General features: G+C 37.2%; 1 protein-coding gene across 1 annotated transcript; it reads right to left on the bottom strand.

Annotated features, from left to right (window-relative positions):
* Positions 1–23,483: 23,483 nt before the first annotated feature.
* C3H3orf85 (chromosome 3 C3orf85 homolog) lies at positions 23,484–65,103 on the bottom strand. The gene is made up of 4 exons (XM_053704754.1): positions 64,924–65,103; positions 47,967–48,100; positions 30,456–30,535; positions 23,484–24,980 (listed from the first exon to the last, which is right to left on the bottom strand). Exons 1-4 carry the CDS (start codon positions 64,970–64,972, stop codon positions 24,902–24,904), a joined length of 342 nt encoding a protein of 113 aa, XP_053560729.1. The 5' UTR covers positions 64,973–65,103; the 3' UTR covers positions 23,484–24,901.
* Between the last annotated feature and the right edge of the window lie 6,986 nt (positions 65,104–72,089).

Below are 72,089 nucleotides of genomic sequence, written 5' to 3'. Positions count from 1 at the left end.
ATGAACAGGTCATAATCCGTGAGGCTGACAAGGGAGGAGGGATTGTGATTTTGGATAGAATAGACTATCTAGAGGAAGCAAAAAGGCAGTTGTCCGATACTAATACATATGTAGCCTTGAAAAGTGACCCCCACATCTATATTTTTAAGATCATATATGGAACATATTAATATTGGCTATCAAAATAGAGTTCTCTCTGAAAGAGAGAGGAAATATTTGGCTAACGATGAACCTAAGATAGCAATTTTCTACTACCTGCCGAAAATCCACAAGAGTCTAGAAAAAAACCCCGGTAGACCAATTATCTCGGGAATAGACTCCCTAAAATCTCGACTCTCAGAATATGTGGATATATTTCTCAGACCAATGGTTGTTAACCTTAGGTCATACCTAAGGGATACTCCTCATCTCCTACAAATCATAGAGGGTGTAGAGTGGAGGCCAACATACAAATGGGCAACACTTGATGTGACAGCACTGTATACATCGATCCCACATGAATGTGGGATTGATGCCATTAAAAGATCATTTGATATTAGTAATCATATTGCTCCTATTCAGAGAAATTTTATACTGGAATCTATCAGGTATATCTTACAAAAGAACTATTTTAAATTCGAAAAAATTTTACCTACAGAGTACAGGGACTGCAATGGGCACAAAATTTGCGCCCAATTTTGCGAACCTGTACATGGGGGCATTCGAAGAGGATATGGTCTATGAAGATTCAAAGTTCAAAAATAAAAATGTAATATTTTGGCATGGGTTCATAGATGATATTCTGGTCATTTGGGATGGTGAAGTGGATTCATGGAACACATATGTACAGGAGCTAAATGCCAACTGCATGAATCTTACCTTCACCCAGAGACTAGAAGAATCCTCTATCGATTTTTTAGTTGTCCCTTTGTATACCTCGAATGGAAATATCTGTAGTAAACTCTATAGAAAATCTACTGATACTAACGGTTATCTAGATGCGAGAAGTAGCCACCACCTGAAATGGATAGAAAATATCCCATTCGGGCAATTTCAGAGACTAAGGCGAAATTGCACAGATATCAATAATTTTTAAACAGAGGCAAAAATTCTTAAAGATAAATTTGCAGAAAAACACTATCCAACAAAGATAGTTCAGGGAGCCTATGAGAAAGCTACTAAACTAGATAGACAGACATTGGTTCACGGTAGGAACACATTGGCAGAAACATCAGCCATACACGGACATAATATATTAAAGACAAAACACAAAAAAGATACAAGAATAAACTTTGTAACAACATTCAATGAGGGCCACTGGAGAATTAAGAATATACTGCAGAAAAACTGGTCGATACTGAAAAATGACCCTATATTGAAAGACACTATAGGGAATAAACCAAATGTGACATATAAGAAAAAAAAAATTAAAACATTTTCTAGCACCCAGTGATACACAAATAAAAAAGAAAAAAGACATGTCAGATTACCAATCTACAAGGCTTTTATAAGTGTTCAAGGAAAAACTGTGTTTGTTGTGCACACACACACAGGGATAAAAAGTTCAACAAGTACATTGATAGTGGAAAAAATGGAGACAACTACCCCATCAAAGGTTTTTTTAACTGTAAATCAGATCATGTAGTTTACATGATAGAATGTACCTGCAGCAACCCCAAAAGATATATTGGGCGTACGACACAGGGTTTGAAGATTCGCTGCTTGGAACATATGAAAAACATTGAGGCTAGAATCCTCAAGAACCCACTAATAAACCACTTTTCCCAGATTCATAGAAAGAATAAAAATGAATTTTTTATCAAAGCAATAGATCAAATACTTCCAGGCAAATGAGGAGGTAGCAGACTTTTAGAACTGCGTAAAAGAGAGACACTTTGAATTCATAAACTTGAAACCCTGGAACCTAAAGGGTTAAACAGAGATATCGATCTGGCAGCTTTTCTGTAAAATCCTGGTACTCTATATTCCCTATCTCCCACTCCCCCTCATCTGTATATATTTTAAACCTATACAAACAAGCTGTTTTTAGAGTTAATAATAATAATAATAATAATAATATCATTCTACAACCAGCTTTTTAATCATTTCTATATATGTAGTTTTTTAGAATCAAGTCTTTTATAAATTAATTTTAAGGTGAATTTATGGAGATTCAAAGTGTATATCAACACTAAGGAGATTTATGAATTTAATAAGTTTTTAAAGATACTTCATTTATTCCTTCTTCATGTGTATAAACTGGCATTCTTAACCAATGACAATGTTATATACACTTACGAATGGGCTTGTATACATGTTTTCTATTATGATAATCACTGTCACACTAGAAGTAGAAAAATGTTATCATAGCGGAACATAAGCTAGAATGCCAGTGAGGAAAACTGTGGTTCATATTAGAACCAGACAAAAACTTTATAATTGTCCCCCTTTTTTATATTTTATATTTGTTTATAATATGTCTGATGTTTGAAATATTGAAGGGAGATAAGCGGTATGCATTTGTTCATAACGATTTGTAAATGTTAAAATCCATTTGCCCATATGTACAATGGCGATTGAGGTGCCAAAAGGAGGCTGATTAGCCTCAGCCATATGCACAAATAGATCTAGGTTGGGGGGCAGCCCATACCTCTGATGAAGTAACCCATTGGTTACGAAACGCGTAAGGCTCCGCCCCCCGCCGCACGTCACGATACTGCACACAGTGCAGACATTATCTATACGGAGCTGCATAAGGATTTGGTTATTGAACTATTGAATATAGCGCAACGGCCTGAAACAGATCCTTGAGTGCTCCATAGTTGGATACTGGTTTACTAGAGCAAATTAGCCAGCCTTGTTTTCAAGTCCAGAACGCTGGATTATACACTCGGTCTGGCTACGGCTCTATAGTTACTTAATATTGATGTTGGATTTTACTTGTTAACCTAAGTGGGCTATATATATATTTTATATGTTATTGTTACTGTTACATAATATATTAAAACCTGGTTTTATATCTATCACTGTGTTAGTAGTGTATTAATATAACACATAAGTACACTCCCCTTCCCACTCCCATACCTGAAAGTAATTAAATGCTTTGAGGTATATCCTTGAAACTTGGGACTGTTTGAAGATTCCAAGGAACCACTGAGGATACGTGGACAAGCGAGAGGACTGGCGCCTGTTTTATTTCATACCTTTCAGATATATATATATATATATATATATATATATATATATATATTGATCAAAGAGTGCACTAACAGTAAACCTAATCCTGCAACCCCCTATTAAGCCAATCAAATACAAAAGTACAGACACCATCCCTTTAAGAACAAATCAGTGTATACATCACACTCATATTGAGATAAATCAAATTAATATTTATTAGGGCAATAAAAAACAAACAAATTCAACCGAGCCTGTATCAGGGATCCCTGAATAAATGTTACCGATATAAATGTTGCAACTTAATATATATATATATTTATTTTTTTATAAAAAGGTGTTATTTTTCTTAACAAAACGCTAGAAAAGCAATTAAGGTTCAACATTAATACAATTGGGTTATAATTTGTTAAGACATAATATAGGTCGTCCACAATTGAAAACAGATAGCCGTAGGCGCCAACTCATAACATCCTTTCTTTCTCTGTCTATTATTTGTTGCTTATCTGTGAGAATTAGCAACTATTGAGGTTGGCAACTCTGTTTTTACCATCTAACAGTTTGATATATACACCACCCCCTTTTTTGGTTTGAGATTATAGAAAGGCAACAGTAACTCAAATAACCACTTGTTACAACCAAGGTATGCAGAATACCATCTCTGAATGCATAACACGTGGAACCTTGAAGCAGATAGGCAACAGCAGCAGATGACCACACCGGTGCCACTCCTGTCAGCTAAGAACAGGAAACTGAGGCTACAATTCACATAGGCTCACCAAAATTGGACAATAGAAGATTGGAAAAATGTTGCCGGGTCTGATGAGTCTCAATTTCACCTGCGACATTCAGATAGTAGAGTCAGAATTTGGCATAAACAGCATTAAATCATGGATTCATCCTGCCTTGTATAATGGTTAAGGCTGGTGGTATAATGGTGTGGGGGATATTGTCTTGTCACACTTAGGGCCCCTTAGTACCAATTGAGCATGGTTTAAACGCAACGGCCTACCTGAGTATGGTTGCTTACCATGTCCTTCCCTTTATGACTACAGTATCTTCTGATGCCTACTTCCAGCAGGATAATGCACCATGTCACAAAGCTCAAATCATCTCAAACTGGTTTCTTGAACATGACAATGAGTTCACTGTACTTCATTGGCCTCCACAGTCACCAGATCTCAATCCAATAGAGCACCTTTGGGATGTGGCGGAACGGGAGATTAGCATCATGGATGTGCAGCCTACAAAATCTGCAGCAACTGTGTGATGCTATCATGTCAATATGGACCAAAATGGCTGATGAATGTTTCCAACACCTTGTTGAATCATTGCCACAAAGAATCAAGGCAGTTCTGAAGACAAAAGGGGGTTTAACCTGGTACTACCAAGGTGTACCTAATAAAGTGGCCTGTGAGTGTATATATATATATATATATATATATATATATATATATATATATATATGTGTGTAAAGATTAATTTATCTGTTTATATGTTTATGCAACTTTCACAGACATATATATGCATATAAACATATCAATACATATGTACACACATAAGACATATCTATAACATAAAGAAAACATGTAACATAAGAAAAACATGTAAAAACATATTTATGCAATATTCATATTTAGTAAAGTGTTATAGTGTGTATTTACTGTAAATATTTCCCATTCCAATGTTCGGCACATACCAGAAAATGTTCTATGTATTTATAAATAGATATTCCTATATATTTGTATATATCTCTACCTATATATAATCATGTATGTATTTATATAGGTTTAAATATATATTTGTGCAAAAAAAATTATATATATATACATATATAAATATGTATTTACTGTATATGTATTTATTGTATATATATTGTATGTGAAGAACATTGGAATGTGAAATATTCCTATTTTCATGTTGTGTTAGCGAACTTGAGAGTATGCAATTGTGTTTGTAAGCGAGTAGAACAATTGCAATTTTCTAAGTTTTGTTTTTTAACGCACGTAAAACAGTTTACTTTCAACATGTAATATGAGCGCTACCCGACACACGCAAAAAGCTTACTTCTAGTGGAGTTAATGCACAAGCAGTAGCATAACATATCGCTCCACTTGTAATCTGGTCCTTAAAGGGACTTCAATTTTTTTTTATCCACCATAAAACATTTTAATTAAGGAAAATCAAATAATATTGCAATCAAAATTCATTATTTATTTATATTACCTTGTATTTGCTGTCAAATACCTTTAAAAACTGTGATTGTCCCCTGGGTGTCCACAAGGGAGGGGAAGGGGGGAGCATATGCCCCCTGAATTTTCCTATCCACCGGGAGTACAAATTGCAGAGAATTGAATGTGTATTTTTTATTTTAATCCTCCTGAATGTAGCTTTGTTTTAGAGGAAGAGGCACAGTATTCTTGGAGTCATATAGCATTCTTGAATTTGTAGTTCACTATTTTACTCTCAGTATTGTAATCCTGAAATTCTGGACTCTTATTCCCAGCATGCATTTTACAGTGGTGGGGAGTGACCTTTTTGGAAGGCAGAAAGTTTTGCATGAACTCATGCCCCTCCTCTATGCTGTGGGTGTATATGTGTCCCAGACACTGGGGAAAGCAGCTGGGAGTATTGTCTGACCCTTTACACGGGTTTATTTATTTATTTGTATAGTCAGACCCTCTGCAAAAGTGGTAGTTGGGGGAAGGAGTGCACTGTGCCAGTGATCTTTAACTCTGCACCATGACTTCCATGAGGTAACAGTGATCATAATATCATCACATTTGAAATCACTTCTTCGTAAAGACATTCATTTTATTACACTTAAAAAAAAGAAAGAAAGAAATGCATAAACGTGTATTAAAGTTACGCAAATAGTGTTTCCAGAATTTATATTGTACTAGTAAACAAGTAAACTCTTCCCTGGGACTAATAGCATTTTGGAATCATTTTTGAACCAAGATTATGAGTTCTAATCAGCATGGCTTTAGGAGAAATAGATCATGTCAAACTAATCTAATTAGATTCTACGAGGAAGTAAGTAAAAATATAGATAAAGGGGAATCAGTTGATGTGATATACTTAGATTTTGCAAAGGCATTTGATACAGTGCCACATGAGAGATTAATGCACAAAATTAAGGGACTGGGAATAGCTGAAAATGTTAGCTCATGGATAAATAACTGGATAAAAGATAGGGAGCAACGAGTAGCAGTAAATGGATCATACTCAGATTGGACAAAGGTAATCAGTGGCGTCCCCCAGGGATCAGTACTGGGCCCTGTTCTTTTTAATATTTTTATAAATGACTTGGAGCAAGGATTAAATAGCGACATCTCTATTTTTGCAGATGATACTAAGTTAAGTAAGGTCATTAGGTCAGAGCAGGATGAACTCTCTTTGCAAAGGGATTTGCTAAAATTAGAACTATGGGCAAGTGAATGGAAAATGAGATTTAATACGGAAAAATGTAAGGTTCTACATTTTGGAAGTAAAAATAAGCAGGCTATGTATTTTTTAAATGGGACAAGACTTAACCAAACACAGGAGGAAAGGGATTTGGGAGTAGTAATAGATAACAAGCTAAAGATGAGTGCACAATGCAGGGCAGCGGCTTCAAAGGCTAATAAGATACTAGCATGTATTAAAAGAGGCATTGATTCAAGGGAGGAAAGCATAATGCTGTCATTATATAAAGCCCTGGTAAGACCTGACCTTGAGTTTGGAGTGCAGTTCTGGGGACCGATTGCTAAAAAAGATATTGCAGAACTAGAAAAAGTTCAGAGAAGGGCCACAAAGCTAATAAGGGGATTGGAGAAATTAACCTATGAGGAGAGGCTAGCCAAACTGGGTCTGTTCTCTTTAGAAAAAAGGCGCTTGAGAGGTGACATGATTACTTTATATAAATATATTCAAGGCCCATATACAGAGATGGCAGAAGCTCTTTTTATTCCAAGAAAATTGGTTCTGACAAGAGGTCATAATTTAAGGTTGGAGGAAAGGAGATTTAATCTCCTGCAACGGAAACGTTTTTTCACTGTAAGAGCAATAAAATTGTGGAACTCATTACCAAAGGAGGTAGTGAATGCCAATACCATAGATACATTTAAAAATAGTCTGGATAAATTTCTGTATATAAACAAAATTCATGGATATGATTGCTAGTATTAAATGGGTCACATTTTAATGGGGTTATTTAAGCTTAACTGGAGCTTTTTGTAAGTATTTTAGATTTGTATAGGTTGAACTCGATGGACTTCAGTCTTTTTTCAACCTTATCTACTATGTTACTATGTATATATATATATATACACACAAGTAGCTGGGATTCACTCTCACTTGTTAAATGACTGCCAGATTGCTAGTGAGATCAATAACAGAAAACAAAAAATTTGCACTCACTGGTCTTTTTAAAAAGTCTTTTAATGTGACAAACGTATAACGTTTCAGGGACAATGTATCGCCTTCCTCTAAGCACACACCGAGCAAGGAATCCACATCTGGTTGCTCATTTTTTCTCTCTTTTTTTTTTCTTTAAAAAAAAAAAAAAGACACTGGACTTACCATTAGTCAGAGCTACCTTGCGCACACCAATAACTGAGAAAATCATATATATATATATATATATATATATATATATATATATATATATGAAAGAAAAAAAAGGTAGAGAAGAAACAAAACAAACTACAAAAAAAAAAAAGAGAAAGCACAAAGTGCTTAATAGGTCTTGTTGGATATGTGACTCCATATCCCTTCTATATGATATTAGCTAAAACAAACATCATAATTGACTCAACGGCATGTTATACATTTTTGGGAGTTGGGTCGTACTCCAAGCAACAACCTGAGCCGACCGGCCCCTGAGGCGTGAGAGGAATGAGGGAGAGGAATGAGGGAGAAAAAAATAAAAAATAAACCTTCACTCCGTTAGACTATAGTTTGCCAATTAGTTGGAGCTAGTCCAAGTTCCATTTGTTGTATAAGCCATCTTGATTTCCTTAATGGAGCAATTATTTGTAGTTGAGCATCTAGAGAAAGAGATAAGATTGTCTTTTCCCATTTAAAGTTCCAATCCAGTGCTGAGTCTGGAGATAGGCGAAAAAGGAGACTTTTGGTAAATTAAACTCTGATCTCAACTCTGTTAACGTTTTTATCATTAAAGTCCCGTTCAAGCAGATATCCCTTAAGTTTATAAGACCATTCATGGCCCATGTAGAGAAAACTCTGTGCATAAGCCCGGGAGGAAAATCCGTATTCCCTATTAGGGGTAAAAACTCTGATCTACGGAAATTAGTTTGGATCTCAGAGCAGACCTTCTGCCATGCAGATATTATATATTTAAATGTATACATTTGTGCAACATTTACTGGTAATCTGGAAAATGGAATATGGATTAATGCTTTAAGGGAGACTTAATATACACAGAGAGAAGCACACTCACAGGAATGAACAACCAGCTGAATTTCATTGTTAGTTTGTTCAATGGTGATTTACCACCTGAGTGCAGCTTATTTTTAGCTCAGTAATGTTTTTCACAGAGAATAACTATCCTGTAGTATTTCAGTTTAATCCGGCCTTACATATATATATATATATATATATATATATATATACACTGTATATATATATATATATATACTGTATATATATATATATATATATATATATATATATTGTCCCCACCCTGGAAACATTTCTGCAGATGCCCATGATTACCCCACTACCCCCTGGGAAACTGATGTGCCTCTATCATACTTAAAGGGTCACTAAAGTCAAAATTAAAGTTTCATGGTTCTAACATGCTTCCTTTATCAAAACATGCACAATCTTTTTATATGCACACTGTCTGAGGTTCCAGCTCCTATTGAGCATGTGCAAAACTGCACGGTATATATGTATAAGCATTTTATGATTGGCTACGGGGTGTCACAGGATACAGGATGAGGGAAACTTGGATTTAGAAATTTGTTAGAAAATATTCTACTGCTCATTTCAAACCCAAAGTAATTGCTATTGCTTTTTATTATGTAATTGGTCAGTTATTCAGTTCTACTATATTTAGCAGTCTTTTAAGTATAGTATATTTAACTGAACCTGCAACATTCTACCCAGCAATCGTTTGGATTAGATTGCTTAGACGAGAACATAGGTTAATTTACCCTGCTGACTATTAATGGTTACAACAAACATGAACATAGATTTCACAAAGCAATAAAAAAAAATAAGTCTTCAATTATTTAAAAATGTGTATACAGATATATAATTGTTTTAGTGCAATGCTTAATAAGGCAAGCCTGCAATATAAAATAATGTACACTTTAAACATTCATGGTTCTTCCCCAGATCTCTGTTATGTTGCAGAATACAATATGGGTTTGCAAATTGGCAGCTGTATTGTCTGGATGTCTATTCCATTAGCACAGTTTAATATAAAATATTTTGCAATACATTTTCATTGTTTATTTTGACCCATTTTCATGTAATTTAACTCTGAAAAGTTAACCCTGCTGCATATCTTTCTCTAACTGACTTTAACAGATAACATCTGGAAAACAAAGCACTTTATATTAGCAATTAGAGTGCAGATTTCAGACTGGAGCAGGCAAGTTGTGATAAGAACACACACATATATATATATATATATATATATATATGTGTGTGTGGATATGTGTGTAGTAAAACTCCTGCTTGGACTCAAGGGGTTAACATCACACAACAGACGTTGCTTGAGTAGCACAATACATTTCCATATGGGATGCATTGTTTTGCTGCATTCCTTTTAGAATTAGAAACAGAACACATATATGACTTGACCCTCCAATACACGTGCACTCGAGTGGTTGTGTTTTACTTTTTGCATTGTTGCCAGGCATGGAAAGAAATACATGTGTATAGAACAAGTATGGAAAGAAACAGATGACATTTTTGTTTGTATTATTATTATTATCAGGTATTTGTAGAGCGCCAATGGATTCCGCAACATAGGCGGTATACAAGGTAACATTTAGAGGGGTCAAATGGGTAGAGGTGCCTGCCGAGAGTTGCATTGTTGAAATTGGCTATTATGAAGGTGATCTACAAACAGCTGGGCTCATAGGCTTACATGCTATGGGGTTCAAGGGGATAGCAGTGGAGTTAGGAAAGGTTAGTGTAGGTTGTATGCATCCCTGAATAGTACAGTCTGTAGGGAGCACTTGAAGCTTTCAAAACTAGGGGAGAGTCTTGTGAAGCGGGGCAGAGAGTTCCACATGATGGGAGCCAGTCTGGAGAAGTAAATGGGAATGGGAGGAGGTAACAAGAGAGGAGGAGAGTAGGGGATTGTGGGCAGAGCGAAGGAGTCGGGAGGGAGAGTATCTGGAGACAAGGTCTGAGATGTAGGGGGAGCAGTGCAGTTGAGGGCTTTTTATTTCAGAGTAAGAGTTTCTTTTTTAAGCCTAGAGGCAAGAGGAAGCCAGTGAAGGGATTGGCAGAGAGGTGCAGCAGATGAAGAGCGACGTGTAAGGAAGATGAGCGTGACAGAGGCATTCATTATGGATTGTAAAGGAGCTAGGTGATAGCTAGGGAGACCAGATAGGATGAAGTGGCAGTAATCAAGGCAGGAAAGGATGAGAGAGTGGATTAGAATCTTAGTTGTGTCTTGTGAAAGGAAATGTCTAATTTTAGAGATGTTTTTAAGGTGGAAGCGGCAGGCTTTAGCCAAGGACTGAATGTGAGGAGTGAAAGAAAGATCTGAGTCAAGTGTGACCTAAAAACATCGAGCATGTGGGGTAGGGGTAATGATGGAGTTATCAACAGTTATAGAGAAGTTGGGGGTGGAGATTTTTGAAGAAGGGAAAAATAAGGAGCTGAGTTTTGGAGAGATTTAGCTTAAGGTAGTGAGAGGACATCCAAGATGAGATATGAGAAAGACAGTTAGTGGCACGGGTTTGCAAGGCAGAAGATGGGTCTGGTGTAGAGAGGTAGATTTGGGTGTCATCTGCATACTAATGGTATTGAAAACCATGGGACTTTATTAAGGAACCTAAAGATGATGTGTAGATTGAGAAGAGAAGGGGACCAAGGACACAGCCTTGCAGTACCCTAACAGAAAGTGGTAACTAGGCAGAGGATGCCCCAGAGAAGGCTATACTAAAGGTACGGTTAGACAAATAGGAAGAGAACCATGAGAGAGTTGTGTCACAAATGCCGAAGGATTGGAGGGTTTGTAGCAAAAGAGGGTGGTCAACAGTATCAAAGGCTGCAGCAGATCAAGGAGGATAAGCAGAGAGAAGTGGCCTTTGGATTTTGCTGTAGGTAGGTCATTGGTAACCTTAACAATTGCTGTCTCAGTTTAGTGTAAGGAAATGGGATATACGTACAAATACTAGCTTTTCGAGAAGCTTTGAGGCAAGAGGGAGTAGGGAAATAGGGCAGTAGTTGGATGGGGAGGTTGGGTCGAGAGAAGGTTTTTTGAGGATAGTTGTGACCAGTGCGTGTTTAAGAGATGAGGGAAATATACCAGTGCTGAGGGAGAGTTTGAAGATGTGTGTGAATATAGGGGTAAGGGTAGAAGAGAGGGTGGGGAGTAGCTGTGAGGGGATTGGGTCAAGGGGACAGGTAGTGAGGTGAGAGGATAGTATAAGGGCAGAAATCTCATCCTCTGTAACAGGGGCAAAATAGATACATTTATGGCTATGTGGGTTTTGGATGATAGTGAGGTTTTGAGGGGGTTTGAGACCAGTAGCATGTTGAGAGCTGATTTCATTTCTGATGGAGTCTATTTTGTTATTGAAGTAGTTGGCAAAATCTTGAGCTAAGAGAGAAGTTGTAGTAGGAGGTGGGGGTGGGCGGAGAAGAGTATTGAACGTGGGGAACAGACATTTTGGGTTTAAAGAAATAGTAGAGATAAGAGTGGTGAAGTGATGTTGCTTATAAAGATTAAGATGAACTTGTAGTGAAGAAATTCAGCTGAACTTCGAGATTTTCTCCATTGTTGCTTAGCAGTACGGGAACATCTGCGTAGGTACCGTGTCAGAGGAGTATGCCAGGGCTGAGGATAAGTGTATGATTTCTGAGCTAGGGTAGGTGGGGCAAGATTGTCAAGGACTGAAATAAGGGTGGAGTTATAGTGGCGGATAGATTCATCAGGACAGGAAAAGGAGGGAATGGAAGAGAGGAGAGGTTTGAGAGACCTAGCAAGCTGTTTCTGATCTAATTACTTGATGCTTCTGTGAAGTTTGGTGTGAGGGGTAGAAGGAGGGAGAGTTGTAGGGAGGGAGGTGATGTTACAAGTGAGGAGATGATGGTCCGAAAGAGGAAAAGGGGAGCTTGTGAAGATTGAGATAGTGCATCAATAGCTGAAAATTAGATATGTGCAATCGAACCTCCGGATCGATTCAGAGGTTTTCGAATTTTGTTTCGGATCGATTAGAATTCGGAATTCGTTTCGGATTCATTCGGATTTGAAAAAATGTGGCTGGATTCGGTTCGGAATTTCGGTATGTGTGCTGTGTATTAGACTATTATTATGTACTGTATATTAGGTGTAACCCATAGCAGAGTGATATAACCTAATATACTGTACAATACTAGTGTAATCCATGTCCATCCGAATTTACCGAATAAATCCGAACTAATTCGGATTTATTCGATAAATTCAGCAGTATTTTAATTCGGAAATTCGGTTCGATCCGAATCTCCGAATTTGCAGAATTTGCAGAATTTCCGAATCGAACCGAACCGAATTGCACATGTCTACTGAAAATCAGATCAAGGGAGTGACTATCTTTGTAAGTGGGAGAGTCAGTCCATTAAGACAAGCCAAAAGAGGAAGTGAGTTGCAGAAGTTGTTTTGCAGAGGAGGCAGTGTGGTTGTCAACAGGGAGGTTGAAGTCGCCAAGAATGAGGGCAGGGGTGTCTGAGGAAAGGAAATAAGGTAGCCAGGCAGCAAAGTGATCTAGAAATAAAGTTGATGAGCCAGGGGGGCAGTATATGACTGCAACACGTATAGAGAGGGGAGAGAATAAGCAAATGTGTGTTTCGAATTAAGAAAATGTGAGGTAAAAGAAGGGTAGTATTTGTTGAAAGGTACAACGAGAGGAAAATAAAATACCAACACCACCTCCTTGTCTATTATCAGACCAAGGAGTGTGGCTGAAGTGAAGACCCCCATGTGACAGTGCAGCGGCGCAAGCTGTGTCTGAAGGAGAGAGCCAGGTTTCTGTGAGAGCCAGAAGATTGAGGGAGTGGGAGATAAAGAGGTCATGGATAGAAGTGAGCTTGTTGCAAGCAGAGCGAGAGTTCCAGAGTGCAATTTATACACTGTAGCCCCTCCCCTAGTGGAATGCCATTAAAAACAAACTAAGCTCTGCTAAATGCTTGTATATCTGAAACTTAAAGACACAGTTCAATTACGGCTCTCATTTATATAGTTATTATTTTACTCGCTATTTGTAGAAATGTAAATATATAAATCTCACTGCTACATAATACTACTCAATGTACTATATAGCAAGATATGAAAAATTAAATATATAAGCTATTGTAGCCATATATAAGGAACATATATGTGTCTCAAAGAGGATAGGATGGATACATTTGGACCGTGAGGATGTAAGGGAGACTAGTGAGGATGAAAAGATGATACTCAAGGCTCCTAAAAATGTTCATTGTGATATAACGAATCCCTGACTAATATATGCAATATTAGGGTGGTCTATGTGGGAGCCACCAAGCTTAGTTTGTTTTTAATGGCACTCCCCTGGGGGAGGGGCTAAAGTGTATAAATTGTGTACATGTGTTAAGACTTATTATATCTATGACTACGGTCAGATGTATTTTTACTAGCTCCCTTTTTTTTATTAGTCTGTATGAGTTGCTACCATACATAATAAAGCATGTTTTACTTTTTACCACGCTTTTTCTTGGATTATTTCATACACTCATCAACATGGACTTGCTAGGATTTATTTTTTCTGTCTTATTTGTGGAGTACTGGGACTCCATTCCTTGTAGCATACCCAGGACTCTCAAGGGCTTCAGGTGCTTGTGATGTCATTGCATTAGCTGAGGAGGTTCAGCACAGTGTATGGGGAGAGAACCGATAAGAGGGCATGATGATCCACTGCGGAGGACACCAGTAAGAAACTTCAGAGTCATCTCCAGGATTAGCACTGAAGAGATACGGTAGCTCTGCTTGTTATATAATAATAATAATGATGGATATATAGTAATGCAACATTGAGCTCAGAGAGGTGGGATTTAAATTGGGAGGTGTACTGCTGGCTGATAGCCTGAGAGAGCTTCTCATTAACAGCTTGCAGCATAGCACGGTCTACTTTCCTCCTATACTGAGTTTGCCACAAGTTCAACAATCAGTTTGTGTTTTACCGTATCAGGGCAAGTGTGCTATAGTGATTGTACTCTATTTACGGTGGATTTTTGGTATATATTCCTCAACATTTATGTACCTGGATGCGGATGCTTTAAGAAACTCCCCTGTATATATTCTTATGACACTCTGCATGTTGCTATATGTAACGGCTTCCCTGTGTTTTTGTTGATTTTGTACTTTGAGACTTTGTTCCCTTTCTTTTGCATTCTAAATTCCCTGGATTGAAGTACAACATCTTTTACACCTCTGGGAACGTCCAGCTACTTCAACACAAATATAATAATATATTAATATTTATTTAATTATTTAAACTGCCCTTGCAAGGCGATCAATTGAATCCAGATAAAAGTCCACTTAAGACAAAAGCTTGTCTCATTTATCATTATGGATAACCTAACAGCAACAGACTCTTTTTATTCTCTTAAAGAGATAGATGATGATAATTTGGATACACTAGAACTTGCGTTTGTATTTGAACAGAATGTACAAAATACTAAACTTGGAAACTTTTTTATGATTTGGAAAATTTTAAGAAAAAAGAACAGAAATTGAGATGGGATAAATGGATACTGTCAAAATACGTCAACATGAAAATGATACCAAGAGGCCTCCGTATTAATAAATTCCCTACATATGAAATCAAAGATCAAGCATTAACAGATTGTTCTCTAAGACTCATTTTATTATTGATAGAATATAAGGATATGTTACTTACAGAATTGAAAAACAAGATTACACTGTTACAAAGTGATATGCTTAAATACAAACAATGTGATTTATATCCCCAATATGATGTCATTCTTAAAAGTGTAATGGAAGAGTCTAGAAAGCTAGTTATACAAATAAAGCACTCTAAATTCATAAGAGACCAGAAAGATTACACTAATGGAGTGGCATACATATGGCGAAGACGCCAGAGAGGCAGACAGTGGTCCCAAACACACAACAGAAATCAGGGAAATCATAATACAGGAACAGATATCAAACCACAGTATAAACCATATAAAGCCAAACATGTTCAAATACAAGAGTTGGGCTCAAAAAAAGTAACTTTCTCTGACTCAGAACAAGAACTAACTGATGAGGAAAGATTTGCCTCCAGTTTTGACAACAAGGGTTGTTCAAGCTCTGAGGGAGATGAAGCACAAGCAATAACTATAGAAAACATAGAATTGGGTCCCCTACCAAAAAGTATTCTAAAAGATCCTAAAGGTACTGGAACAATACCTAAGAGAGGTGGACACCAGAGAAGAGGGTGCTCACATTACTCTCAAGGTAACATCTCAAGAGAATCCATGACACAATAATTAGAACCTAATACTCAGGTTTTTGAGTGGGCCCCAAGACGACCCGGGGGGGGGGGGGCGAGGGTACTCACAAAGAGTGGAGAAAACAGACACATCGCAGCAGAGGTATCCAGTGAGAGACAACAGGAACTCAGAGAGACACAGATATCAATAAGTGACCATACTGTCATTAATTTGTCGTCTTATCAGATGACAGATCTTGAGAGGAAAGTCCTAGGCTATGGTTTGAGCTTCATCCCCTTATGTAACTTTGACTTGTTCCAAACAATCCTGGATGTCAATAAGTTGGTGAGAGACCTCACTCTTAGAACATTTTTCTCAAGCTCTGAACATGAGGGGAGGGATACTATGTACAAAAGTCGGCAGGAGACATGTCAGGCAGATATGTCATTTGCTGACGTGTGCACCCTGACAGATTAAGAAGATCTATTCCACACAGAAGGGGACTTGTGTGCCCCTGATATGACAAGTCACAAGCCAAGCTTAATGATATCTAGATCAAATTTCTACCCTCTAAAATCTAGAGGTAAAAGTTTGGAGGTCTTTCATAAGAGAGTGGTGGAAGATATAACCCAATTAGCTAACTCAGGTTTAGGCAATCAGTCTAACCTATCACGACCAGAAAGAGAAGTAATCACAAACCTCCAGAATAATAAAGAGATTGTTATCCGCCAATCTGACAAAGGTGGAATTATAGCTGTGTTGGATAAGGATATGTATACCAATGAGGCCCTTAGACAATTGACTGATGCTGAAGCATACACTCCTCTGGCTAGAGACTCCACTCTACAATTCAAGGAGGTATTGAGGGATCTGTTGGATGATGGTGTGGAAATCGAAATTATAGAGAAACAGACATTTGACTGCATTATGGTTGAAAACCAATTACAACCATCTTCCATCACTTCCCCAAAGTCCACAAAAGCCTTACCAATGTACAGGGTAGATACATACAAGTCTTGATAAAGGCGCAGGAGAGCGCTGAAACGCGTAGACAGATTATCGAGTGTGGATTTTATAAGCCGCAACAGAACCAAGCAAGTCAGGATTCCAAGGAGATACACTCCCCCCACGATCTGGTTACCTGATTGGCCTCCAACGGAACACGTGAGACATACGACGTCAGGGAGAGGAAGCAAGCCGCCGGGAACTTCAAACGGAGAGACGCTGATCCTCCATTAAGGTATAACATCGGGTGAGCAGCTTCCCAAGACCCCAAACATAACGAGGTAAGATACGATCAGAGGTCCGGTTAGGGGCAGTGCAACACTACATTGTCCAGATTTGGAGACACGAAAGAAAAATTTAAAGAACTCAGTTGTGGCCACAACTTCACTATATATTTTTTGCAACAAATGTATACATAATCCAAAAGTCAAGTTAAGACACACAAGGAGAGTGTGCACTGGAGTATTTGATACCACATCACTAATCAGACTCTAGTAGCCTTTTTATGGAAATAACGTGTTTTTACATAACGTGTTTTTACATATATGTATATGCAAACAATATGTGGTTTACGAAACCATTCTGATTTTATTTTGAGCAACATTTTATCTGTATAACATTTATAATTATATTTGTATTCGCATTTATAACGTGAAATTTCATATAAAAATATTTTGAATATAAACTAGTTTGGTGTCATTAGAATATATATTAGTTTGGTATGAGATAATACGGAGGAGCATTCAATTCATTTTATGTCTAAATAAAGGGATTTAAAGGCACAATACGATACTAGATTTTTAAAGTTACATATTGATTTAAAGGCACAATACGACACTAGATTCTTAAAGGTATATACCGTAAACACAATATATGCACTATTAGCACTGTTTGAAACCAATAAGGTTATCACTAGAAAACATTAATAAAGTATAAAACAATATTGTTGACAATTTTCAATCACTAGGTGACAGGTAGATAAAATAAACACGAGGAACAATTGTGAATACACATGAATAATAGATAATATATACAATTATCACAAAAATTAGTCCTACTCACAGCTAGAACTATTAGCGCTCCCCACACCCCCCCATACACACCTTGCATAACCCTGATATTGGGAGAATATCAGAATTGGGGTAGCATTGTGAGCTGAAAAGGTTTGAGAATAGTACACACCACACACACCCCAAACACAGACAATGTACAGGGTAGGCCTATAGTGGCGGGCATTGGTTCCTTACTAGAACCTTTTTCCAAATGGGTAGACCAATTTCTTCAGCCCCTTGTTCAATGTCTACCTAGCTATGTGAGGGATACTCCCGATGAATTGTCCAAATTGGAAGACACCTTTTGGGAAACGGGATATAGTTGGGTCATGATTGACGTTGTGTCCCTTTATTCCTCCATACCTCATATGTATGGACTTCAGGCAGTGTCTTTCTCCTTGGATAAAGGTACGAATCTAACTACACGACACAAAGATTTTGTAATCAGAGTTGTTCAGTTTCTCCTCCAGCACAATTTTTTTATGTTCTCAGATGTGTTTTACCTCCGAAGACGTGGTACCACTATGGGGGCTAAATTTGCCCCCTCCTACGCAAACCTATTTATGGGATGGTGGGAGCGGTTCCATGTATATGGAGGTAAAAAACAGTATACTCAATATTTCGTGAAGTATATGAGATTTATCGATGACCTACTTATCATCTGGTCTACTGACTACAATCGAGTGTAGGAATTGGTTGAACATCTCAACCAAAATGAAGTAGGCTTGAAGTTTACTTTTGAGTGGAATCAAAACACAATAATTTATTTGGATATAACTCTAACGTCAGATTGTGAGTCCAAGACAATTTTTTCATCTCTCTACAGGAAACCCATCACTGGGAATACCCTTCTGCACGCCCGCAGTAGCCATCCTGGACATGTGTTCAGAGGTATCGCGAAGGGTCAATTCATGAGGATAAAGCGGAATTGCACCCTAGAGAGGGATTTTCTTGGAGAGAGTGAAGATCTGAAAAAGAGACTACAAGCCAGAGGTTATCCCAAAGAAATCATAAACAAAGCCTTTTAGGAAGTAAACCAAATGGACAGAAAACAGCTTTTTGAACCTAAGAATAAAACTATGCAGATTCAATCAGGTACTAAAACTAAACCTACCCTGATAACAGCATATTCTAACCAATATCATCAGGTCTGCCAGGTGGTTAGAAAAAATCTACCTATCCTTCGCAGGGATAAGATCCTACTCAAGACCATCAGGGATGGCTGAAACTTTGTTTACAAATGTAATTTATCCCTGGGTAACTTGTTATCTCCAAGTTTACTCCAGAAACAAAGCAGTGGTAGCTCTTGGTTACAGGTTAAGGGCACGTACAAATGCGGCAGCAAGTTGTGCATATCGTGTGACCACATGTATGTGTCCAAGACCTTCACCTCAGCCTCGACTTTGGAAGTATTTGACACTAAAGGCTGTATTAAGTGTGGCATCAAGTACATCATATACTTAATTGAATGCACAGAATATTGCAAACAATATGTAGGGAGGACTACCCATATAGTAGGCAAACACATAAGAGAACATCTGTCTTATGTGTCCCAAGAGAGAGCGGTGTCCGCACTCGCTAAACATTTTTTGGAGATACTTGGCGGCGAAGTTGGAACCTTCAGGTGGCAGGCTATCGAGCAAATTACTAGACCCCCAAGAGGGAGGGACAAGTTTCAGATACTGTCCAGACAGGAAATCTACTGGATACATAAGCTTGTAGTCTGTTGCCTGGAGGCTTCAACTTTGAATTCAACATTATTAATTATTGGCATAGATGACCTAAGGTTTATAGGGGTACCATTATTGGTATAACTTGCTTGGCCTAAATGTATGTTCTCCCTCCAATTGAGAGGGCCCTTTGTGCATATATAAGGGATACAGGTATTAATAATACTGTCCTAATGACAGATATGTTTGATCCTTGGGTTATATACATTTTAGAGAAACAGTTGGAGGGCAAACAGCGCCTATGACTATGTACCGGCTACACTATTAAGAAGACCCCCTATTAGGTCTGGTGAAGATAACTAAGAAAGATAAATAGGAGCGCCTATGGCTTAGGTACAATCAGGGATCACACTCAGGGTGGGTTATGTACTAAAATTGATTATTTATTATAATATATAAAATTAAAACCTCATAAAAAACAAAGGGTACTACTAAGTTACAACAGTTTCTTGTTTAAGAATCAATCACATGCAAAAAATATGCAAAAAATAAGCAAAAATAAGCAAACATATATGGCAGGATTTGTATCCTCAATTACAACAAGGTTTTTATACCAAACTATAGACCTTCACAACAACCAGACTCAACGACTGGTCAATGCTATTATGCACCGTATGTGTCAATATAAATTCACACCATATACGTATATGTGCGTGAACAGGAGACAGTTACGATCTATGTTTCAGAATATTAAGATACAAATAATTCTGAGTACTAAAAACGGTGATCTAATATGTAAATGTGAAAAATGTGTAAAAATAGTGTTAATTTTAAAAAATCACATGGAAAAAGATCAGAGACTCTGAAAAAAGTAAAATGAGACAAAACCGGTTTGTCAAAAATGTGAATTAGATAACAGGGTGATATAAGCAAAAATAACGACCAAAATGTGCAGAAAAGTGATCAATGTTGTGCAAAAAAGGTGCTTCTGTGCTTGACTCCTAATAGACAATAGTGTCTGACTCCAATGGATTGCTAACAATTGACAAATCCAATCAATATATCTTTGCAATAATAACACATGAAAACATAAAAAACATATCTAAAAAGCAAATGGCCAATAATAAAAGTCCTAAAATATTGTCCAGTTTAAAGTCCAATATTGTTGGTCCACACTGGTATGGGACTGGAGGGAGAAAAAAACCAAATCAACTTTGGATTGTATCCTGATCCAGAGTCCTAATACTTGCTGGATGAATCTGTGAAAAAACAGAAAGAATACCTCACATAAAGGGCCTCTAGGGTGAAGTTCAAATGGTATCAAACTTACCCCCAAAGCTTTAAAGGTCTGGGAGGCATTCTGCTAAGAAGGGCTGTGTGGGGATTTGAACCTGTGACTCTGTGGTTGCTATTTCTGTTTGCTTACATGTTGAGCCACAGCCAGTTCTTTGGGGGTAAGTTTGATACCATACCATTAAACTGGACAATATTTTAGGACTTTTATTATTGGCCATTTGCTTTTTAGATATGTTTTTTATGTTTTCATGTGTTATTATTGCAAAGATATATTGATTGGATTTGTCAATTGTTAGCAATCCATTGGAGTCAGACACTATTGTCTATTAGGAGTCAAGCACAGAAGCACCTTTTTTGCACAACATTGATCACTTTTCTGCACATTTTGGTCGTTATTTTTGCTTATATCACCCTGTTATCTAATTCACATTTTTGACAAACCGGTTTTGTCTCATTTTACTTTTTTCAGAGTCTCTGATCTTTTTCCATGTGATTTTTTAAAATTAACACTATTTTTACACGTTTTTCACATTTACATATTAGATCACCGTTTTTAGTACTCAGAATTATTTGTATCTTAATATTCTGAAACATAGATCGTAACTGTCTCCTGTTCACGCACATATACGTATATGGTGTGAATTTATATTGACACATACGGTGCATAATAGCATTGACCAGTCGTTGAGTCTGGTTGTTGTGAAGGTCTATAGTTTGGTATAAAAACCTTGTTGTAATTGAGGATACAAATCCTGCCATATATGTTTGCTTATTTTTGCTTATTTTTTGCATATTTTTTGCATGTGATTGATTCTTAAACAAGAAACTGTTGTAACTTAGTAGTACCCTTTGTTTTTTATGAGGTTTTAATTTTATATATTATAATAAATAATCAATTTTAGTACATAACCCACCCTGAGTGTGATCCCTGATTGTACCTAAGCCATAGGCGCTCCTATTTATCTTTCTTAGTTATATACATTTTAGTCCTCATCCTGCTAAACATCAACAATATAGCTGTTACATATAGCTGCACTTGGTGGTTCCCACAAAGACCACCCTAATATTGCATATATTAGTCAGGGATTCGTTATATCACAATGAACATTTTTAGGAGCTTTGAGTATCATCTTTTCAATCTCACTAGTCTCCCTTACATCCTCACGGTTCAAATGTATCCATCCTATCCACTTTGAGACACATATATGTTCCTTATATATGGCTACAATAGCTTATATAATTAATTTTTCATATCTTGCTATATAGTACATTGAATAGTATTATGTAGCAGTGAGATTTATATATTTACATTTCTACAAATAGCAAGTAAAATAATAACTATATAAATGAGAGCCATAATTGAACTGTGTCTTTAAGTTTCAGATATACAAGCATTTAGTAGAGCTTAGTTTGTTTTTAATGGCACTCCCCTAGGGGAGGGGCCACAGTGTATAAATTGCACTCTGGAACTCTCGCTCTGCTTGCAACAAGCTCACTTCTATCCATGACCTCTTTATCTCCCACTCTCTCAATCTTCTGGCTCTCACAGAAACCTGGCTCTCTCCTTCAGACACTGCTTCCGCCGCTGCACTGTCACATGGGGGTCTTCACTTCCGCCACACTCCTTGGTCTGATAATAGACAAGGAGGTGGTGTTGGTATTTTACTTTCCTCTTGTTGTACCTTTCAACAAATGCTGCCCTTCTTTTCCCTCACATTTTCTTAATTCGAAACACACACAATTCGCTTATTCTCTCCCCTCTCTATACGTATTGCAATTGTGTACATGTGTTAAGACTAATTATATCTATGACTACGGTAGTGTGGGCTGAAACCGGTCGGATATATTTTTTTACTAGCTCCCTTTTTTTTAGTCTGTATGCTTGCTACCATACATAATATAGCATTTTTTACTTTTTACCACGCTTTTCCTTGGATTATTTCATACACTCATCAACCTGGACTTGCTAGGATTTATTTTTTCAGTCATATTTGTGGAGTACGGGGACACCATTCCTTTTAGCATGCCCAGGACTCTCAAGGGCTTCAGGTGCTTGTGACGTCATGGCATTAGCTGAAAAGGTGCAGCGCGGAGCGAAAAGTGAAGCAGAGTGTATGGGGAGAGAACCGATTAGAGGGCATGATGATCCACTACGGAGGACACCAGTAAGACACTTCAGAATAATCTCTATGATTAGCACCGAAGCGATACGGTAACTCTGCTTGTTATATAATAATAATAATGATGGATATATAGTAATGCAACATTGAGCTTAGAGAGGTGGGATTTAAATTGGGAGGTGTACCACTGGCTGATAGCCTGAGAGAGCTTCTCATTAACAGCTGACAGCATAGCACGGTCTCCTTTCCACCTATACTGAGTTTGCCACAAGTTCAACAATCAGTTTGTGTTTTACTGTATCAGGGCAAGTGTGCTATAGAGATTGTACCCTATTCACGGTGGATTTTTGGTATATGTTCCTCAACACTTATGTACCTGGATGCGGATGCTTTAAGAGACTCCCTTGTATATATTCTTATGCTATATGCAACGGCTTCCCTGCGTTTTTTCTGATTTTGCACTTTGAGACTTTGTTCCCTTTCTTTTGTGTTCTATATATTGTACTCTATTTCCTTCAAGGAATAACTAAAGGTAGACCAGTAATTACTAAAGCATATTTTACATATTTAATTTCCATTTTATTGTGATTATATTGACTTAAATCGCTGCAGACAGGTATTCATTTTGCTACCTATTCTCATTAAATATAGAGCCTAAAAATATTCAATAAACATAAGAAATGTAAACATTGTCTTTCAAAGCACATACAAACAATGCCTAAAAAAAAAAAAACTGGCATTCTTAAAGGTCAATACTGTATTTGTCAATATTATTGCTTTTTCACTTCTAGTACCCTTTCAATAAAATAATACTTCCATAAACTATTTCTGAAACTATTTCCATCTGAGTTAAAGGAACTGAAACATATTTCTGTAGTAAAAGAAGGCCCTTGTTTAGTTTAAAAGTTTTGGAAAATGTCCCTTGATTGTTGACCACCAGAGCACGCTCTTTTAAGAGTCTATGGGGCAGGCAGTAAGGCATAAAATAACCTGCTACGGGCCCCACACTGAGTGGGGGTATGAGAAGATGCCATGTACATTCTGTATTTAGTTTATGAAAAAGTGTTAATGGTATAAGGAGATGTAATATATAGTATTATTTTTTATATAGGACACATTAAATGTTGGCACAGGGGAGAACCATACAGGGGGCAGGGCATGCAAGGGAAGATGAATAAGGGGGTTGGGCTGAGGGATCTTGCCCAGGCCCCCACAAATGTTAAGTGTAGACCTGACTGTACCTAGAGAAAAAGAAAAAAAGACTTCTGGACTGGACACTGGTGACAATAGCTAGAACCTGACACTGGAGAGGGTGCCCTAGAGCGTGGAAATCTTGATTTTACTCCCTTTAAGGTAAAGTACATACCTTCTATATTTGCAATGCTTTGAATACTTTTCAGTACTATGTTACATTGACTACCCTTTTCAATTCATAATATTTTGTACTAATACTTTAAAGGGACATTCATTTTGCAAAAATGACATATTCTAATTTGTTAAATCGTGTCAGTTTTTGTATTTTTGGCTCTACCATAATATGTCTTAAACCCATGCACGTGGGGTTAAAACATATGTACAGTCACACTCCTGAGCAGGACATAAATGGCCAGACAATCAGTAAACCCGTCAATCAATGCTACAAGGCTTGCAGCTCCTAACAAATTTGAGCTTGTCGTTTTTGTATAAAAATGTCTCTTTAAATTGTTCCTTCTATATTTTAATTAAATAGTCTGATACATTTGAAAAAATGTCACCCCTTTCTCCTCTAGGCTATAAGTCTTTATCTTACAGTTTTGTTTTATCAGCTCAGACATGAACCATTTAATTCTCACATTGAATAAGTATAGCTATTTCCATTGCATGCTATAAATAAACATTGTAATAACAAAATTTATTGCATTTTAACAAGATATAATAGCATTCAGGTCAATCAATTTTACATGTTTAAAAAAGTAATTAATTTCTCTCTGTAGATTGTGATTTAATTATATTTGTTTGCTTCTTCCTTATCATGAAAATCAGACTCCCAAAGCAAGTTAATGTAGTCTCTGACTTGATTCCTATGGAGAAAAATAAATAATTATTGGTTAAGCAGTCTACTAAAATACTAAAAATATTCTACTAAAAATAAATCATATTTATAAAGTGTGTATTTATATATCAGGTCTAAGTTTTTAAGCAAAACAGATGCATCAAAGTAGTGCTGCTTTTGTTGGGGGTTTTTTATTTATTTTTGTAGGCCTTATAAAACCATTAAAGGGACATTAAATTCCATTTGCGTTCTGTAAAAACTGTTCTTGTCCCATCATGCTCCATAGAAAAACCAACACGCAAATTGTGTAATCTTCAAAATGTAGCAAATCAATAGCTTGTTTAGGCAATTTGCAGCATTTTCAAGACCATGGGGCCTATTTAAGAAAGTGCAAATGGACTGTCGGCATTTATCATTGCACCAGCAGTTCTTGTTATATCGCCCCCTGCAGATTCACGGCCAATCGGGTGTCAATTAACCTGATCGTATTGGATCGGGTTGATTTCCGGCAATGTCTGTCCGCCGCCTCAGAGCAGACGGACAGGTTATGGAGCAGCAGTCTTTAGACCGCTGCTTCACAAGTTGTGTTTCTGGCGAGCCTGAAGGCTCGCCAGAAACACGGGGCATCAAGCTCCATATGGAGTTTGATAAATATGCCCCCACATCTTGCTTTCTGGCCTTTCTAGGGAGCGAGCCAAGCATGAGTTTTAAACAAATGCGAGAGGCATTTAACATCCCTTTAAAAACTTCACCAGCTACACCCTTTATCCCTTGTACCAGGAAAGCATAAATCCAGTTAACACTTCTATATACTTGAAGAGAAAGAAATATTGGGTGTGTTAAACTTAGTACATCACCAATGAAAGACACATTTGCCCCCATTCTAATTCAGCAGAAATTACATACAAAAACATTGTATGGAAACTTTAGTAATTCTTTTACTTAGCCATTCCAATACATTAGAAGATTTGGCACTTAATCAGTAAACCTGCTCAAATTACATATTTAGTATAACTGGAATATTTGGTTATACACATAAAAAAAGTCCCTAAGGGCATATTGCAGACCTTTCACGTGTTTTTTGTAAAAGTTTACAAAAACAACCACAGCAAAAGATACACAGCCAAACTAAACGTAAACTATGGCGTCAAGTTTGAAATCCCTGCAAAAAGCCAAAAGTAGCACTTCTCACCGGAATCTAAGAGGTATTATCTGCTACAATCATATTACCTGATAATTACTTTTATTCTTCAGCTTTCCTGTAAAAGCCATAAAAATGTATAAAAAGAAAAAAAAATATCACAGACTACTAAAAAAAAAAACTCACTCGTCAAAAACTAATTTTCTAGTTATGTAAAATAAAGTTGGCAATTTGTTTTAATGGTTCAGCAAAGAAGTATGACAACATTTCAAAAGAAAAGAAACATAGTCACACTTATGAGCTATAATAAATAAAAATAAATAAATTGTATTATACTATAATTTCATTAAAATAAGGTACATCATGAAGGTAACCTTTAAATCTTATGCATTTCAAGCTTATTCACAGTGATTAATCATATTGTATCCTAACCACTACAGCCAAACAATTTAAAAAACACAATAACCAGTTGGATCCTGCTTAATATGATGTCACAAATTAACCTGTGATCACCAAGGAATGTTAAAACTGATCGAATGAAACCCCATTGCATTAAAAACAATAATTTAAACACATTTAGGACTATACATTTGAAAGTGAAAGTAAACTACCACAATAAGAATCTTTCAAAAATGGTAATATGCCACTACATCAAATGTTTAACTCAACGATACTAATGTATTTATAATCCAGATTAAATACATAAACTACCATTTCAATTTACAATGTAATTTATACCAATCCCAATATTGATTCATACAAAAAAGAATGTTTATCTGCATTTTATAAATCCAAAATAATTCCCTCTTTGACAAAACTTTACATTTATTGACCTGCCAAATTTATTAGGTACATAAGAGAAATGAAAACCATTAAACAGTTTCATAGTTATTATTAAACATTCTAGAAGTTTGTCCAACATATTGCATAGAACATGAATTAGATTCCAGCACATAGTAACATAGTTACATAGTAGATGAGGTTGAAAAAAGACCAAAGTCCATCAAGTTCAACCTATAAAAATCTAATATACTCACAAAAAGCTCCAGTTGAGCTTACATTAATCCCACTAAAAGGTGACCCATTTAATAAAAGCAATCATATCCATGAATTTTGTTTCTAGCTAGAAATGTATCTAAACCATTTTTAAATGTATCTAGGGTATTGGCATTTACTACCTCCTTTGGTAATGAGTTCCACATTTTTTTTGCTCTTAGAGTAAAAAAAAAAGTTTTCCCTAGCAGGAGATTAAATCTCCTTTCCTCCAACCTTAAATTGTGACCTCTTGTCACAAACAATTTTCTTGGAATAAACAGAGCTTCTGCCATCTCTGTATATGGGCCTTGAATATATTTATATAAAGTAATCATGTCCCCTCTCAAGCATCTTTTTTCTAGAGAAAACAGACCCAGTTTGGCTACCCTATCCTCATAGTTTAAATTATCCATTCCCCTTATTAGCTTTGTGGCCCTTCTCTGAACTTTTTCTAGTTCTGCAATATCTTTTTTTGCGATCGGCCCCCAGAACTGCACTCCATACTCAAGGTGAGGTCTTACCAGGGATTTATATAGTGACAGAATTATGCTTTCCTCCCTTGAATCAATGACTCTTTTAATACATGCTAGTATCTTATTAGCCTTTGTAGCCACTGCCCTGTATTGTGCACCCATCTTTAGCTTGTTATCTATTACTACTCCCAAATTCCTTTCCTCCTCTGTTTGGCTAACTCTTGTCCCATTTAAATAATACAACAAATTCAATACTACAGTACAGTTGACAAAAAAGTTCACATATCATCATATGTGACCTTTCTACTTTTTTCCCCATTTTAACTAAAATAGGAAAAATTTGTTCAATTGCTTGGTAACACAAATTGCTAATCAACCAATCACATGGCAGCAACTCAATGCATTTAGGCATCTAGACGTGGTGAAGATGCCTTGCTGAAGTTCAAACCGAACATCAGAATGGAGAAAAAAGGGGATTTTAGTGACTTTGAACGTGGCATGGTTGTTGGTGCCAGCCGGACTAGTCTGAGTATTTAAAAAACTGCTGATCTACTGGGATTTTTAAGCACAACCATCTATAGGGTTTACAGAGACTGGTGCGAAAAAGAGAAAATATCCATTGAGCGGTCAGAAGAGGTCAGAGGAAAATGGGCAGACTGGTTCTAGATGAAAGAAAGGTACACAAACAGTAACTCAAATAAACACTGGTTACAACCAAGGTATGCAGAATACCATCTCTGAACGCACAACAAGTCATACTTTGAAGCAGATGGGCTAGAGCAGCAGGTGCCACTCCTGTCAGCTAAGAAAAGTAAACTAAAGGCTACAATTTGTACAGGCTCTCCAAAATTGGACAACAGAAGATTGGAAAAACATTGTCTGGTCTAATGAGTCTCGATTTCAGCTGCTACATTCAGATGGTAGAGTCAGAATATGGCGTAAACAACACAAAAGCATGGATCCATCCTGCCTTGTATCAATGATTTAGGCTGGCGGTGTAATGGTGTGGGGCATATTTATCTTGGCACCCTTTGGGCCCCTTAGTACCAATTGAGCATTGTTTAAACACCATGGCCTACCTGAGTATTGTTGCTGATCATGTCCATTCCTTTATGACTACAGTGTACCCATCTTCTGACAGCTACTTCCAGCAGGATAATGCACCATGTCACAAAGCTCAAATCATCTCAAACTGGTTTCTTGAACATGAACATTAGTTCACTGTACTCGAATGACCTCCACAGTCACCAGATCTCAATCCAATAGAGCATCTTTAGGATGTGGCGGAAAGGGAGATTTGCATCATGGATGTGCAGCTGACAAATCTGCAGCAACTGGGTGATGCTATCATGTCAATATGGACCAAAATCTCTGAGGAATGTTTAAAACACCTTGTTGAATCTATAACACAAAGAATTAAGGCAGTTCTGAAGGCAAAATGGGGTCCAACCCGCTACTAGCAAGGTGTACCTAATAATGTGGCCGGCGAGAGTATATATATCGTTGTTGTTTTGTCTGTCTGAGGACGAGCTGGTCAGGCTCGAAAACGTTCACAATAAAGTGGATCAACAAGTAAGTCCTTTGGAGTGCACTTTCTTCTACCTGTCTATATATATACATACATACATACACACACACACATATATAAATATATAAATATTTATATTTAATTTTGCTAATTGACATACAATTATTAATTTAAATCCATCATAGTAGCTGTTGTTTTACAAAACTTCTATGCGGTTTTCAGCTTTAATAACTTTTTTGTATATGATGCTATCATGTCAATATGGACCAAAATCTCTGAGGAATGTTTCCAACACCTTGTTGAATCTATAACACAAAGAATTAAGGCAGTTCTGAAGGCAAAATGGGGTCCAACCCGCTACTAGCAAGGTGTACCTAATAATGTGGCCGGCGAGAGTATATATATATATATATATATATATATATATATACATACATACATACATACATACATACACACACACACACACACACACACACACACATATATATATATATATATATATATATATATATAAATATTTATATTTAATTTTGCTGATTGACATACAATTATTAATTTAAATCCATCATAGTAGCTGTTGTTTTACAAAACTTCTATGCGGTTTTCAGCTTTAATAACTTTTTTGTATAAATGCCTTAAAATTCCTCTTGGCACAAAAGGGGTAAGCTAATGATTGTTCATATAGCAAACATTTGCATCAGATAGAAGCAAAGCAAATTATAGTATCTGATTCCTTTTTAACAAATGGCATTACATCTACGTACAGTATATCAAATAGAAAGGTTACTTCAGGATAATCTGTGTAACCTTAATACATTTCTTTGCTTTCATTTATGACTTGGCAAATAGATAGATACTATTAGAATATTTCCAAAATTCATGCACACAAACACATATACACACCTTTGTAGATGCATTCACACATAATTAGGCAGACAAGAAATATTTAAGTGTATTTATAAAATCCAGTAAATTACATGGAGTGATTATTTTTTTTGCAACTAGATATAGCATACACCCAATGAATCAAAGTGAAAATTGCATATGAAAGTTCTGAAGGAAAATTAAATAACTGTTAAATATTTTATGCACTTAGCTCATAGGAGCTGATCACTGTAGTAAATTATTTATATTTCCAACAAGGCAAATAATTAAAATGGAATGTGTGGTATTTAAAATAGCAGACTTCACATGGAGCTAGCTTTTAATGTCTGATAATATTTCTGAAATTATCAATCAAATTATCAGTTTTAATTTTTTTTTTAACTCATACAATGCAAGGTTTTCAAAGTGTTGATTGCTTTTAAAACTAGAATTACTTACCCAACAGCAGATGGATGGTATGACACCAAGTCAATGTAATATTGTGCAGTATTTCTGAAAGAGTTCCATGTTCCCCTTGTCTACAATGAAAATGACAGGATATATTATTAAAAACCTTGAGCGTTTGTTTTTGAAGCCGTGGAAAATGTCAAACAGTTGGAAAACAGTGACATCAAAAATAAATCATAAAATATATCATTTTAATCCATTAAATCTAACTGGTATGTAGCTAGAAATATATATATATATATATATATATATATATATGCAGTACATATATAACAATTTATTAATTCATTTAAGGGACAGTATACACCAATTTTCATTTAGCTGCATGTAATAGACACTACTATAAAGAATAATATACACAGATACTGATATAAAATCCAGTCTATAACCTTTTAAAAAGTTACTTAGAAGTTCCCAATTTAACACTGTTAATGAGATTAGCCTGGGACACGTACTGAAAGGGGTCGATAGCAGAACCGCCCCCCTCCCCTGTATATGAAAAAAAACATTGTACAAACAGAAGCAGTCTGAAGGTCTGTATGCATCAGTATTCATCTAAAACTTTGGGGCTAGTTAGGAGACGTAAACAGCACAATGTTATTTAACCCCTTAAGGACCAGCGACGTACCCTGTATGTCGTTGGCCTTTTTTTGGGACTTGATTGTTTTATATCGCGGCCTTGCCACCAGCGTTGAGACTGCTCTATTCCACAAAGCCTGCTGGAGGGAGGTAATTAATAGCGTGTTCTTGCTAGACTTGTGCTATTATGTCCTGAAAAAACCCTTAACGACCAGTGACATATAGGGTACATTGTGGTCATTAACGGGTTAAAATAAGCAAAACTTACACACTTATACAATATTCAAATTTGTTTTTGTCACTTCAAAAAAAATGAAAACTACTGAATGCCAAAGTGAGGTAAAAAAAGCAAATTTCAGACAAAGCCATTAAAGGGACACTGAACCCAAAATTTTTATTTTGTGATTCAGATAGAGCATGAAATTTTAAGCAACTTTCTAATTTACTCCTATTATAAAATTTTCTTTATTCTCTTGATATCTTTATTTGAAATGCAAGAATATAAGTTTAGATACCGGCCCATTTTTGGTGAACAACCTAGGTTGTCCTTGCTGATTGGTGGATAAATTCATCCAACAATCAAAAACTGCTGTCCAGAGTCCTGAACCAAGAAAAAAAGCTTAGATGCCTTTTTTTCAAATAAAGACAGCAAGAGAATGAAGAAACATTGATAATAGGAGTAAATTAGAAAGTTGCTTAAAATTGCATGCTCTATCTGAATCCCGAAAGAAAATATTTGGATTCAGTCACAGTGTCCCTTTAAGCCATTGCAAATGTTACAATAACAGTTCATATAAAATCAAATTTAAACTATGGTTGCACTAAAGGATGAATGCAAAATGTATTTTTAACATGTTCCAATTGCAACCTCCCTTATCTCTTAAAAATCCATTTTAGTTTTAACACATCTTGGATTTTCAAACAGATTTTGTGTTTAATAAGTGCAATACTTAATTCTCTTTTATTGTTTAAAAATATAGATAATCCCTTTATTACCTAATAGGTGATAATCCTGCCCAGAGGGCAGTCTATGTTTAAAACATTACAAATCCCAAAGGTGATATTGCAAAAAATAAAATATGTAAATTACAGAAACAAATAAACAAAGCTATCCAAAATAAAAAAAATAAACCTAAACTAATACCCCTATAAAAATAAAAAATCCTCCCAAAATGAAAATACCCCCTAATCTATCAATAAACTAACAATAGCCCTTAAAAGGGCCTTTTGTAGGGCATTGCCCGAAAGAAATCAGCTCTTTTACATGTAAAAATCACAAAGTAACCCCTAACAGTAAACCGCCCCACCCAACCAACCCCCCAAAATAAAAATAACTAAGTCTAAAACAAACCTAAGCTACCCATTGCCCCTAAAGGGGCACTTGTATAGGCATTGCCCTTAAAATGGCATTTTACTAAAAACCCTAATCTAAAAAAAACACCCCAAAAAATAAAACTAATCTTAAAGGGACATGAAACACAATTTTTTTCTTTCATGATTTAGAAAGAGCATGTCATTTTAAACAACTTTATAATTTACTTCTATTATCTAATTTGCTTCATTCTCTTGATATCACTTGCTGAAAAGCATATCTAGATATGCTCAGTAGCTGCTGATTGGTTGCTGCACATAAAGGCCTTGTGTGATTGGCTCACACATGTACATTGCTATTTCTTCAACAAAGGATATCTAAAGAATTGAGCAAATTAGATAATAGAAGTAAATTGGAATGTTGTTTAAAATTGCATGCCCTATCTGAATCATGAAAGTTTAATTTTGACTAGACTGTCCCTTTAAGACTAAGCCCCAAATAGGTACTCACCGTTCCTGAAGTCTGGCGGTGAAGGTCTTCTTCCAGGCGGCTCCATCATTTTCTATCTTCATCCGGAGCAAAGGTGGCGCAGAGCCGAGGTGCGGAACAGTCTTTCCCGATATGGGGATCCGGAGCGGCGGTCCTAAGGGGTGGTCTTTAGCGGTGGTGATCCTCAGCGACATGGAGGATCCTCTTCATCCGATATCTCTGGTGTACACTGAAAATTGAATGCAAGGTACCGCATTCAATTTGGGGTACCTTGCATTCCTATTGGCTGACATTTTTAAATCAGCCAATAGGATTAGAGCTACTGAAATCCTATTGGCTGTTCAAATCAGCCAATGAGTTTTCAGTAGCTCTCACCCTATTGGCTGATTTCAAGATTTCAGCCAATAAGAATGCTAGGTACCCCAATAAATATGGGATACCTTGCATTTAATCTTCAGTATGGGCGGACGATCGCATGAAAAGGAGCCTCCACACCGCTTTGGACCACTGCCGCTGAGGACCACCACTTAGAACCGCCACTGAGGATCCATGCATCGGGGAAGCCAGCTCCGCGCCGCCTTTGCTCCGGATGAAGATAGAAGATGATGGAGCCGCCTGGAAGAAGACCTTCTCCACCAGACTTCAGGAACGGTGAGTACCTATTTGGGGGTTAGATTTTATTTATTTATTTTTTTGGGGGGGTTATTTTTAAAATTAGGGATTTAATGGGCTTGTAAAAGAGCTGAATGCCCCATACAAATGCCCCTTTAGGGGCAATGGGTAGTTTAGGTTCTTTTAGTGTTAGGTTTCTTTATTTTGGTGGGTGGGGGGTTTTTACTGTTAGGGGGGACTTAGTATTTTTTAAACATAAAAGAGCTGTTTAATTTAGGGCAATGCCCTACAAAAGGCCCTTTTAAGGGCTATTGGTGATTTAGTTTAGATTAGGGGGTGTTTTTATTTGGGGGGGGCTTTTTTATTTTCATATGGATTAGGTTTAATTTTTTTTATTTTGTTTATTTTTTTATTTTTTGTAATCTTAGATTAATTTTTTTGTAATTTACTGTTAGGATTTTTAATTTTAATTGTAATTTAGTAGTAGTTTGGGTTAATTTAGGGGGGGTTTAGGTTAGGGGGCTTAGAAATTAAATTAGTTATTTGCGTTGTGCAGGGTTGGTGGTTTAGGAGTTAATAGATTAATTAGGTTTATTGCAATGTAGGGGGTTTGTGGTTTAGGGGTTAATAGATTAATTAGGTTTATTGCGATGTGGGGGTTTGTCAGTTTAGGGGTTCATAGTATAGTTAGTTAATTGGTGTTGTAGGGTTTGGCGGTTTAAAGGTTAATGTTGTCATTTATTTATTTGGCGTTGTGGGAGGTTGGCTGTTTAAGGGTTAGGTAGTTTGTGTTGTGGGGGTTTGGCGGTTTAAGGGTTAAAAATTTTTGTTAATACTTTGTGAGGGGGGTTAGTTTTTTTTTCTTAATACTTTGTGCGGGCGATTAGTTTTTTTTTTAAATTTCTTATGTGTTTTTTTGCTATTTCGTGCGGACGGTTGCATGCTTTTTTTTTTTATTTTCAAAAGCTTTATTGAAATAATATGAGGTGTTACAACAGAACGTAAGAGATCATAGGATACTACAAAAAAAAAAAATGCACAAATGTAATACATTATAATGCTGAAGCCATACATCAGTTATAGATTAAGTAAAACTCATACAGTTTACAGCTACATGAATCAGTAGTAGTTAAAGTATAAGATCTGGATTCTATAGTTCTGCTAAAAGGATATACACAAGTTTGGCCTTGCAAGCGGGATCTATTATATTTTTTTTAAAGATCAGAAAGACAAGAAGCAAAGCCAAAATCATTTATCATTGAACCTCAATTTCGCCCCTGCTATCTAAATGAGCCTCTCACGGACTCTATGCAAGTAAAGGTATCATGGGGTTTATATGTGGTTAGACCATAAAACGAACAAAGACAAAAAGGATATGAGAAAAAACAAATTAAGGAGATATAAGTGGAAACCAAGTATTGCAAAACATGTATATTAGGGACCCAAACCGAGCCAAATTTTTTTTTTTTTGTGAACATAACATCTCGCATCTCTGCTGGTCTTATCTCGGGGGAGTACCTTCACTTTCTTTATTTTAATTAATTAAATGTATATACAAGTAAGAGAGGAGGTAAATTAAATCTTAAAGTTTGTCTGCAAAGGTGTTTGTGGTAGGCTATTTTTGGCTTGCTATCTACCTTAGTACTTTTTGTTCTTAGACAATGTTAATTCGCTATCCCCTGCTCCGCGGCTCCGGCCGCAAGCCGCAAAGAGAGGACCGCCAACCCAAAGACAATGCATCAACAGGCCATCTCTGCATTTATCTTATTACCACAACAGATTAGCTATCCCCCCAAAAAAACTGACATAGGCAATATATTAACTGAATAACATATGGGACAAACATATGTGCTAAATAAACTATATATCATAAATCAGAGTAAAACCGGTTAACACTACAACTTTGCATAGTTACTGCTTTTTGTATCAATGGCCTTAGAGGTGAGTAATATCGGTATCACCCCCCTGCAATAGCCTGATCATATTGTTCTGCTTCTGGGTTGACCAGTATTTCTCTCTGTAGAAGTCTGTTACACCAGGTCTCCCCGGTCCGGGATCGTATTAGGTTATAGTCATGCTGTGGCACCGAAGGGGGCTTGAGCTGTGTGAGGTAGTACAGTCCATCCGGTTCCAAGAGCCCTCTTCTGCAAACCTCGGCCCCACGAGTACTGTGCGACTTAAAGCCTGCTAGTATAGCAATCCTAGGCATTCTGGGAGCTCCCCTTTTATGCCCCACCGGTGCCAGATTTTAAGCCATGGAAGAGACCTGATAAGATCTCGTGGAGTGTTTCAGCCGGAGCGACACTGTGGCGAAAGCGTGGTGCGCTTTAACTTGTGGAAACCCTTCCATGTGTCCGGCAACATTGTCGGGTGTATCACTGTGGTCCACTACCGATCACGGAGTGGGAGATGGTTCCTCTGGCCTGTTAATTGTAGGTTTAATCAGTGTAGGCTTCTGTGGTAAGTACGATTCTTCTACTGCATACTCATTCCTTATGGCGCCAATTTGAGCGATAAGTTTCGTATCCTCTTCAGGGGCTGTTATCAACATGTCAACGCCAAACAGCTTATTCATCAGAACATCGAATGGGGCTCTCTCCATTAGTTTCTCCATAAGCCTCTCAATATTTGCAAGGTGTAGATCACATTTTATCTGACTCTCTGTAGCATGCAAAGTCGCCATCTTTCAGGGCTGTTTAAGTTTCAGCTATGTATCTACTTGTCCCGTAAAGCGGAAATCTCTTGGTGATTTGCTGAGTGCGAGATTAGAATGATAGTGCCACTGCAAACTTGATGTTGTGCTCGGTTAAGATCTTGTCTGCGATAGAGAGTGAAGAGTTCAGTAAGCCGGTCTCCCTGGCAGCACTGATGACCTGGCTCTTCCCGGGGGGGAGGTGAATGCCTAGTGTTAGGCCGCAGCCTTAGGCCTTATTCTCCAATCTGTAGCCCCAGCGTCATGTAGACAGCAAGAAATATATCTGCTTGGTCACCAGTGACCGCACCATACAGTCTGTAACTTATAAGCTTAAAACTTGCTGTTATGTGACAATAATTGGCGGATTATCGAAATCTCTGCTCAGAGCTCTCAGAGTATGCGTCCTATTCAGAACGCTGCTTGGACACGCCCCCTGCATGCTTTTTTTTAAGGCTTTGTTTGCCTACGCTGCATCCAGGTGGATTCCGAAAATTCCGATGCAGCTTCGCTGCATCCAGGTGGATTATTTTGGCTGCCTCGCGCAGCCAACATTCCTTTGAGGATACGTGCACAACTGGCAACGGACGCATTACAAACGCGGTTATAGTATAGATTCCCCAGTTTTGCATAACCAACAAGGTTATATTAGTATTCTTTTTACCTCTGCACATGAGCCTACCTAGGTTTAGCTTTAAACAAAGAATACCAAGAGATCAAAGAAAATTTGATGATAATAGTAAATTGGAAAGTTGTTTAAAATTGCCCTATCTGAATCATAAAAGTTTAATTTTGACTAGACTCTTTCACTTATTTAACATATATATACCTAGGGAAACTCAAAAATATTAGTACTATTGAGCATTAACATTGCTCCAGTGCAATCAATAGTGCTTCAATTTCTGCGATCATCCAAGGTTATTTTTTTATCACTTGAGCAATAGTCTAGGAGGCGCAGGAGCAGGGGGCACTAAATCCCTTACATAATAGACTTCTATGGGGTGCCCAGCAAAATGAATGCTGAATTTCACTTGAGTGCAAAGCTGAGGTTTTGCTAAGCCGATGCTGCGCAAGTAGTGGAGTCCTTCTTGTTTTTCTGTGCCATACTACTAATAACAATGTTTTACTGTAGGTCTTAAATGTGCTACATTTTGCATCAGTATTTAGAATTGTGCTTAAACGCAACATTTAATTCACCACTTGTAATACGAGAGCAATGAGCACGATAATAGGTTTTCCTGCTCTATCCACTAAAAGTGTCTGCTAAAAAAGTGTCAGCTAAGGTAACATGCTTTGGTTAAAATATTTAATCATTCACTTTCAATAACAGATTGTGTTTTATTTTTTGAGCAAGGTCACACAAAAGATAATACGCTGTTGATTGGGCACCAGTTGTAATCTATACCTTTGTCAGAAAAATATAATAAATGAGTAAATCGCATATCTTTCCATAATGGGGATACTATAAAACACCATGGGGCCTATCTATCAAGTTCCAAATGGAGCTCGATGCCCCGTGTTATTGGCGAGCCTGCAGGCTCGACAGAAACAGCAGTTATGAAGCAGCGGTCACAAAGACCGCTGTTCCATAACCTGTCCCCCTGCTCTGAGCAGGCGGACAGACATCGCCGGAAATCAACCCGATCGAGTACGATTGGGTTGATTGACACCCCCCTGCTGGCGGCACTAGCAGCTGCAATGCTGAATACGGCGGATTCAGCGAGGTCTGGCGGACCTGATCCACACTGTCGGATCAGATCCACCAGACCTTGATAAATAGGGGCCCATAACTGGAAAAGTCAGTCAATTTTAAGACAGATCAGGCTATAATTAACCAATTAGGTTTGGTGTGGTAAGGATCCAACCTTTTAACGGGAATAAACTGAGGGAGTCCCATCTGTGGCAGGGACTAGGCCATTATAAGGCAGACTAAGTAGGGTCCAGCTTGTGAGAATAATTTGATTAGTATGAGAGTCTGTGGTAAGTGTGGCTCTGCTTGTCAGATGGTCTAGGCCAATGCGAATGAGTAATATGTTTAGTGCCAAGCCTGTTATTCATTTTGTATCTTTGAGAATGAGAGGCAATATAAGAGTGAGTTTGTGGGGTGGATGGTCCTAAAAACAGGGTATCCATTTCAGTATGAAAATAAGCAGGCAATGGCAATAGACCTATAAGACCCAGAATCCCACAGATACCATATCCATCTGGTTTCCAGACAAAATATATATTTACCCATTCAAGTACACTTACTCTGCTACTCAAATATGACTTTCTCAAGCTAATATATCAGTGCCTAAACTGATGAGTGACGAGTTTATCCACATTCTAGCATTTAGCACTTTTCAATCATCCAAAGGGATTATCAGTTGAGATCATCTTTTTAAGGTGTTTTTTCATTTATTATATATAAGCAATTTGACTTGCAGAGCCAATTAATATCCTAACAAAATAGAAGATTTTGAGTATTTTAAAAGAGTTTACTGTTAAACAGCGTATGCATCTTACAGTGCTACAAGGGTACATACATCTGCTTCCCTCATTATCATTTCATATTATTCACTTTATTTAAAACAAATTTAAATGAGGACCAAACATTTTTAAGTAAAAAAAATACATTCATTATCAATCAAAGAAAAATCATACACCCTAATTAATTAATTCACAAACTATTGTTAAGTATTCAAATTATATGCAACTTTAGATACATTCCACTTCTAAAAAAAAGTAATACATGAAACTAAACAAAAATAGAAATCTGTATCTGAAAAACTTAATTTTTTTAAAACCTTTTCTAATAAAGTAGAAGCTGAGATATTTTTTATTACTGCAGTAATATATATTTTTAGTTACAAATTAGACTCTATCCAGTGTTTTATAATTTGTTATGGGCTAGATTACAGTTGGAGCACAATGCTCCCATGCGCGTGAGTTGGGGTAAAAATTTGCCTTTTCGTGCGTACCCGAAAACTTTTCATATTACAAGTGGGTGGTTGTAGCAACGAGGTTGTGATCGCATTTTGTGTATTGGTAAACACCCCAAACGCAGACCTCTGGCTTATTAGAAAGAGTTGCATGAGATACCTCAAAAATACATTATAATTTACAGTAACACTCATATTAACACTGTCTGATAGAAATAGTTTTTTAAAAATATTTTACGGATAAGTTATAAGGGCTCAAAGTGAGGAGGTGTTAGAAGAAAAAAAACGGGATGGAAGTGCTTTTACATAGGGATCCTATGTGACACATTTATTAACATAGAAATCTCTTTAAATATATATGTATATGAATATATACATAAATATTTATGTATTTATATGTGTATATATGTATATTCATACATATATACACATATAAACACATAACTATATATATATATATATATATATATATATATATATATATACTGTATATATATATATATATATATATATATATATATATATATATATATATACAGGTAGTGCAGAATTATTAGGCAAGTTGTATTTTTGAGGATTAATTTTATTATTGAACAACAACCATGTTCTCAATGAACCCAAAAAACTCATTAATATCAAAGCTGAATAGTTTTGGAGGTAGTTTTTAGTTTGTTTTTAGTTATAGCTATTTCAGGGGGATATCTGTGTGTGCAGGTGACTATTACTGTGCATAATTATTAGGCAACTTAACAAAAAACAAATATATACCCATTTAAATTATTTATTTTTACCAATGAAACCAATATAACATCTCAACATTCACAAATATACATTTCTGACATTCAAAAACAAAACAAAAAAAATCAGTGACCAATATAGCCACCTTTCTTTGCAAGGACACTCAAAACCCTGCCATCCATGGATTCTGTCAGTGTTTTGATCTGTTCACCATCAACATTGCGTGCAGCAGCAACCACAGCCTCCCAGACACTGTTCAGAGAGGTGTACTGTTTTCCCTCCTTGTAAATCTCACATTTGATGATGGACCACAGGTTCTCAATGGGGTTCAGATCAGGTGAACAAGGAGGCCATGTCATTAGATTTTCTTCTTGTATACCCTTTCTTGCCAGCCACGCTGTGGAGTACTTGGACTCGTGTGATGGAGCATTGTCCTGCATGAAAATCATGTTTTTCTTGAAGGATGCAGACTTCTTCCTGTACCACTGCTTGAAGAAGGTGTCTTCCAGAAACTGGCAGTAGGACTGGGAGTTGAGCTTGACTCCATCCTCAACCCGAAAAGGCCCCACAAGCTCATCTTTGATGATACCAGCCCAAACCAGTACTCCACCTCCACCTTGCTGGCGTCTGAGTCGGACTGGAGCTCTCTGCCCTTTACCAATCCAGCCACGGGCCCATCCATCTGGCCCATCAAGACTCACTCTCATTTCATCAGTCCATAAAACCTTAGAAAAATCAGTCTTGAGATATTTCTTGGCCCAGTCTTGACGTTTCAGCTTGTGTGTCTTGTTCAGTGGTGGTCGTCTTTCAGCCTTTCTTACCTTGGCCATGTCTCCGAGTATTGCACACCTTGTGCTTTTGGGCACTCCAGTGATGGCCAAACTGGTGGCAAGTGGCATCTTGGCAGCTGCACGCTTGACTTTTCTCAGTTCATGGGCAGTTATTTTGCGCCTTGGTTTTTCCACACGCTTCTTGCGACCCTGTTGACTATTTTGAATGAAACGCTTGATTGTTCGATGATCACGCTTCAGAAGCTTTGCAATTTTAAGAGTGCTGCATCCCTCTGCAAGATATCTCACAATTTTTTACTTTTCTGAGCCTGTCAAGTCCTTCTTTTGACCCATTTTGCCAAAGGAAAGGAAATTGCCTAATAATTATGCACACCTGATATAGGGTGTTGATGTCATTAGACCACACCCCTTCTCATTACAGAGATGCACATCACCTAATATGCTTAATTGGTAGTAGGCTTTCGAGCCTATACAGCTTGGAGTAAGACAACATGCATAAAGAGGATGATTTGGTCAAAATACTAATTTGCCTAATAATTCTGCACTCCCTATATATATATATATATATATATATATATATATATATATATATATATATATATATATATATATATATACATATTAACATGTAGTTGCAATAAGGGCTACATGAGCCTGGCTGTTAGACTTTGGGCATGAAAATGAGGCTCCATTAAAGTCTATGAGGAAAACTTAAAGGGACAGTCAAGTCCAAAAAAAACTTTCATGATTCAAATAGAGCATGTAATTTTAAACAACTTTCCAATTTACTGTTATCACCAATTTTGCTTTGTTCTCTTGGTATTCTTAGTTGAAAGCTAAACCTAGGAGGTTCATATTCTAATTCCTTTAGACCTTGAAGGCCACCTCTAATCTGAATGCATTTTGAGAGTTTTTTTTACCACTAGAGGGCGTTAGTTCATGTGTTTCATATAGATAACATTGAGCTCATGCACATGAAGTTACCTAGGAGTGAGAACTGATAGGCTAAAGTGCAAGTCTGTCAAAAGAACTGAAATAAGGGGGCAGTTTGCAGAGGCTTATGCAAGGTAATTATAGAGGTAAAATGTGTATTATTATAACTGTGCTGGTTATGCAAAACTGGGGAATGGGTAAAAAAGGGATTATCTATCTTTTTAAACAACAACAATTCTGGTGTTGACCGACCCTTTAAACCTCTTTTGAGCGTATGGATGCAATCGCGGAGTGATATTTGTCCTTCCCAACTGTAATCTAGTTAGTGTTCCTAAGCGCGCACAGAAATAACAAAACTGAGCACAGAGTACGGGTTCACTCGTAATCTAACCCTTTAACAGTAAATGTGTTTTTATAAAATAAGTAATTTGATCTCTCCTGGTTCCTGCTCAACATTTTAATACTACCCAGGGGCTACTGTTTTGGGTCACTGAGATAACTAACAGAGTGGGCTTCTGTCTTCTTTCTACCTCATATATAATGTAAAATAACGTACATTTCTCATCTGTTCTTGCATTTAGACTGGGGGGAAAAAAATAAACAAGCTATTTAGCAATAATATCCTCTTCTTAAAACATGTTGCTTTTAATATTTTAAGAAAATATTTAATTATATAATATATTTTAAAAAAAACTTGTGATAGATAATAATGTTACTGGTCCTCTTCCATATCCAATAATTATAACAAATAAATGAATGGAAATTGATGCTTTCATTGGATTATCTAGCTACATATATTGATGAAACATGGAATGTTTATGTTGGTGACTGAATAGTGTTTATTTATGAGTAAATACATTTGACCTTTCAAAAAATAGAAAATTATTCATGGTCTATGGTGTCAATGTGAGGCACTGGAAATACTAACAAATTTACTTGAACAGTGATCATATGTTGTGTGTGTGTATGGGTATTTGGTGTGTATGAAATGCAAAAGAAGTCATGTAAGGTGAGACAACAAAATGTGTAGTTGTCGTAGATGTAGGTGAAGTTGCGGAACCACAAAAAAATGTGGACAGAGCCTATTAAGGGCCAGATTACAAGTGGAGCACTAAATTATTGCATATACCGCAAAAGGGCAAATTAACCAGCCATTACAAGTGCCTGGTGATTGCTACCGCAAGCTCAGAAAATGAATCAGAGATCCAATCTCTGATTAAGTTTCTAAAAGTGCCCCAAATGCCCTCAAAATAGTTTTTTTTTACTTTTTTTTAAAAAATGCTGATAGGCTAGGCAGTTTGTGTGTTCTAAAGTTGGTGGGAGTGGGTGGGGTGTATATACACATATTAACACATGAATATATATATAGTTATATACATATATATTTACTAACTGCCGCCCATCACAGCTCTACTTACCACCTTCGCTGCTTGAGGTTCTGATGCCATCTGTGATGGCGCATCAGAACGAGGCTCCCATTGATTCCTATGGAAGCGCACACTTGTGAGTGCAATGCTTCCCAGCAATTGTTCGCATTGCTATTAACTTGTAATACCGTGCGCTGGTATTACAAAGTGGAGCGCAACTATTGCTTTAGCTAAAGCAATATTTTGCGCTCCACTTATAGGGGTCTATTTATGAAGCAGCGGAAGCTGCTTCCGACCCTGTCCACTTTAGTTCCGACTGAAGCGGAAGTTAAGAAGCAGCGGTCCTAAGACCGCTGCTCCTTAACTTATCCGCCACCTCTGAGGTGGCGGACAGCAATCAGCTTGATTGAATACGATCAGGTTGATTGACACCCCCTGCTAGCAGCCGATTGTCCACGAATCTGCAGGGGGCAGTATTGCACCAGCAGTTCACAAGAACTGCTGGTGCAATGATAAATGCCGACAGTGTATGCTGTCGGTATTTATCGATGTGCGGCGGACATGATTCGCTATAGCAGATCATGTCTGTCCGTACCTACATAAATAGACCCCATAATCTAGAGTGAATAATAAACTAATGGCTTTTGTAAATAGCAGTATCTCTCAGGAATGATAAACATAATTTCATCCTGCTGGACCCTATCAGTAAGCAAGATTTGCTGGAAAATCATCTGGGTAATCAAAACAAACTACTAAATCCATAGCATAATCTCTGAGAACTAATGGAGATAATAAATAGACAATTATTGCTTGAAAATAGTCTGTCATACAATTCCTTTTATTTTCTATTTCTTGCTGCATTTCCATTTCTCTGGAACTTGTATACAGAACCTCTCCCCTTCTTACCGCTGGGGGTAGAAATTGGCTCAAATTAGGCTTTATAATTTATGACATCAATGAATAAAAGAATTGAAAAGCTTTTTCAGGAATTATTTAAATACTACAAACCTATCTTTTGTTGCCTAGTTACAGCTGATCTCTGTATATTGTATAACACTACAATATAAACCTTTTACAGTATGTTTCTTATAACTAATGCAGCACGTAACATATAAATGTTATATAAGCTAAACAACATACTCAGTACCTGTCATCACTTATATAACTTTAGAATCTGCCTGTGGTTGTTTTCTTGTATTTTCATTATTCAACTTATCCTTTAAGTTTATGAAGTATTTAAAGTGAAGGTCAATTTTCACGTGAAAGTGCCCGTTTTTTAAAAAAAACTATTAAAAACAGGGGCACTTTCATTCATGAAAATTGACATTTCGCCCGTTTTCTTAAAATATACTTACCTTTTCTTCTAGAAGCCGCTCCAGCGCTTCACCAGCCCGTGACAAGCCTCTTCACACGTCAGCAATGACTACTCCGGCATCCTCCAATCACGGCTTCCCACCCGGGGGGAATTATTGCCTGAGGCAACGCCGTGATTGGAGGAAGCCGTTTCGTCATTGCTGGGTAAGTAAACCAGGAAGAAGCAGGCGGGGCATCATTACAGAACGGCGATCCGGTGTTTAAGAAGAAAAAGGTAAGTATTTTTAAATATGGTGCAATGTCAATTTTCATGAATGAAAGTGCCCCTGTTTTTAATAGTTTTTTTTTAAAAAAAAAAAACGGGCACTTTCACTTGAAAATTGACCTTCACTTTAATGTGTACAGCTTTATGCCAAAGTGTATAAAAATAGCTACAATGATGTACGTACACAAACATATCTTATATTGATCGTAATTTATTTTAGTCTTATACCAAATTTATCCTCTTGTAAATGTCTGTGAACCACCTTAAAAAGCAGCCTTAGCAGACAGCAAAGTGCTTAGAAGACTTCATACATATGTGCAGAGATCAGACCATTTATCACACATCTGTCACAGTTTTGTGCAATCTTAGCTTAAATTCCACTATGCTCTGCATTTTCATGGATATCAGCACTTAGCAAAATGTACTGATGTCAGATGTGCACATTATCTTATTGCCACTACATATGGATAATCAGAACAAGTTAAAGCTGTCTTTTACTAATATGACAATTGTGCACTTAAAATCAACTGTGATTACACAGCCTAGAACCGCTCGCTGTACACATCTGTATTATTCAAAGGACTTTATGGATGAAAATTGATTTATGCAGCTCAGTTCATAATTATGATTGAAGAGACAATTCAGTCAAAGTTACAATGCTTGGTCATATGCCCCATGCAACAGCAACTATACTAAATACTGAATCATAACCAATGCATTATACACCACTGCCAGATCCCTGAGCAGGTGTAGCATATCTATCTATCCACCTATCATCTATCTATCTTTCTATCTATCTTTCTATCAATCTTTCTGTCTGTCTGTCTGTTTGTCTATATGTCTATCTATCTATCTATCTATCTATCTATCTTTCTGTCTGCCTGTCTGTATTTCTGTCTGTCTGACTGTCTATCTATCTATCTATCTATCTATCCACCTATCTATATTTCTATCAATCTATCTATTTATCTATCTAGCTTTCTGACTGTCTATCTATCTATCTATCTATCTATCATCTTTCTGTCTGTCTGCCTGCCTTTCTGTCTGTCTGTATGCCTGACTATCTATCTATTTATCTATCTATCTATTTATCTATCTACCTATGGGTGTATATTTGTGTAATATTTGTTACTGCACCACAAGCGGTTTAAAGTTGTATATCATTTTAGAATTATCAAAGCTGAAGCAACTCTTTATTTGTTCAGGTTTTTGCATCAGGGGCAGGTCTTTGTGATTAGTTTATATCATGTTGTTTTCCCTATGAGTACTATTTAAGGAAGAGGTAGACTCCAACCATCACAATAAAATGTAGTTTAGCTTTTTAAAAGTCCAGGTTGTGTGGGAATTTTCTTTTGAATATACAGATGAAATTCTATTCACGGAATTCAAAGCTTTTAGTTCTAATTATTTATACAAGTACCAACAATGAATTCAACCCAGCTGGAAGCTTAGTTTTTCCAAAATGACAACTGATTTAGACAGATTAAAACTTGAATAGCTATTTATTAACTAATTTGTGGCATTTCAGTATTAATTAGTTGCATTCTTAAAGGGGCATGACATCCAATTTTTTTTCTTTTTCTTAATTCAGACAGAGCATACAATTTTAAAAAAGTTTCTGATTTACTTCTTGTCAAATTTTCTTCGTTCTCATGTTATTCTTTGTTGAAGAGATACCTAGGTAGGTAGCTTGCACATGTCTGCAGCACTAAATGACAGGAAAAAAGTGCTGCCATCTAGTGCTCTTGCGAATATATTACATTATTGCAAAACTGCTTTCCCACTTTTCAACCCTTTGAGTGCTAGGAACTTTCCCACCTGGGTGCTAAGGTTTCTTTAAATGTTTTTTTATTTTATATTTTTAAAAATATTTTTTTTAACTTTTTTTTATTTTATTTCAGATCCCCAAGACTTATACTGTTGGAAAGGTTAGGCGATTACCTTTCCAACGGTGGGTCTTGGGGTTCTGTAGCTGCTTAGATGCCTGAGATACAGGGTTCTAAGCAGCATGCCCCCTGCTCCTATATTTAACATTGTTAATGTTAAATAAAGTTGCGCTGTGACGTCATCACGTCATTGCGCGTGACGTCACCGCGCGTAATGTGAAGCCCCGGCGATGCCTGTCCCTATGCAGGCCCGATCGCCGGGGTAGGAGCCGGTGGGAGCCCCCAGATCTCCCTCAAAGTGGGAGAGTGCTAGTGACGGCTCTGAGCCGTCATTAGCACCTGACTGAGACAATTTGTGACGGCTCAGAGCTGTCATTAGCACTCAAGGGGTTAAAATAACATGCTCTATTTATATCATAAAAGAAAAAGCTTGGATTTCATGTCCCTTTAATGTTTAAGCATTCATTTATTATCAATACGAGCTCCAAAACTAAAGAGACTTTCCAATTAACTTCTAGTATCAAATTTGCTTAATTCTCTTGTTATCCTTTGCTAAAGGAATAGCATTGCACTACTGTCAGATAGCTCAACACATCTAGTTAGCCAATCACAAGAGACAAAATGTGTGCAGGCACCAATCAGCAACTAGCTCCCACTTGTGTAGGATATGTGCATATACCAAGAGAATGAAGCATTTGAAAATAGAAGTTAATTAAAATGGTCTTAAAATTACACACTCTGGGGCCAATTTAGTAAACCCCGAATGCTGCTATATGCTACTGTTTCCATGCGAGCCTTCAAGCTCGCCAGAAACAGGAGTTAAAAAGCAGCGGTCTTAAGCCGCCGCTCCTTAACTCATCCGCTGCCTCTGAGGTGGCGTACAGCAATCCGCCCAATCACATATGATCGGGTTGATTGACAGCCCCTGCTAATGGCCGATTGTCCAAGAATCTGCAGGGGGCGGCATTGCACAAGCAGTTCACCAGAAATGCTTGTGCAATGTTAAATGCCGACAGCATATGCTGTCGGCATTCAGCAATGCAGGGCTATAGCGAATCATGTCCGCCCGGGGTATAATAAATCTACCCCATAGTCTGAATAATGAAAGTTTAATTTTGATTTCCTATCCCTTTAACCTTTTTTTTTTTTTATAATTTTTCTTGTCAAAAATATTTAAAGAACATTATCTAATACATATTTATTGATAGAAATATAAATCATACACATCTAGGGCTAGATTTAACAAGCAGCGGATGCTGCTGTCTCCGCTCGAAGTTTCCAGCTCACCGAAAACTGAAGTTAAGAAGCAGCGGCCATAAGACCGCTGCTCCTTAAATTGTCCGCCTCATTTTTGGTGGGGGACTGCAATCATCCAGACCCGATATGATCGGGATGGTTGACACCACCTGCTAGTGGCCAAATGGCCGCAAATGTGCAGGGAGCGGCATTGAGCAAGCATTTCACAAGAAATGCATTTGCAATGTAAATGCTGACAGCGTATGCTGTTGGCATTTAGCGATGTTGGGCGGACATGATCGCTACAGCATTTGATAAATCTACCACTAATCTTATTGATGTTTGTTTGCAAAGTTATATAGATCACCTGTTCAGATAAAGCTGTTCCCCATGAATTTTCTGAATAATTTGGTTCCCAGAAATGTTGCGAATATGCTTGTCTTTTAAGCCGTAAAAACTGATTTGCAGTTTCCTCTGAAAAGAATGGGAAACTTAAAGCACCTAAAAAAAAATAGAAAAAAGGCATTAGGAAAACCAGATTTATACCAATGGTTTATTTTTAAATGACCATTAGTACAGTAGATCAGATAATAAACAAATGCACAATAAGACAATACAATAGCTCTTACTCTGAATTTCAAATGAGCGGTAGATTTTTTTCTGAAAAATTTCCAAATATGCTTACATTTCCTACTACCTGTATCATGTGACAGCCATCAACCAATCACAAAATGCATATACGTATACACGGTGAAGTCTTACACATGCACAGTAGAAGCCGGTGCCTCAGAAAGTGTGCATATAAAAAGACTATGCTTGGGGGTCTATTTAAGAAGTAGCGGATGCTACCTCCGACCCACTCCGCTTCAGTTCCCGCTGAAGCGGAAGTTAAGAAGCAGCGGTCCTAAGACCGCTGCTCCTTAACTCGTCCGCCACCTCTGAGAACAGCAATCCGCCCGATCGAATACAATCGGGCTGATTGACACCCCCTGCTAGCGACCAATTGCTGTCAGCATTTATCGATGTGCAGCGGACATGATCCGCTATATCGGATCATGTCCGACCGCACATTAATAAATGGACCCCATAGTCTGTAAGTATATTGGAAAGTTGTTTAAAATTGCATGCTCTATCTGAATCATGGAAGTTTAATTTTAACTTTAGTGGTCCTTTTTAATACCATTATTCAGTTATTTGTGTCACATTAGTGGATATTAAACTTTAATTCTCCATAAAATATTTAATTAAAGTAACATAAAAATCAAACTTGAAATGCTTGTTGAGTTGCATGAACTATTAGTTATTATAGAACCTTTATTCATTTTGCTTGCTATTCTTGTAATTTACCTTAGCAAACTGCCCTTTACTTCCAACCAAAAGGGACAAGAAACCTGTATTGCATACTACAGTTATGCTGAGACTATGGGCCCCATTTAATAAGCTGGACAAGGTTCCCAGGCAGGGCCACTCTTTGCAATCCTGCCCACTGCTGTTGCTTAACCAATAGCACCCTAATCAGATCAGTCCAGGGTGATTTTAATCCTCTGCCTCAGAGATGGATGTCATTTTAGAATGCATTGTTTTAAAAAAATAAATGCTTCTTATATCTAATAATTAACATAGAAAACCAAACTAAAAACTAAACTTTATGCAAAGTAGACAAACTTGTATGTCTCTTAAAATGGCAGAGTAGTACAAAGAAAAATGATTTACTATTTTTACACACTTATTGAAGCAGAGGTCTTGACTCCCCATGGGCTAGATTACACATTGCATAATAGTTTGCGTGAAAATCGATATTGGTTCCGCTCTTGAAAGAAAATTCAAACTCATGAGCGCAATCGTGATTTACGCTTGTCGGGTTATCACAACTTCAGAGCTCTGGTTATCTGTTACGCGAGACTAAAAAATTGCACAAAACACATAAAAAATACATATAACAGTATAGTTACAATTATTTTAACACTGTCTGATAAAAAAAGTTGCAAGAGCTCAAAGTTAGAAGGTGTAAAGTGTTGTGTGTGTACTGGAGCCCTTTGCAGTCATAGCTGAAAACATGTAAAATTATATTCATGCAATATTCACATTTAATAAAGTGTTATACTGTGTATTTACTGTAAATATACATTTTAATGATCTGCACATAGCGAAATATGTTCTATGTATTATGAAATATTTAAATATATATATATATATATATATACATGCATATCTGTATATATCTATACCTATATATAATTCTACTTGACACCATAGTAACAATTATTACTTCCACATGACATAAACAGGCTTTCGCAGACTATTTTCTCAACAACACAAGACTTGCTCTATCTAAACCATGAAAGGGCCTAATATGTGATTACTTTATTCAGCACTGGTAATCTAATACAATTTGAGCATACAATTTTTAACAACTTTCCAGTTTAGTATTAATAATAAGGATAATAATAATAATGTCTATTTTGAAATGTACTTTATTCTCTTGGCATCCTTTGTTGAAGGAGCAAGCATGCACTACTGGGAGCTAGTTCAACATATGGTGAGCCAATTATAAGAGGCATATGTGTGCAGTCACCAATAAGAAGCTTGCTACCAGTAATGTGGTTCTGCTCCTAAATCTACCTAGGTATGCCTTTCAACAAAGTATATTAATAAATTGAAGCAAATGAGATACTAGAAGTAAATTGCTTAAAATGTCATACTCTATCTGAATCATTAAAGTTTAATTTTGACTTCACTTTCCCATTAATTCCAATTCCATTGTTGAATCAGTCAGCGAGGGGGTTCATTTTCTGCAACTGTATGAGATTTCATTCTAATCATTATCATATATACAAATCTCAAGGTTATTCAGATTAGTAACAACAATGGATATAAAGACAGATTATGGTAGTACAATAGACCTTATTATATAGTTCCAAATGTTATTTAGAAGGGAGGCCATTTTTAAGGTTCTGTCTCATAATGTAAGAGAATTGTAGTTATGTTTCTTTTTTGACATATAAAGAAAATGACAAGCACAATTTCCTTGGCAACCAAAGTCTATTAACATTCATTTTTAAGCGATTTTGTTTCTTAAAATAGAGAAAATTAGAGTATTTTGCAGTAAATGTCCTCCTGAGAAATGCCAACCTGGCCGGGTATTTAGAAGTTGGCTAACAACTTGGAATTCCAGTTTTTTTTTTCTGCATCAATAAATCTGCTTAACAAACCTATATTCAAACTATCTTGTTTTTATGCCACACAAATGGGTTTTAAATGGTTAAAAATAAACGATTTATAGCTGGATTAAGATTGTGTTAGGTTGTACCTGTATATTATACTGTACATTTTTATATTAACCTACTCAAAACATAAATAACTGTAATTTATTTGTAATATGGTATTTCAGACATGCAAAGAAAGCATGCTGCACATTTTTAATTATATTTTCTATTGCCAAAAAGAAAAAGACCAAGGGATTATAAAATTGTTAAATCCATCATTGCTTTTTAGACACATGCTGATAGTTAGTTGCTATTGCATGACTAATCTTATTAGTATACTACCCTTGTTCAACCCACACACACATAGCATATTCAATAGATGCATGAGTTCCATTAACGTTCTTCCAAAGACATTAAAGGGACATCGAATATAAAACTTTATTTCATGCATAAGTACAAGCATTATTTCAACATGTTGACAAATATTCTTTTTTCACACAGTTTATAAAGTGGTCAGTCAAGATGTTACCCATTCAATGAAGAATAGAGCAGAAGGTTCTGTTCTTTGCTTAGCTTCATATTGAGAATATACTTACTAGAACTGCCCGGAGCTGCTGGGCCACGGAGAGTGAAGTCGGAGTGCTCCCGGTCCTGGGAATCACACAAGTGACGTAGGACAAACCTACCATCATTGCCACAGCCCAGCTCTAACACTAGAGAGCTTGCCGAACGGACTCCGAGTCTACACAGCTATCAGGTAAACCGCTAACACGCGGCAGACACCATTTTGGGGGTGAGTGTGTAAAACACACGCAATGTAATATAAAGGAAAGTCAGGAACAAGACCTGGAAACTGCCTTAGACTTAGCTTACATGCCAGCAACTCAGTATGCTTGACCCACCACAAGTACTATAGACTTTCCCTTGGGCTATAGGATGAGAAAAAGCCTTTTCCTATAATTAACTTTAATAGGAGCCTATGCTGTGAAATAACCTCAGGAACATTATTAGTCCTGCAAACTTGTGCATCAACACTACAAGGGACTATAATATTTTTCTCCACAAAATCTGAGTAAGGCTATGCATAAATTGAGCATGTAAAGCAGATTTAGGCTCAGAAGATATACAACTAAGGGACAGCGATTTGCTGACACTACCATAAACCTGATCTGACTACTGTACTGTTCTTTTGTGGTCTCATTTTTACCGAGAACACCTATCCATTCAGACACTAAAATGGCGCTGAGAAAGAATGCCAAAGCTGATAAAAATTTAAAGTCAAACAGAACTCCTACCGCAGTGAGCTCCTTCTTTAAAAATGCTGAAAGGAAAAAAAGAGTGGAAACATCACAGGCACACAGTGAAGAGGACTCCTTGTCCGACAGCCCTGATACCCCTCTGGGCCCTCCCACGTCCCCTGGTCGGACACAACAAGCTGATGATGGCCCAGTGACACTCAGAGTAATGGAAGCTCTTATTAACCTGGTCAAGACCTGCATCAAATCTGTGTGCACCGAATTGAAAAGGGACATAACTGATCTAGGTTCTCGCGTAGAGGCCTTAGAAGATGATAGGGAGGAGCTCACCAAAATAATGACGGACATGTCTTACACTATTGATTCGCAGCACACTAAAGTCATGGAACTTGAGAACAAAATAGACGACATAGAGAACCGGACAAGGCGAAATAACCTTAGAATCCGTGGGGTGCCGGAGGAGGTGAAGGGAGAAGACATCCCTGATCAACTGCAAAACCTGTTCCAGTCTCTAGCCATCGCCAATCAACGTGTAATCGAAGAAGTTCCACTTGAAAGAGCCCACCGTGCCTTGAGACCTAAACCAACAGACAACCAACCCCCTAGGGATATAATTGTATGCTTTCAAAGCTATAGAGATAGGGAGAAGATACTCCAACTCGCAAGAGCACATCCAACCTTCACCTTCATGGGAGCCAAAATACAAATTTATCAAGACCTCTCAACTCGAACGCTCCAACTGAGAAAGGAGTTTGCTGTTCTCACAACCCATTTACGAACTCTAAAGATACCATATAGATGGGGTTTCCCAGTCTCCCTGCAACAAATTGTTAAAAATGGTAAGAGATACGAGTGCTCTAGCCACACCTTGATACCAGAATACTGCAGGCAGCTCGATATCCCTCTCCCTGAAACACTGAACACTGTCCCAAGGAAAGAAGTGCCACAGCCTCCTAAAAAACAGAGAAGAGTGTGGTCCGAAGCTGTCCACAAGCAATCCAAGAAGAAACAATGCATTGACCCACCAAGCACCCTGGATGCTTCTTGATTTAAAACTACCCGGACTGTGACACAAGGAACCCGTAAGTAGGTGCCCTCCGGTCTCACACACCGAGAGGATACCTCTACTTTATATACTTTGACTTTGTATCATCAGAGACTAAAGACCCATGTTGGTCCTGGACTCAAGAGAAAAAAAAAAAAAGAGGCTATGATCCGAATAGGCGAGTTACAACTCTGAACAAAAATTGGGGATTGAAATCTCCAAGAGAATGTACACTTGATTAGCACTCTAATTCCCTAATATGGAATTGTTTACTGAGTTTCAGGAATACGGATCAGTGAATTAAATTAAAACATAAATTTTATTGGACTATATATTAAAATTAAATGGAACGGACAATACATTAAAAACCCAGGAATAATTCAACTTTGATGGGAATATGGAACAGAGCTATAATAAACCAATTAGGTAGCTGCTATAAAATGAATAGCAAATATATATATATTTTTTTCGGCTGGGATTCTGCCAAATCTATGAGTTATCCATTTCTAATAAAAGTGGGAATTAACCCAAAAGAATGTTAGAATATTCATAATTCCAGTTAGTTCACTGAAACAAATATCAGATTATGTAGAGTAGTGATTATGGTATCTTGTGGTATACCATGTACTTAAATATAAAGTTCAGTGTATTTTAGTTGCTTTTACAATATTATCCCCTTTTGGGTGTAATAAGCTAACTATTGTTTCACCATAATACTGATATCAATATCTCAATAGTAGTACGTCTATATTTTCTTTTAAAAGATTTGTATTGGATAACGTTATTCAGTTAGCTAATAAATAACACTGAATTAGTGAATTTGTCATATATTTATAAACACCCTTATATGGGTCTCATCAGTGTATTTGTAGCTAAGTCTAGATATTCTTGATTCAGGCTAGTATCCAAATTGCTACAATATATTTCTGATTAATTTGCTCTCTGAATTATTCCTACTGTAGGTAGACCATTAGATTTTAACTGCAGCTGTTATAACATAGCATAAGGGTTTGCTGATATGGCTTGTTTATGGAGCTAAAGGTAGTACACAAAAACCCTTTGATAAAGCCGAATTGCTCGGCGAAACATGTCAGGGGAGGTTGGGAGTTAAATGGGCTCCTTATAGTGTTAAAAATTTGTTTTAAATATCAGGAAAAACTTTGATTTAGTGATATAATTGGTAACCAGTTTTAACAAATAAATTGCAGCGTAATATCGGTGCTTTACTCAGTGGTACAGTTAATACTTAAAATAACAAGTCATACTTAATGGCTTATATTTAGTACTTATAACGGCAGATATCTCTACATATATACACCGATATTAATAAGCATTAATGTGGGAGACTGAACTTGGCTATAGACAAACAGCTTAAAAGGTGGTTACAATATTACCGCTAGTAGTCACAGACATAACATTGACTGTCAGTTACTGTCAGTTTACTATCTGCGGTGAACCGGCTGCAATATAAGCACTGAGTGTCCTCAGCGACACGTTTATATTAATACTTTTTAGCTGCTAAGCGGTCAACAAACATAAAAACTGTGATTCTGATGTTGCTAAGTTACCTGTGATAGATCTGTACTCATTTCCAGCGCAATAATGGCGCTGTAGTAAGTGGCTCCTATACCATTGGATTAATAAGTCGCATATATTGAGCTAAATAACATTATACATTTACTAGCAGACTTTATATAAGGTCCACATATATTGAGTACTACAGTTGGACTAACGGCTGAAACTTACTTGATTCACACTTAGCTTCTTAGAATCCAAAGTACTAACAGAGCTCTGGTGAATAATTGTGTACTACCTTTAGCTCCATAAACAAGCCATATCAGCAAACCCTTATGCTATGTTATAACAGCTGCAGTTAAAATCTAATGGTCTACCTACAGTAGGAATAATTCAGAGAGCAAATTAATCAGAAATATATTGTAGCAATTTGGATACTAGCCTGAATCAAGAATATCTAGACTTAGCTACAAATACACTGATGAGACCCATATAATGGTGTTTATAAATATATGACAAATTCACTAATTCAGTGTTATTTATTAGCTAACTGAATAACGTTATCCAATACAAATCTTTTAAAAGAAAATATAGACGTACTACTATTGAGATATTGAAATCAGTATTATGGTGAAACAATAGTTAGCTTATTACACCCAAAAGGGGATAATATTGTAAAAGCAACTAAAATACACTGAACTTTATATTTAAGTACATGGTATACCACAAGATACCATAATCACTACTCTACATAATCTGATATTTGTTTCAGTGAACTAACTGGAATTATGAATATTCTTACATTCTTTTGGGTTAATTCCCACTTTTATTAGAAATGGATAACTCATAGATTTGGCAGAATCCCAGCCGAAAAAAATATATATATATATTTGCTATTCATTTTATAGCAGCTACCTAATTGGTTTATTATAGCTCTGTTCCATATTCCCATAAAAGTTGAATTATTCCTGGGTTTTTAATGTATTGTCCGTTCCATTTAATTTTAATATATAGTCCAATAAAAGTTATGTTTTAATTTAATTCACTGATCCGTATTCCTGAAACTCAGTAAACAATTCCATATTAGGGAATTAGAGTGCTAATCAAGTGTACATTCTCTTGGAGATTTCAATCCCCAATTTTTGTTCCTAGTTCATTAGTACACAGCACCTAACAATGATACTATAAATACAATAAGTGGAATTGAAGATTGGCATCTTCCACCTAATATAATTATCATATAAGTATCAATAACTATATTCCTTATTTATAACCAGTGGTGCCATTGGGCCCTCTTCCCTTTTCTACCGAGTTACAACTCTGGTTTGTATTCCGTGTCTGCACGAAACTATAGATACCCCTGTCTAAATCTAGACCTTTTGTAAATATCTCTTCCAACATCCAGATAACTCTGATATTGTATATTGATTTCATTATGAATAAGAGTCATTTTTCTTTTAATGTTAGAATGTTTGCACTATCCAAGCTGCATTTCTTAGGGGTAGGCCCCATAGACCATGGAAGATTCTGATGGGATTGATTTGGTGAAGCACTTGTCCCAGTGTAGATTAGAATAGTACTAATTGTATTATTAAGGTTTATGCTTGTTTAATCCAAGTTTAATTCTGACTACATGAGATGATGAAACATGTTTTGCACTGTTATATGCTCCTGCACTAGACCTGTGTTATTAAGTTATTAATTTATTGACCTCTAACTCCTGTCTGGGTGGGCTCCGTCGAGACGATCTATCCCCTTTCGTTCTTTCTTTTCTTTCAACTACCTGCCGGACACGAGTCTTGTCAGGTACCTTTTCCTCAACCCAGTTCCCTGTACCTCACTTCTCCATTCCTTCTCCACCAGTTCCCTTTAGCCCTTCTTTCTCTTCTCCCCTCTCACCCCTCTAGCTTACTTACCCTGTTTTTTCTGTTTTGTTTTTGTCTATCTTGTTACAAGTGTTACAACTCCATTGATAGTGAAAGTCAATTCACAGAATCCCTACTAGAAGCCACGATCTCGGTAATACCTAAGCCAGGCAAAAGCGCGGAGCTTGTCACCAACTATCGCCCAATATCCCTGATTAATATCGACATCAAAGTGTATGCAAAACTATTGGCATCCAGGCTAAATAAAATTCTCCCCTCCCTCATCCACACTGATCAAGTGGGTTTTGTTCCTGGGAGAGAAGCCAAAGATAACACCATCAGAGTCTTGCAAACCATATTTACCGCTAACGCTCAAAAGACTCCACTAATCTTGCTTTCAACAGATGCAGAGAAGGCTTTCGACAGGGTGGACTGGGATTTTCTCTGGTCCGTGCTGTCGAAGTTTGGATTCCCAAGTAACTTGATCACATGTATACAAGCCCTGTACAACAACCCCTCTGCAAGAATCAATGCTAACGGTATTCTTTCCCAAAAAATCCCCATAAGAAACGATACCCGTCAGGGTTGCACTCTCTCTCCCCCCTGCTTTTTGCTCTGGTGGTGGAGGTGCTGGCGACGAGAATCAGGAACAACACCCAAATACAGGGCACCTCCTTTGCGGAGTCCCAACAGAAATGCCTACTTTATGCGGACAACATTATTTTCACTTTACGGTCCCAGACTACTTCCCTACCTGCCCTTTTAGTAGAATTAGAAGATTATAGAAGAGTGTCAAACTTCTCCATTAACATTGAAAAGTCCAAGTTGATACCGATACACCTACCAGATGTAGAAACCCACTGTATCTTGACCCAAACTGCTTTTCAATTTACTAACACCTTCCGATATTTAGACGTCGATGACTCCGCTACACATTCAGACCTATTTGATCTGAATTATGCGCCACTTCAGGATTACACTAGATCTATGCTGGAGGCTTGGCACAGACAGGGCCATCTATCTTGGCTGGGGCGTATCAATGCTATAAAAATGTCCCTTCTCCCGAAATACCTATAATTCAGGTGCTTCCCTTAAAGCTCCCCTTACTGTACATAACAAAAGCGCAAAGGCTGTTTGAATCTTTTATCTGGGCACAGATAAGACCTAGAGTAGCTAGGCATACATTGTATCTCAGCAGAGAGGACGGGGGCTTGGGTGTCCCAAACCTACTGGCCTACTACCAGGCAGCCCATATTGCTCGTATGGTTGCCTGGAAACACGCACAACCCAATAAACCATGGGTTCAATTGGAAACCCACTTATCAGGCACCACTTGCCTCAGAGATTTATGTTGGACTTTGCACAAATTTAGACCGCCCAACTCTTTCACTAACTACTATGTCAGAGCCACACTACGGGTATGGGATAAACTTCTGATATCAGACAGTAATTTATCGAGCCAGCTATCTCCTCTTACATCTCTCCTAAATAACCCTCTCTTTTGCAAACATGTAGCATCCCAGCAACGACTGCGCAGGTCTCCCTTCTAATGTACCAGCACATATGGTTCTGAAAAATGGACTTGTCCGTCCCCAGGCAGAACTTACACAGGTGTTGGGACCTCCATTCCACCTCTGGTTCCCGTACATGCAAGTCAGACACGCCATAGTGGCCAGTCCCCATAAGGAGACACTAACTAGACCCCTCACTCCCTTAGAGATCCTATGCACCTCCCCAACTAGAACCAGGTCACACATCTCTGATATCTATAAACTGCTCAGAGGCTCCTTCCCCCAAAGAAAGCCGTCTTACATAGTTAAATGGGAAAAAGAATTAGACACTAACATTTCAGATGCCCGATGGAACCACATATTTTCAGAGACTAAAAAATTGTCACTATCTCTTACACTCGTAGAAATGAACTATAAACTACTAGCCAGGTGGTATATGACCCCACACCGCCTTCATAGTATGTTCCCTAACGCATAGCAAAGGTGCTGGAGACACTGCGGAGGGAGAGGCACTATGTCCCATATATGGTGGTTCTGCCCTCTTTTACAACACAACTCTAGGTACATCGATCACACTATCCCCAACCATGATTTTACTGAATGACACACCAAATATCCTGTGCATATATCGGAAAAGATTGTTCCTGTGCATGCTCTCCTGTGCTAAATGCTTAATTCCACGATTCTGGAAAAAGCACCAAGTCCCTAACCTCTTAATGTGGGAGAAAGAGGTAAAACACATTCTTGCCCTGGAAAACATATATTACACATACATGGGTAAACAAGATTTTATTGCTGACATGATGTTTATTTGGGAACAGAGACAAACATGACATAGCAGTTCTTTACACAGTCAAATATTAGAACTAATATTTTGAGGTTCGTTGCTAGAGATGAATCTCAATATCTCAATGATTTTAATAATTTTAGACAGTTTGTTTCTGATTTCAGATCAACCCCTCAAGCATAGCAATTGTGAGATAGGCATACAAGAGAGAAAGGAATAGCAAAGAAAATTCAGTCGTATACAAAGAACAAACTTATCCAGCCTTCTTGCTGAACACTTTTACAATTCAAAATAAATACAAATCATATCATTCAATGCAATACACAAAATGAAAAACATGAAGTTAAACGTGATGAAAACATTAGATTGTGTTCTAAATTGCAAATTGAAATACAAAATACCAAGATGCATAGCTTTTGAAATAAGATTAACCATTTTGCTTTCTGGCAGAGGCAGTCAGGTGTTCATTTAATATATTTTGATATTTGATAGAGTCCATGATGCAATGTATCCTAACAAAATGTCCAGGTCCTCTGGCAGATAAACAGCCCCAAAACATTAAAGAGCCACCACCATATTTAACCATTGGCATGAAGTACTTTTCGATATGGCTACCTCTCTGTGTACGCCAAACCCACCTCTGGTGTTTATTGCCAACAAGCTGTATTTTGCTTTCATTTGACCATAGAACCCGATCCCATTTAAAGTTTCAGAAGTGTCTGTGAAACTGAAGATGCTTGAGTTTGTTTTTTGGATGAAAGTAGAGTTTTTTTTCTTGAAACCCTTCTAAACAAACTGTGGTAATGTTGGTGACATCGGATTGAAGTTTGGAGACATTCTGACCCCAAGACAAAACTAAATTCTGCGATTCTCCAGCTGTGATCCTTGGAGATATTTTGGCAACTCAAAGCATCCTCTTCACAGTGCGTAGAGACAATATAGACACACGTCCTCTTCCAGGTTGATTCATAACATTTCCAGTTGACTGGAACTTCTTAATTATTGCCCTGATGGTGGAAATGGGCATTTTCAATGCATTTGATATTTTGTTATAGCCATTTTGTGAAGCTCAACAACCTTTTGCCGCACATCACAGTCATATCCCTTGGTCTTACCCATTGTGATTAATGACTAAGGGAATTTGGCCTATGTGTTACCTCATATATATACTCCTGTGAAACAGGAAGTCATGGTTGAACAATTTCCTGTTCCTAGTCACCCAGGTGTACTAAAAAATGCAAAATATCAAAGGGAATATATTTCAAATATATTTTTCCCATACGAATTCATAGGGATGCCAATAATTGGGCAACACCTATATTAAACAAAGATTATTATTTTTTGGTTAGACCTGTGTTGTGTTCGCAATTGTTTGATATCCATGAGAGCAGAGTATTTTTGTGTATTTTTTGAACAAAAGATAAATCAATAAAGAAATCATATTTATATATTTTACATATTTTAGGGTGCCAATAATACACATATTAACACATAAATATATGTGTATATAAGCAAATACACAGTCCCCCTTGACATCTATATAAAGGCACTTTAGGGGCCTTTTTTCCAACACCCTGCATCCCCTCACTGTAACCCTTTATAACTGTTTTATGCAGTTTAAATATAAATAGTTATATATATATATATATATATATATATATCTTTATTATGGATATTCATATACTGTCCACTTTATTTTGAGGGCAATTGGGGCATTTTTATATTTTTAACCAGAGGTCATTTAGCACAAAGTGAAACCGCGAGCTTGCAGTCACATTAACCAGTCACTTGTAATGGTTGATTATTTAATGTGGGCCTGTAAATAATCTGGCCCATAATATACTATATTACAGTATAATACATACATTTAACAAACTGCATATACATGTACAATATACCCACAATCCCCCAGCTCTCATAGGTTTATTATTCATGACCTATTTTAACTATTGCATTGCAAAAAAAGTTAAGATTCAGTTGACACATGTAAATTGTATCACCATTTTACTGTCTAAAGGGAACATTTACATTACACATTCCCTGCAGGTGGCAATGCTGCTTTTAACACTCCTCCGGTATCAAAGAAGCATCACCTCCCACAGAGAAGTATAGTAAAACGCCTCTTAGTGAGACTGCCTACTTACAGTGATTTTAGCCCTATCAAATTCACAGGCAAACTCAATCACAGTACAGATCCCTTTATAACATAGTGCTATTGTCACAATGCTTTTAAAGGGACAATCAAGTATAAATTAAACTTTCATTATTCAGATAGGACTTTTAATTTTAATTGACTTTCCAATTTACTTTTATCATCAAATTTGCTTTTTTCTCTTGGTATTCTTAGTTTAAACTAAACATAGTTAGACTCATGTGCTAATTTCTAAGCCTTTGAGGGCTGCCTCTTATCACAGGCTTTTTAAATCTCTTTTCAACACAAAGAGACAGAAAGTACACGTTGGCTATATAGATAACACTGTGTTCAGGCACAGAGAGTTATTTAAGATCTAGCACAATACAATGCTAAATTTAAGACAATAGATAATAAACAGTCACAGTCATGTGATCAGGGGGCTGGAAGAAGGTTCCTAGATACAAGGTAATCACAAAGGTAAAAAGTACATTAATATAACTGTGTTGGTTATGCAAAACTGGGGAATGAGTAATAAAGGGATTATCTATCTTTTAAAACAATAACAATTCTATGGTTGACTGTCCCTTTAATATTGAGGTCCTAGTGTCATGGGAAGTAGGGATTTCAAGTATCCATTAGGATGCCATTAGAAAACATGAAATTACAAATAAAATGCACTTCCTACAGAAAATAAAAGACATGTTAGAATAATTAAAAGAGTGGAATTGATAAAAGTTTGTGTGTTCTTTCATTTTAAATATTAAGACTATAAATATATATGTAGATATATATTGTACATATACTATATATATATATATATATATATATATATATATATATACACACACACGCATATGTTTCTTCAGTTTTTTGGAGAAAGGGGCATGGGTTTGATGTGGACTTACCCTACTGACTAAATAGACATACCACTTCTGGGACCCATGTTGCTGGAGCTTACCTTTTGTTGGGTAAGGACATGGGTAAGCAGAGATTAATGGGAGAAGAAATTTGTGGAAAAAAAATAAAGCTTGAGATGATTTTATGTTGGTCTTTTTTTATGTGTTTGTATTGAATTAGACTTAGATGCAAGAACAGATGGGCATATAAATATTGTTGTACTACAGGCAGTGTTTTATAAACATAGATTGATTACATTAATTAATTAAATACCATCTGCCTGGGGCCCAGGTGCAGAAAAACCGGGCTGGTATGGGTTGGAAGAGATGTCCATTCCTCAGAGCTTAAACCTCTCGGACGTCATCTGGGTTCCCAGCTATAAATCTATAACTAAACAAATTGCAAACCCTATCGTCCAACAAAACATCTGTTTATGGCATGGTCTCAGACATCATTCGGAGATTGCCCCGCACCCCTCCCCAATACACCAGATGAGAGGCTTGGTTTGGAACCTACCCAATATTCACACAGAATTCTGGGATACTGGACAAAATTCGGTGTCTGAACACTTCTACTCCAATGGCGCTCTGAAGTCTGTTTCGCAAATTATTAATTCACTTAATGACCCCCCTCGTTGGCTGAGATTTGAATGCTATAGGTTACTGAGCTTACTAAAATCATGGGATTTCCCTAAACGAAACCCCAGACAGCTTTCTAAATGGGAGCATAGATGGCGAGGCGGTTTGGGAAGTTACAAGCCACTGACCTTTCACTATGGAGCTCTCCTCCATGATCAGTCTAAGGGTCTCCCTTGGCAGATTAAAGCTTGGTGCAGGGACTTAAATTCGACACTTACCGAATTTGATATCGGCAAGGCAATAACTCTAACGAAAAAGACACTGCATTGTGTGACTATCTTTGAAGGCTATATCAAACTACTACTAAAATGGTATAGAGTCCCCACTAAATTGTCCAAGATGTTTGCGGGATCGTCTCCATTATGTTGGCGACAATGTGGAGAAGAAGGTTCTGACCTCCACATCTGGTGGACGTGCCCGAAGCTGGTGCCTCTTTGGCGGGATGTTGAGATTCTGCTCCACTCCATGAACTTGTCCGTAACTCTGACCCCCCCAATGTGTTGTCTTTCATGTGTTTGATGACGGGCTACCTAAACATAATCAACAGTTATTGATATACATTATTTCCGCCACTAAACTATGTATTGCTAGAGCGTGGAAGCAATTAGAACCACCCTCGTTGACTGCTGTTTGTGAAACGGTGCAATTCTTGGCGACTATGGAAAAATCAGTATACAGTTCACTTGATCGAATGGACGTTTACTGGGAGATTTGGTCTGAATGGATACAAATTCAGTGATAAGTAGAGAGGAGTCCGTGGAGATAAGAGCTTTCTGTATATAAATGCATAATCATTATTTATTTATTTTTTTTTATATATTTTTTTTTTTTTTCTTCTCCCTCTTCCCTCCCCCCTCTCCCTCTCTTCTTCCCTCTCTTTGTCCTCCCCCCATCTCCTTTTTTTCTGGTTACCTCCCTACGCCACAAACCAGGGAGGCATGATTGGAACTAGCTAGGTCAGCACGATTTCTTTTTTCTCAATCTGAGCATATAATAGTATCCCCCAACCCCCCTGGAGTGGGGGCTGACAGACATAATACTTTAAAAAAAAAATATATTGAGGGTTTGATAGTCCCTATATTCTTGCCAACATGAGAGGTGTCTCTGATATTATTTCCTTTAACTCTGTTTGAGAGGTTGCCCCACTGAAGTGGCAACTCCATATCATATGTGGTTCATAACTTGTGTTTTCTTTTCTTTGTTGCTTTTTGACTTTCTAATTTGTATATTCGAATTATGCTATTATGTTGATATATGTCAGATACACTGTCTCAGATCTGTGTTTTTCTTTTTCCCTCAATAAAAAAACTTTGATTAAAAAAAAAAAAAAAAAAAATTAATTAAATACCATACACATTGCACACTATTAAAAATTAGCCATAAGAAGGAACTGATATGTTTTATTTGAGGGCATCTGTTAGAATTAAAAAGCACAAGACTACAGCGAGAATATTAAAAAAATAACAGTTAAAGGGAAGGCAGGCATTTTTTTTTAATCTTGCAGTGAAAAGAATGGCATTTAAGATATTTTCTGCATGACAGCATGGCGCCATCCTACTAGTAGACTGCTGCTTCTGTGTTCCTCCTAGTGCTCAGCATGTACGTACCCTAGAATGAGGGTCTTCTTGTTTATTATTACAGTCATCAAGCATGTCACATCCCTAAGGAATCCCAGAAGTAGTGGATAGAATAGTATAGTGAAGGGGTAGCACTTTCAAACCCCTTGATCTTAGCATGACTAGGTGCTAAAAAACCACCAAGACCCACCATTTAAAAAATATTTGCCTACTCTTTCAAATGACAAAAAATAATAATATAATACATTAAGTAAAATCAATACATATATTTTTAGGTGGGTAGGAGGCTTGTAAGAAAAACAAAACAAAAAAAACATCAAGGACAGACTCCTCTTTCAAATTATCTAGGTACTGTTTTGGTTATTAGAGTCAGTTGATTACTGTGGAAAATAAATATATATAGACTTATTTGTTCAGGGGCCCTTTTTTCTTTCTGTCTTCTGTCATATCACAAAATATACATAAAATAATTGTATATTTTAAATCTAGTAGGTCTTCTGGAAATAATCAATATATTACTTGTGTAAGCTCCTCACTGAAAAACATCTAGTGTCTGAATGGGAGCAGCAATGCAAAGTTCAAAATCAGTTCAGCACAGGGTTAACATTAAACTGAAACTAGAGGAAATGCAAATTGCATACTGTAGTATTCAATCTCATTGACAAATATCTCAGATGTACTATGGACATACATAAGCTTAACAAGAGTAAATAGGCTTATTCAATAACAGGGCATCTTCTAAATTAAACTATTATATTTAAAATAACCGTTTAAGATGAGCAAATAAAATGTTTACAACGTCAATTTAACCCAAATTGTAGTCTTTTTTCAGCTATTTGCAGAAATACTATAAACTTACTATTAATAAATAATACCAGAAACTGTTGTCTTACCTTGTAGGAAAGCAGCAAGTAGAACAGCACTAACCAACGTACAACCCATAGCTTGTAACTTGAAGAAAAAAAAGTCAGAGGAAAGTCAACAATTTCTTGAAGCTAATGTAACAGAGTAGGTGATAATTGTATTAAACTGCAGAGCTAAATGCGCTTCAAATATACTTTCTGTTTACAGCTCACTTTCTACAACCTTTGAACTTGCAAGCTGATTTCTATCGCTATTTATTAACGTGTTCCTAAAGGTGCCATGTCTTAGTTGCACTTTACTCTGTCTGATGATGACACACAGGGTTTCCATGCAGGCAAAGAGAACAAACCTATGAACTTACAACAAGCCTTCCAAATATCAATCTTTTAGAGGGGGGGGGGGCACTCATTTAAAGGGAAAACACAGTAGATCATATTATAACTTTTTATTGTTCATTATTAGATTGAATTACTTATTTACTAAGGGCAAGAGGGGTATTGGGTTTTCATGGTTGTTTGCATTCAGGTTAAATTGAACATGTATTACAAGTTGAAAGTAAACACGATCACTTAAGGGCAATTGAAGTTAATGATCGTCGGGTTAGCGCGTCCTAAAAGCTTTGGTTAACTGTTTTGTGAAACAAAAAATACATCAAAAATACATTAAAAAGTACAGTTAAACTCATAAAAAACACTAATAAAAATTATTTTTAAAAAATTGCACAAAAAAAGTTATAAGGGCTCAAAGATATGAGGTCTCAGGTGTTAGAGAAAAAAAGGCAGGCAAAGGGATTTAACATAGAGATACAAACATATACGTGTCTACATGTATTTACGTATTTATATGTGTATATGTTTTTACAGACATATATACACATATAAATACATATGTACATCTATATATATATATATATATGTTCATTGGAGCCCTTCGCAGTTAAGTAGATAAAAACATGTAAAAACATATTTATGCAATATTCATATTTAATAAATTGTTATGCTGTGTATTTACTATAAATATTTCACATTCCAATGTTCCGCACATAGCAGAATATGTTCTATGTATTTCTAAATAGATATTCCAATATATATATGTATATATCTATACCTCTATATGATCATTTATATATACACTGTGTGCACAATTATTAGGTAAGTTGTATTTTTCAGGATTCATTTCATTATTGAACAACTACAGTGCTCTTGGTCAATCCAAAATGTTAATAAACCTCAAACCTGAATATTTAAGGAAGTACAAGTGAGGTTTTGGCTTTCTTAGGAGAATATATATGTGTGCACAATTATTGGGCAACTATTAGTGTGCAGAATTATTATGCAACTAAATGAAAAATGAAACTGTTCCCATCTCACTTGCTTATTTTCACCTGATAAAGTGAGAATAATAAACAAACAACTCAAAATTTACATTTCTGACATTTCCACACAACAAAAGTGACCAATAAAGTCACCCTTCTTTTCAATAACAGTCATAAGCCTTCCATCCATAAAGTCTGCCAGTTTCTTGAACTGTTGACGATCAACTGTTTGTGCAGCGGCAACCACAGCCTCCCAAACACTTTTCATAGAGGTGCACTGTTCTCCTTCACCATAAATCTCCAGTTTAAGAAGGGCCCACATGTTCTCAATAGGGTTTAGGTCAGGTGAGGAAGGGGGCCATGTCATTATTCTTTTATCTTTAAGGCCCTTACTTGCTAGCCACGCAGTAGAGTACTTTGATGCATGCAATGGAGCATTGTCCTGCACAAATATCATGGTCTTCTTGAAAGATGCAGACTTTTTCCTGTACCACTGCTTAAAGAAAGTGTCTTCTAAAAACTGGCAGTAGGTTTGGGAGTTGATTTTAAGTCCATCTTCAACCCGAAAAGGTCAAAAAGAGGTACCATTTATTAAAATAGTGAAATAAGGTATATTAAAAATTAATAACAACAAAAAATTGCAGCGCTAAAAACGATTATCGTCGTGTACCTTAAAGTATGATAGAAACCTTAAAGACCCTGTTTGTTCAAAACAGGCTAACTGTTAAATCAGCGTAGGAATGCAGCTGTGCACTAATCCGTGGGTTTCTTGTCCACCGATAAAAGAATGACAGAACTGAAAAATACAAGGGAGACAGCGCAATTCAAGGTAGTGTTTATTCAGGTTGAATGTATTTCACGCTAGTAGTATCATACTCACTAGACAGTTAAAAACATAAAGCCCATAGTTGATCATGGATCCGATTGGAAAACAAAGTAATAAAGTCTCTGATACGGCACAGCAAGATGGCTTCTGTTTCAAAAATCCCGCCGGCAGCAGTGACAGTGTAACTGACGTCACACCAAAATCCTTCCTACGGATCCTCAGTAAGGACAAAAACAGGAGTCTGCACTGTCTCCCTTGTATTTTCAGTTCTATATTAAAAATTAGTTTATAATATTTTGGTAATGTTTTTCTACTAAAATGGTAGAAAATAAAAAGTGCAATTCAGTGTTAAAAGTGATTTTAAACATATTAAATAGTATCCCTGTGATGTGTCAAAAGTTCTTTTATTTTAAAGGAAAAAAATTGGTAAAATTTTGGTTTTTATACGTTTATTTAATTTTTTTCTCTTACTTCCTTCAATTAATCATGCCTAAATTACATAATTTACTTTAGTTCAATTTCCTTTATTTCCTCCTCAAATTAAATATTTTGCTGCCCAGTTATCTATTCCATCTGTTTAGTATTTTGGAAATGTTTTATTAGTTGTCTCTGTACTACGTTTTTTTTTTTTGTTTTTTTTTTAATGATTTAAAACAAAAGAAAATATTTTTTATCTAAAAATGTTTGTGCTTTGCCATTTATATTTACAACCCCAATTCCGAAAAAGTTGGGACAGTATGGAAAATGCAAAAAAAAAGAACAAAAAGAGTAACTAGAAATTTCAATTTACCCTGTAATTATTAACACATTATTTGATGTTTTACTTTGTGAATTTAATGTATTTTTTAAAATATACACTCATTTCAAATATGATGACTGCAACACACTCCAAAAAAGTTGGGATGGGGGCAATTTAGGACTAATATCAATGTGACAAGTTGAAATAAGAAGGTGATGTGAAACAATTGTGTAATCTATATTTATAGAAGGAAGTCCTGACTGACTGACTGACTCATCAACGCCCAGCGCAAACCGTTTAACCTAGGGACTTGGAATTTGGAAAGTACGTTGTTTTTATGACGTAGGCACCCACTAAGGAAAGATTTTTGGAAATTACGTCCCTAAGGGGGTGAAAAAGGGGGGTGATTTTTTTTTATGATACCTATATCTCAAAAACCGAAGATGTTACACAAACGTGAAAATTGGTATTTAGATTCTCCTTTAAGGGGCCCATTTATCAAGCTCCGGATGGAGCTTGAGGGCCCGTGTTTGAGCTTGAGGACTCGCCAGAAACACCAGTTATGAAGCAGCGGTCTAAAGACCACTGCTCCATAACCTGTCCACCTGCTCTGAGCAGGCAGACAGACATTGCCGCAATTCAACCCGATCGAGTATGATCGGGTTGATTGACGACCCCCTGCTGGCGACTGATTGGATGCAAATCTGCAGGGGGCGGCGTTGCACCAGCAGCTCACAAGAGCTGCGGGTGCAATGCTGAAGAAGGAGAGCGTATTGTTCTCTGCATTCAGCAAGGTCTGTCGGACCTGATCCGCACTGTCGGATCAGGATCTGACAGACCTTTGTTAAATAGGCCCCTAAAAATAAAGAAACACATGGCTCTCTGATTCTAAGTAGCTCTCTGTTACAAGTAGCAGAGTTAAACACTGGACCAATATTCACAATGATTCTAATCCTATTTCATTTCATCTCTCTATAGGTATGTCTTCCTGCTTCAGCTTAACTGACTGCTTTTAAACGCCCCTTTAATTTGTGCTAGACTCCCCTGGTATGTCTTCCTGCTTCTGCCTAACTGACTGCTTTTAAGCGCCCCTTTAATTTATGCTAGACTCACTCACACCTTCTGTCACTCTCACTGCTACTACTGCTTGCTACTGGTTATGTCTCTCCTAACCCTGACCCTGCAGCAATCGCCACACTTTTACACTCTCGCTCCATCTCACACTGCAAAAATTCTAGGTCACGCAATACTAACAATCTCATCTCCATTAACAAACAACACCTAACCCCTCCCTTTTCTTGTGCCCTCTGGAATGCTCGCTCCGTCTGTAACAAGCTTACAACTGTTCACAACCTGTTTGTTTCCAACGCTTTCAACCTTTTAGCTATTACTGAAACCTGGCTATCTTCCTCTGACACTGCTTCCATTGCTGCTCTCACACATGGTGGTCTTCACTTTAGCCACACACCTAGGCCAGGTGAGAGACACGGTGGCAGTGTTGGCATCTTACTCTCCCCCTCCTGCTCCTACCAGTACCTATCCCCATTTCCATCTCTCTCCTTTTCTTCCTTTGAAGTCCACTGCATTCGCCTGTTCTCCTCTCTCTCTATGCTGATGATACCCAGATCTACCTTTCCACCCTGCACTCTCTCCTTCTGTCAACCCTCACATCAGTGACTGCTTATCTGGCATTTCCTCCTGGGTGGCCTCTCACCACCTAAAAATAAATATGTCCAAGACCGAACTACTTCTAATTCTCCCCTCTAGCTCCACTCCAGTCTCTAATTTTTCTATCACTGTTGGCGGCACCACTATCTCCCCATCACCCCAAGTCCGCTGCCTTGGAGTCACGCTTGACTCAAATCTGTCCTTCATTCCCCACATCCAACTGCTCTCTTCATCCTGCCGCAACCACCTACGCAATATCTCCAAAATTCGTCCATTTCTGAGTGCTGATACTACCAAACAGCTCATCCACTCCCTGGTAATTTCCTGACTTGACTACTGTAACAACTTACTAACTGGACTCCCTCTCTACCACCTCTCTCCCCTCCAATCCATCCTAAATGCATCTGCCAGGCTAATCCACCTCTCTTGAAGCTCTGTTTCTGCTTCACCTCTCTGCGAGTCCCTTCCCTGGCTCCCCATTCACAACAGAGTTAAATTCAAAATTCTCACCCTGACTTACAAAGCCCTCACCAATGCTGCCCCGCCCTACCTGTCCTCACTTATCAACAAATTTACTCCTGCCCGTCCCATAAGATCCAACAACGACCTGCTTCTTGCGTCCTCTACCATCACCTCCTCTCATTCTAGACTACAGGACTTCTCTTGTGGGGCACCAACCCTCTGGAACGCACTTCCTCGAGATGTCAGACTTGCCCCTAACCTCTCCTCCTTTAAACGTTCCCTAAAGACCTTTCTGTTCAGGGAAGCTTATCACCCAACTTATCAACAAACTAACTTCACTTAACTAACAGTTCCCCTCTATCTCCTCACTAATATCATTCTCACCTCTGCAGTCTCCACTTCCTGTTTCCTATACTCCTACCTGTCTAGATTGTAAGTTCCCACGGGAATAGGGCCCTCAATTCCCCCTGTATTTGTATGTAAAAATTTTGTGTCTTATCGTATTGTTTCTCCACTGTACTGTTATCCTTGTACCCATGGGCAGCGCTGCGGAATCTGTCGGCGCTATAAATAAAGAATAATAATAATAATAATAATTTCCCGAAAATCTACTTAATGGGGGTGAAAAAGGGAGGAGTTATTTATGAGGATACCTATATCTCAAAAACCAAAGATGTTACAGGCCTGGAAATTGGTATTTAGATTCTCCTTTAAAAATAAAGAAACATGTGTTTTACCATTTCCCAAAAAATCACTTAAGGGGGGTTAAAAGGGAAGGGGTTATTTATGAGGATCCTTATATCTCAAAAACCAAAGATGTTACAGGTGTAAAAATTGCTGTTTAGATTGTACCTTTTGTAATGGTGCTTTACCATTTACCGGAAATCCACTTAAACAAGGGGAGGGTTATTTATGAGGATCCCTATATCTCAAAAAATGAAGATGTTAGAAAAGTAATGTCACGCTCAGCTGCTGGGAAGCTCTGCAGTCCTCTCTGTGTGCTTGATTGACAGGTGTCTGAGCCACCCCTTCCTGATGATGTCACAACCAGGCTTTTTATTCTGGCTTCCTGTTTCTCCAGTGTCCGTTTGTGTGTTAACTTTGAGGCTTCTGTTAGGATTTCGCTGAGGAATCTCTCTAACTGCTGCTTTTCTGTTGCCAATCTCTTCAAGGACTTACTATGCTGGATTAACCTTCAACCTCCTGAATACCTGTCTCCAAACAATGCAAGTACTGTTTGTTTTGTGAAACTTTCAAACTTCCTGTTTACCTGCTGCAATCCCTGCATATTCAGACTACTCTGTGTAGTGCAAACTATTCAAATACTGTTATTTCTGTGAATCCTTCAATCTGCATGTTTACCTGTTTCCAAACTCTGCAAATACAATTATTCAGTGTAAACCTTCAAACTGCTTGATATCCTGTTGCCAATCTCCACAAGTACTGATTAATCTGTGTTAACCTTCAAACTACCAGCTTACCTGTTGCTATCACTGCAAGTTCTGACAACACAGTGTTAACCTTCAAACTACCTGATTACATGTTGTTAATTCTGCAAGTTCTGACTACACAGTGTTTACCCTCAAACTGCCTGATTACCTGTTGCATACTCTGCAAAGACCGTCTACACAGTGTTAACCTTCAGACTGCCTGATAACAAATGACCTAATCCTGCATTATTAACTGTTTCCTGTTTTACCCTTCTTCTGTCTGAGTATAAGTGACTTTCCCTGCTCTCCTGATTCTGTGGAAGGCATTTCCTGAAACCAGTTCCTTATTCAGAAGTCTATCTGGCTGATATCATGAATTACTTTGGCACAGACTAACCCTGCTCCATATCGTGAGTACTTTGTTTTTTGGAGGTTGTCGTGGGGTCACGTCCTGGATTAAACTCAGAGTGCAAGGGTGTTGTTTAAGTTCGCCCTTGCATTTGGGTCTACTTCTGGATATTTCCTAACCTGACAAGTAAAAATTATAATTTAAAATCTTCATTATAAAGTAAGTATAAATGCCAAATTTCTTGCTTATAATATCAGGAGTTCTCAAGATATGGATATCACTAAAAAAATTATTACTCATTTATCACATCTGATAGTTGAGTCATACTATATAATTACAATTTAATATTAAAGTAATTGTAAACTGAATAATATTAACATATTTCTGATGTGCCGGACAGATGCCC

Source organism: Bombina bombina, chromosome 3, assembly GCF_027579735.1.
Source record: "Bombina bombina isolate aBomBom1 chromosome 3, aBomBom1.pri, whole genome shotgun sequence".
Lineage (NCBI taxonomy): Eukaryota > Metazoa > Chordata > Amphibia > Anura > Bombinatoridae > Bombina > Bombina bombina.
This window is presented reverse-complemented; position numbering and strand designations above follow the sequence as displayed.

Bases quoted from the DNA above. Each gene is read 5' to 3' on its own strand.
- C3H3orf85 (XM_053704754.1), bottom strand. From the start codon at position 64,972: ATGGGTTGTACGTTGGTTAGTGCTGTTCTACTTGCTGCTTTCCTACAA. The intron at 48,101-64,923 runs GTAAGACAACAG...ATTTTTTTTTAG, and splicing joins ACTTGCTGCTTTCCTACAAG to GTGCTTTAAGTTTCCCATTC. The intron at 24,981-30,455 runs GTAAGTAATTCT...TTTTCTCCATAG, and splicing joins TACCATCCATCTGCTGTTGG to GAATCAAGTCAGAGACTACA.